At 42.3% G+C, this 71318-nt stretch overlaps 3 protein-coding genes and 1 long non-coding RNA gene across 12 annotated transcripts; 3 read left to right on the top strand and 1 right to left on the bottom strand.

Annotated features, from left to right (window-relative positions):
• The first annotated feature begins 38594 nt into the window (after nt 1–38594).
• Nucleotides 38595–43054, top strand: LOC127332589 (uncharacterized). Of its 6 annotated transcripts, none has more exons than XR_007870542.1 (3): nt 38595–42337; nt 42422–42587; nt 42771–43054. It is a non-coding gene; the product is annotated as an uncharacterized lncRNA (long non-coding RNA). The 6 variants fall into 6 exon arrangements; XR_007870543.1 differs by lacking the exon at nt 42771–43054 and having other exon boundaries at nt 38595–39064; nt 39265–42337; nt 42422–42681; XR_007870545.1 differs by lacking the exon at nt 42771–43054 and having other exon boundaries at nt 38595–39455; nt 39550–42337; nt 42422–42681.
• A 5287-nt stretch (nt 43055–48341) lies between these two features.
• LOC127332588 (copper-transporting ATPase PAA1, chloroplastic) lies at nt 48342–50700 on the top strand. Of its 2 annotated transcripts, XM_051358903.2 has the most exons (5): nt 48342–48693; nt 48822–48875; nt 49761–49914; nt 50156–50229; nt 50336–50700. In XM_051358903.2, the coding sequence occupies exons 1-4, from the start codon at nt 48454–48456 to the stop codon at nt 50185–50187; spliced, it is 480 nt and encodes a 159-aa protein (XP_051214863.1). In that variant the 5' UTR covers nt 48342–48453; the 3' UTR covers nt 50188–50229; nt 50336–50700. The 2 variants fall into 2 exon arrangements, with proteins under 2 accessions (XP_051214863.1, XP_051214864.1); XM_051358904.2 differs by lacking the exon at nt 50156–50229 and having other exon boundaries at nt 48349–48693.
• A 1824-nt stretch (nt 50701–52524) lies between these two features.
• On the top strand, nt 52525–55825 carry LOC127332586 (serine/arginine-rich splicing factor SC35). Of its 3 annotated transcripts, XR_007870539.2 has the most exons (10): nt 52526–52744; nt 52857–52935; nt 53106–53185; nt 53286–53352; nt 54068–54139; nt 54769–54930; nt 55015–55080; nt 55158–55299; nt 55389–55562; nt 55668–55825. XR_007870539.2 is itself a non-coding variant. In XM_051358901.2 (9 exons), the coding sequence occupies exons 1-8, from the start codon at nt 52669–52671 to the stop codon at nt 55276–55278; spliced, it is 723 nt and encodes a 240-aa protein (XP_051214861.1). In that variant the 5' UTR covers nt 52525–52668; the 3' UTR covers nt 55279–55285; nt 55389–55825. The 3 variants fall into 3 exon arrangements, 2 of the variants coding, with proteins under 2 accessions (XP_051214861.1, XP_051214859.1); XM_051358901.2 differs by having other exon boundaries at nt 52525–52744; nt 55158–55285; nt 55389–55825; XM_051358899.2 differs by having other exon boundaries at nt 55389–55825.
• A 1440-nt stretch (nt 55826–57265) lies between these two features.
• LOC127332587 (transcription elongation factor SPT4 homolog 1) lies at nt 57266–60057 on the bottom strand. Its single transcript, XM_051358902.2, has 5 exons — nt 59819–60057; nt 59339–59430; nt 58835–58890; nt 57611–57672; nt 57266–57526 (listed from the first exon to the last, which is right to left on the bottom strand). The coding sequence occupies exons 1-5, from the start codon at nt 59957–59959 to the stop codon at nt 57476–57478; spliced, it is 402 nt and encodes a 133-aa protein (XP_051214862.1). The 5' UTR covers nt 59960–60057; the 3' UTR covers nt 57266–57475.
• Nucleotides 60058–71318: the final 11261 nt, after the last annotated feature.

The following is a 71318-nucleotide window of genomic DNA, read 5'->3' as shown; positions in this document are numbered from 1 at the left end:
AGGATGTTTGGCGTTGATTTCGTCCAATTCCGAGAATATTGCCCGAACAGCCTTTCTGGAACCAAAAACAGCAGAAAACAGAACTGCACCGTGGCATCTTGTTAATAGGTTAGTTCCGGAAAACGCATAAAAACATCATAAAGTGCAAGCAAAACATGTAAGTATTGTCATAAAACAAGCATGGAACATCAGAAATTATGGATACGTTGGAGACGTATCAGCATCCCCAAGCTTAGTTCCTGCTCGTCCCGAGCAGGTAAACGATAAAAAGAATAATTTCTGTAGTGACATGCTACTTACATAACCTTGATCATACTATTACAAAGCATACGAAATGAATGAAGTGACTCAAGGCAATAATCTATAGTTGCTAACAAATAGATAACATATAGCAAAACTTTTCATGAAGAGTACTTTCAAGACAAGCATCAAAAGTCTTGCACAAGAGTTAACTCATAAAGCAATAAATTCAAAGTAAAGCCATCGAAGCAACACAAAGGAAGATTTAAGTTTCAGCGGTTGCTTTCAACTTTCAACATGCATACCTCATGGATAATCGTCAACATAAAGTAATATGATGAATGCAAATATGCAAGTATGTAAGAATCAATGCACAGTTCACACAAGTGTTTGCTTCTAAGATGGAAGGAAGTAGGTAAACTGACTCAACATAAAGGTAGAAGAAAGGCCCTTCGCAGAGGGAAGCATCGATTGCTATATTTGTGCTAGAGCTTTGGTTTTGAAAACATAAAGAGAGCATAAAAGTAAAGTTTTGAGAGGTGTTTGTTGTTGTCAACGAATGGTAGTGGGCACTCTAACCCCCTTGCCAGACAAACCTTCAAAGAGCGGCTCCCATTTTATTTTATTTTTGGGTGGCACTCCTTCCAACCTTTCTTTCACAAACCATGGCTAACCGAATCCTTCGGGTGCCTGCCAACAATCTCATACCATGAAGGAGTGCCTTTTTATTTTAGTTTTATTATGATGACACTCCTCCCCACCTTTGCTTTCTCAAGCCATGGCTAACCGAATCCTTCGGGTGCCGTCCAACAATCACATACCATGGAGGAGTGTCTATTTTGGTTAATTAATTTGGGACTGGGAATCCCATTGCCAGCTCTTTTTGCAAAATTATTGGATAAGCGGATGAAGCCACTAGTCCATTGGTGAAAGTTGCCCAACAAGATTGAAAGATAAACACCACATACTTCCTCATGAGCTATAAAACATTGACACAAATCAGAGGTAATAAATTTTGAATTGTTTAAAGGTAGCACTCAAGAAATTTACTTTGGAATGGCGGAGAAATACCACGTAGTAGGTAGGTATGGTGGACACAAATGGCATAGTGGTTGGCTCAAGGATTTTGGATGCATGAGAAGTATCCCCTCTCGATACAAGGCTTAGGCTAGCAAGGTTGTTTGAAGCAAACACAAGTATGAACCGGTACAGCAAAACTTACATAAGAACATATTACAAGCATTATAATACTCTACACTGTCTTCCTTGTTGCTCAAACACTTTTACCAGAAAATATCTAGACCTTAAGAGAGACCAATCATGCAAACCAATTTTAACAAGCTCTACAGTAGTTCTCCACTAATAGGTTTAAACTACATGAAAAAAAACTTAAGCATGATCTACTTGAGAGCTCAAAACAATTGCCAAGTGTCAAATTATCCAAGACATTATGAGGCATTTTCTGTTTCCAACCAAATAACCATAAGTGCTGTCGCTTCCAACTTTTATCATTGAATATTAAAAGTAAAACGAAGAACAAGTGTTCATATGAAAAAGCGGAGCGTGTCTCTCTCCCAAACAAGGATTGCTAGGATCCGAATTTATCCAAACACAAACAAAATGAAAATAAATACACAGACGCTCCAAGTAAAGCACATAAGATGTGACTGAATAAAAATATAGTTTCAATAGAAGAAACCTGATAAGTTGATGAAGAAGGGGATGCCTTGGGCATCCCCAAGCTTAGACGCTTGAGTCTTCTTGAAATATGCAGGGATGAACCACGGGGGCATCCCCAAGCTTAGACTTTTCACTCTTCTTGATCATATATCATCCTCCTCTCTTGACCCTTGAAAACTTCCTTCACACCAAACTTCTCATAAACTTCATTAGAGGGGTTAGTACTCAAAAAATTTGAATCCACCTTGGTCCTGTAGTGACACATTGCAAGAACTCAATAAAACATTAGCTACAGCTCTCCACATGTAGAAAGCCTTGCTTAAAGTCCGCAAGAGACAATGCAAAAAACAGAGACAGAATCTGCCAAAACAGAACAGCCAGTAAAGATGAATTTTTAATAAATACTTCCGTTGCTCAAATCAGAAAACTCAAAACTAATGAAAGTTGCGTACATATCTGAGGAACACGCACGTAAATTGGCATATTTTTCTGAGTTACCTACAGAGAAAACAGCCCAGATTCGTGACAGATAGAAATCTGTTTCTGCGCAGAAATCCAAATCTAGTATCAACCTTCGATTAGAGGCTTCACTTGGCACAACAAAACACAAAACTAAGATAAGGAGAGGTTGCTACAGTAGTAAACAACTTCCAAGACACAAATATAAAACAAAGTACTGTATCAAAATAACACATGGGTTATCTCCCAAGAAGTTCTTTCTTTACAGCCATTAAGATGGGCTCAGCAGTTTTAATGATGCACTCGCAAGAAATAGTATTTGAAACAAAAGAGAGCATCAAGAGGCAAATCCATAACACATTTAAGTCTAACCCACTTCCTATGCATAGGAATCTTGTACACAAATAAATCCATGAAGAACGAAGTAGCAAGCATAAGAAGATAAAACAAGAGTAACTTCAAATTTTTAAGCATATAGAGAGGTGTTTTAGTACCATGCAAATTTCTACAACCATATTTTCCTCTCTCATAATAATTTTCAGTAGCTTCATGAATAAACTCAACAATATAACTATCACATGCAGCATACTTTTCATGATTTCCAAACACATAATTTTTATCAGGTTCAAGAATAGTGGGATCAAACCCACTTTTATCAATAATATAACAAGATGGTTGATCAATCTCAAGAGATATGGGAATCATGCATGAAGTAAAGAACTCTCCAATCCCATTTTCATTAGTAGTACAATTAATATTATCAAGTAACATAGGACCATCATCTAAAGCTTTATCATAAACATTTGCCAAGCAAAATTCTTTAGTACCATACATTTCGACATCAGGCACAAACAAAGCATTATCATAAGATTTATCAAAGTAGCATGGATTATCATAAATAACAGTAGCATAATCATTCTCACAAGTTTTACTCATAGGTTGTATTTCAAGAGAATCCACAGGAACATAACATTCAACCCCTTTCGGTAAGCATGGAGGACAATCAAATAATGTAAGAGATAAAGAGTTACTCTCATTAGAAGGTTGGCATGGGTAGCTAATCCATTCTTCCTCCTTTTGTTCATCGCTCTCCTCTTCTTTTTTATCCAATGAGCTTTCAGGTTCATCAATTTCCTCCTCTTTTCATCCAATGAGCTTTCAGGTTCATCAATTTCTTCTTCCACCGGTTCCTGCAAATTGTGAGTGCATTCTTGTGCATTAATGAGTCTCTCTTTATAATCAATGATATAAGGATTACCACTGTAGCATTCTATGCAAGAATTAAGGATACAAGAGACATAATCTTTAAGGTCCTTACAAGCAACACAAGTTTCATAATTCTTAACCATGAAGGATTCTATCTCGGAGGCTCCCATAAATAAGACAAATTGTTCTACCTCTTCGAACCCATAATGAATATAGCAATTCTGATTATAGTTCTTAATTAAAAATTCCTCACTAAAGCCACATTGAAATTTAAGATGTTTAGTATCCTGTTGAGAGCAACAGTTTATATCATGGCGTTTAAGCAAGATTTTAGCCATTGTATTCAATTTTTCTATCATAGCACTCATTATTTTACCAGTTCTTGATTTTCTATAATTATTGTAACATTCTATGAGCTCCAAATAAGTTGTAGGTTCTCCCATAACAACAGTTTTTAATTTTTAGGTTTTTCAAATTTTTATGGATTTTTGGGTATATGAGAAAAATAAAACAAGACAAAAAGAAACTAGACAAAAGTAAACTAAGCAAAATAATACTAGACAGAAATAAACTAAGCACAAATAAACTAGGAAAAAGTAAACTAAGCAAAACAAAATAAAATAAAACAGAGAGAGAGGTAGAGTGTACTCCCCAGGTGAACTTATGAGTAGAGCTATGCCTCCCCGGCAACGGCGCCAGAAAACAGTCTTGATGACCCACAAGTATAGGGGATCGCAGCAGTCTTCGAGGGAAGTAAAACCCAAATTTATTGATTCGACACAAGGGGAGGTAAAGAATACTTATAAGCCTTAACAACTGAGTTGTCAATTCAGCTGCACCTGGAAAAGCACTAGTAACAGGGGTGATGTGAAAGCAGCAGTAATATGAGAGCAATAGTAACAGTAACACAGCAGTAGTAACAGTAACACAGAGGCAATGGCACCAGAAAATAGTTGATACTACTTCCAATGACATATAGAACGAGTATATAATGATGAGAGATGGACCGGGGTTCCCAGCGATCTACACTAGTGGTAACTCTCCAATAAGCGACAAGTGTTGGGTGAACAAATTACAGTTGGGCAATTGACAGGATTGATAAAGCATTAAGATAGAACATCAATTCATTAATCATGTAGGCATGTTTTCCATATATAGTCATACGTGCTCGCAATGAGAAACTTGTACAACATCTTTTGTCCTACCAGCCGGTGGTAGCCGGGCCTCAAGGGAATCTACTGGATATTAAGGTACTCCTTTTAATAGAGTACCGGAGCAAAGCATTAACACTCCGTGAAAACATGTGTCCCTCACATCACCGCCATCCCCTCCGGTTGTCCTGATTCTTGTCACTTCGGGGCCTTTGGTTCCGGACAGTGACATGTGCATACAACTTGTAGATATAATCTAAGCAATAAGTATAGAGCTCAAATCTAAGATCATGCCACTCGGGCCCTAGTGACAAGCATTAAGCATAACAAGATTGCAGCAACAATAACTTCACAAACTTTATAGATAGACTAATCATAATGTATCATCCATCGAATCCCAACAAACACAACACCGATTACATCAGATGAATCTCAATCATGTAAGGTGATACGTCCAATTTGCATCACTATTTTGTATCATAATTTGCTGTTATTCATTGATATATTTCATGTTTGGACACAATACTTATGTTATTTCATCTATTTTGCATGTTTCATCATCATTGGAGGATCGAGCACCGGAGCCGTGGATTCTCCGGAAAAAGCACCAACGTAACGCAATATTTCGGAAGATCAACCGTGGAAGGAAATTATACCAAAAATCCTATTTTCCCGGATGACGAAGGAAGCCGGAAGGGGAGCCAGCTGGACCCAAGGTGGGCCCAGACCATAGGGCGGCGCGGCCCATGGCCTGGCCGCGCCACCTGGTGGTGAGGGGGCCCCACAGCCCCTTTCGCCTCCTTTTCTTCGCGAAATCCTTCGTCCCGAAGACCTAAGCCACAGAGGGTACCTCACGAAGAGTTACAGCCGCCTCTGCGGGGGCGGAGAACACCAGAGAGAAAAGAGCTCTCCGGCGGGCTGAGATCCGCCGGGGAAATTCCCTCCGGGAGGGGGAAATCGACGCCATCGTCACCGTCATCGAGCTGGATGATACGTCCAAAACGTATCTACTTTCCCGAACACTTTTGCTATTGTTTTGCCTCTAATTTGTGTATTTTGGATACAACTAACACGGACTAACGCTGTTTTCAGCAGAATCGTTTCCAGTGTCTCGTTTTGTGCAGAAATCCAACTTTCGGGAAAATCCTCGGAATTTATGCAGAAGGCCCTATTTTCCCAGAATAATGACGGAGCCAGAAGGTCAAGTAAGGTGGAGGCCCGAGGGCCCCACACCATAAGGCGGCGCGGCCTAGGGGGGGCCCGCGCGGCCCTATGGTGTGGCCCCCTCGGCCGGCCTCCGATGCCCTCCTTCGGACTACTTATCGGCCTCGACCTAAAAACGCACAGAGAGAAGTCGAAGTCGCCAGAAACCCTCCAGAACGCCGCCACATCGCGAAACTCCGTCTCGGGAGCCAGAAGTCTCCGTTCTGGCACTCCGCCGGGACGGGGAATTGGAGGAGATCATCGCCATCATCACCGCCAACGCCTCTACATCAACCAGCCATGCTTTCCCCATCCATGTGTGAGTAATTCCCCCGCTGTAGGCCGAAGGGGATGGTAGGGATTGGATGAGATTGGTCATGTAATAGCATAAGATTGTTAGGGCATAGTGCCTAGTGTCCGTAATTGGTACTTTGATGATATTGTTGCAACTTGCTATGCTTAATGCTTGTCACTAGGGCCCGAGTGCCATGATCTCAGATCTGAACATGTTATTGTTTCATCATGATATTCATTGTTTTATGATCTTACCTGCAAGTTGTATACACATGTCGCTGTCTGGAACCAATGGCCCCGAAGTGACAAGAATCGGGACAACCGGAGGGGATGGTAGTGATGTGAGGATCACATGTGTTCACGGAGTGTTAATGCTTTGCTCCGGTACTCTATTAAAAGGAGTACCTTAATATCCAGTAGTTTCCCTTGAGGCCCGGCTGCCACCGGCTGGTAGGACAAAAGATGTTGTGCAAGTTTCTCATTGCGAGCACGTACGACTATAATTGGAACACATGCCTATTGATTGCTTTGTACTTGGACACCGTATTATTATTATCTGCAAATGCCCTGCTACGATTATTACATGAGTTTCTCTCATCCATGCAACGCCCGTTATCCGTCCCCGTGCCTACAGTATTTTAATCCTGCTGTTTACTATAATCACTACTGCTGTCTTTGTTACTCTGCTGCTGTTATTTCACTATCACTCTTTGCTATAAAACTGTTACTACTGATAAACTCTTGTGAGCAAGTCTGTTTCCAGGTGCAGCTGAATTGACAACTCCGCTGTTAAGGCTTCCAAGTGTTCTTTGTCTCCCCTTGTGTCGAATCAATAAATTGGGTTATACTACCCGCGAAGACTGCTGCGATCCCCTATACTTGTGGGTCATCAAGACTGTTTTCTGGTGCCGTTGCCGGGGAGCATAGCTTTATTTGGAAGTTCACTTGGATTGATATTGTTCGCTGCAAATTCTCCATCATGGGTAAACCTCGCGATACTAAGGTCGCCATATTACCATCCACTACAAGAAAAGGTACAACTCTGAGTACCTCTGCTGCTCTTGATTCACCATCTGTGATTGATAAACTTGTTTCACCGCCACATGCTTCACATGCGGGTACTTCTGCTGAATCTGAAAATTCTTATAATATTGATGATGCTTCTGCTGTGCTTGATGATAGTGGTTCATTGGGATCCTTTCTAGATGCTACAATTGCTAGGTCTAGACAAATTGAAAATACTGAAACTCCTAATGCTACTACACCTGTTAATTCACCTGAACTTGATTATTCTAGTGATGATCCTGATGAAGATTATGTGGAGCTTAATGATGATTTTATTGAAAAATGCAATGCTACTACTGATGCAAGAAAAATTAAAAAGTTGCTTGCAGAACATGCTGTTAGATATAAACTGTCTCCTGATCCTAAATTTGCCACATCTCCTATAAACATTAAGGATAAAGATTATGATTTTTCTCTTGATCTATCTCATATAGCTATTGTTGAGAAAACACCCTTTTGTGGTACTGAAAAAGAAAGTGCTGTTGAACACATGATTGAGTTATCTACTCTAAGTAGTTTGTTTTCTGATGATGTTAAGAAGCGTACTTACTTTGTTGCTAAAATCTTTCCATTTTCATTAAAGGATGACGCTAAAACTTGGTATAATAGTTTGCCACCTGATTCTATTAAAAGTCCAAAAGAATTGCTTGATGTTTTCTTCCGTAAATACTTTCCTGCTAGTGCTCAACATATTGCTTTGCAGAGAATCTATAATTTTGACCAGGAAGATGGAGAGAAATTGCCTGAGGCTTGGGCGAGATTTTGCTCTCTTATTAGAGCTCGGCCTGACCATGATTTGGAAAAGCATGATTTACTTGATATATTTTATAGTGGACTAACCATTGAGTCTAGGGCATACCTGGATAGTTGTGCTGGTTGTGTTTTCAGGAAAAGAACTCCAGACGACGCTGAAGAATTATTGGCTAAAATAGGCCGGAATCATGATGATTGGACTACGCCTGAACCAACTCCAACGCCAATATTAAAGAAGAGGGGTTTAATTAAATTGAATGATGAGGATATGAGGGAAGCCAAGAAGTCTCTCAAGGAGAAAGGTATTAAATCTGAAGATGTGAAGAATCTTCCTCCCATAGAAGATATATGTGAGATAATTCCCCCTTCATCCATGATTGAGGTAAACTCCCTTCAACGCTTTACTAGGGAAGATATTCCGTATTCGAAACCTCCTGCACAATGCTTAGATGAGTTTGATAATTATATTGTTAAGCAAGAAAATTTTAATAAGAGAGTAGAGAATCATTTAATGGAAAATTCTCGAGCTATTAGTGAATTGCATGATATTGTAGAGAGAACCTCCAATGATGTTAAGATGCTTATTAAACATTTTCATATGGTTCAAACTCAAATTGATCAACTCACTAAAGTGCAAAATGACTTATTGGGAAATAATTCTAAAGAGAAACATGCTTATGAAGTAACAACTAGAGGTGGTATCTCTACCCAGGATCCTCTATATCCTGAAGGGCATCCCAAAAGAATTGAACAAGATTCTCAACGCATTGAACCTAGTGCTCCTTCTAAGAAGAAAAAGAAGAAGAAACATAAGAATGTTGTAGAATCCTCTGAACCTGTTAATGATCCTAATAGCATTTCTATTTCTGATGCTGAAACTGAAAGTGGTAATGAACATGATAAAGATAATGATAAGAATGATGCTTCTGATAAAGAAGATGTTGAAGAAGAACCTGAAAAGCATGCTAAAAATAAAAAGTACACTAAAGAAGATTTTATTGCTGAGAAACATGGTAATGAAAGAGAACCTTGGGTTCAAAAGCAAATGCCTTTTCCTGCTAAGAAACTAAAATCAAAGGAAGAAGAACACTATAATAAATTTTGTGATTGGATGAAACCTTTATTCTTGCAAATCCCTTTGACTGATGCTATTAAATTGCCTCCTTATTCAAAGTATATGAAAGATATTGTTACTAACAAAAGGAAAATCCCCAATGAGGAAATTTCCACTATGCTTGCTAATTACTCTTTCAATGGCAAAGTTCCAAAGAAGTTGGGCGATCCAGATATACCTACTATTCCTTGTTCTATTAAGAATAATTATGTTAAAACTGCTCTATGTGACTTGGGAGCCGGTGTTAGTGTTATGCCTTTTTCTCTTTATAAGAGACTTTACTTAGATAAGTTGATACCTACTGATATATCTTTGCAAATGGCTGATAAATCTACTGCTATTCCTGTTGGTATATGTGAGGATGTTCCTGTTCAAGTTACTAATAAGTGCTTGATATTAACTGATTTTGTTGTGTTGGAAATGCCTGAAGATGATAATATGTCTATTATTCTTGGGAGACCTTTTCTTAACACCGCAGGGGCTGTTATTGATTGCAATAAAGGAAAGGTTACTTTCAATGTTGATGATAGGGAGCATACCGTTTATTTTCCCAAGAGGATTGAGAAAGCGTGTGGAGTTAATACTATTTCTAATGTGAGAACTATCAAAGTGGGAACTATTGATTGTCCTATATATGAGCCTAAAGAAGAATATCAAACTCTCGTGATTGGATCCATATCAATACAATTCAAGGTAACATGATTGATTTGAGGTTTATTTCTTCTTATGCTATGTAAAATTTATTTGGTGGCAAGACTTGATCAACCTTGTTAACAAATACTTTTTATATGCATAGAGGAGGTAAACAACATCTCTTTCTTTCTCCACTTGCTCTAGTTGCTGTAGCACTTTTAATTTGCAAAGTTCCTTACTTAATTGGAGATTTCAAAAATTTTCCTGGCCAGTAATAATAAACTTAATACCCAGAAATGTGCATTTTTCAAAGTTTTCAAAAATTCACAAAAATTATACCGTTGGTCCTATTTTTCGACGAGGCACCTGGGAGCACCAGAGGATGACCTGTGGGGCACCACAGGGTGCCACACCACAGGCCGGCGCGGCCAAGGAGGGGGGCGCGCCACCCTGTGGTGTGGGCCCCTCCTTGCCCCACTACTTCATCTCTTTCTCCCAGCATCTTCTCTCTCCCGAAAAAACTCGAACCAGCTTCCTCTCACTCGCGTTTTTGCTCAAAAACTTCAGATTTCTCGATCTCTTTGCTCAGCCCAGATTTCTGTCTGAGATTTGGCACATTTGCTCTTCGGTTTGTGACTCCTCCACCTATCCAAGTAGAATTTTGTTTGGTTGAGTATATCTTGAATATTTTGCTGCTGTAGGTGATACGTCCAATTTGCATCACTATTTTATATCATAATTTGCTGTTATTCATTGATATATTTCATATTGGGACACAATACTTATGTTATTTCATCTATTTTGCATGTTTCATCATTATTGGAGGATCAAGCACCGGAGCCAGGATTCTGCTGGAAAAAGCACCGTCAGAACACAATATTTCAGAAGATCAACTGTGGAAGGAAATTATACCAAAAATCCTATTTTTCAAGATGACGAAGGAAGCCAGAAGGAGGAGCCAGGAGGACCCAGGGTGGGCCCACACCCTAGGGCGGCGTGGCCCATGCCCTGGCCGCGCCGCCATGTGGTGTGGGGGGCCCACGGCCCCTTTCGCCTCCTTTTCTTCGCGAAATCCTTCGTCCCGAAAACCTAAGCCACAGAGGGTACCTCGCGAAGAGTTACAGCCGCCTCTGCGGGGCGGAGAACACCAGAGAGAAAAGAGCTCTCCGGCGGGCAGGAATCCGCCGGGGAAATTCCCTCCGGGAGGGGGAAATCGACGCCATCGTCACCGTCATCGAGCTGGACATCATCTCCATCACCATCATCATCATCTACACCATCATCACCGCCGTCTCCACCGCTGGACACCGTCACCGCCGTAGCAATTTGGGTTTGATCTTGATTGTTTGATAGGGGAAACTCTCCCGGTATCGATCTCTACTTGTTGTTGATGCTATTGAGTGAAACCATTGAACCAAGTTTATGTTTAGATTGTTATTCATTATCATATCACCTCTGATCATGTTCCATATGATGTCTCGTGAGTAGTTCGTTTAGTTCTTGAGGACATGGGTGAAGTCTAAATGTTAGTAGTGAACTATGGTTGAGTAATATTCAATGGTATGATATTTAAGTTGTGGTGTTATTCTTCTAGTGGTGTCATGTGAACGTCGACTACATGACACTTCACCATTTATGGGCCTAGGGGAATGCATCTTGTATTCGTTTGCTAATTGCGGGGTTGCGGAGTGACAAACCTAAACCCCGTTGGTATATCGATGCAGGAGGGATCGCAGGATCTCAGAGTTTAAGGCTGTGGTTAGATTTATTCTTAATTACTTTCTTGTAGTTGCGGATGCTTGCAAGGGGTATAATCACAAGTATGTATTAGTCCTAGGAAGGGCGGTGCATTAGCATAGGTTCACCCACACAACACTTATCATAACAATGAAGATTATTTAGCCGTATGTAGCGAAAGCACTAGACTAAAATCCCGTGTGTCCTCGAGAACGTTTGGTCATTATAAGTAAACAAACCGGCTTGTCCTTTGTGCTAAAAAGGATTGGGCCACTCGCTGCAATTATTACTCTCGCACTTTACTTACTCGTACTTTATTCAACTGTTACATCAAAACCCCCTGAATACTTGTCTGTGAGCATTTACAGTGAATCCTTCATCGAAACTGCTTGTCAACACCTTCTGCTCCTCGTTGGGATCGACATTCTTACTTATCGAAAATACTACAATACACCCCCTATACTTGTGGGTCATCAAGACTATTTTCTGGCGCCGTTGCCGGGGAGTGAAGCGCTATTGGTAAGTGGAATTGGTAAGGAAAACCTTTACTGTTGTGCTGATTTTATTTCTGCCTGCTGCTATAAGTCATTATGGAGAGATCTTCTCTTCAATTTTTATTTGGGAAATCTACTACTACTGCAATGGTAGTGGATGAGGCGCCAGGTGAGGAAGTAATACCATATAAAATACCTATGAAAATTATTGAACGTGTTATGGATAACGCTATGAAGGGGATGGAACTGTCCATCCCGGTGATCATTCTTGTTTTGGCATGAATTATGCGGTTTATTCAAATGTGCAGGTATTGCTATGGATGAAGTGAGGAAGAAACTATTCTCTTTATCGCTGTCTGGTAAAGCGGCGCATTGGTATAAATTACTGGATAATGGGGATTCTCTTGAATGGAATGATATTGTGCCCCGGTTTTATTCTAAGTTCTATCCTCCAAGTGAAATTCACAAGGATCGGAATCGCATATATAATTTTTGGCCTCATGATGGAGAGAGTATTGCCCAAGCTTGGGCGAGATTGAAGTCTTTAATGCTCAAATGCCCCATTCATGAGCTTCCTGGTAATGTTATTATTGATAATTTCTATGCAAGACTTTCTTTTCAAGACAAGACCTTGCTGGATACTTCTTGTTCTGGATCATTTACACGCAACAAAGAAGAGTTTAAAAGGGACCTTCTTGATCGGATCCAAAAAAATACCGAAGGTTGGGAGAACGACAAGGATAGAGAATCGGGTATAATTTATGATTATAAATGCATTGAAGCTTTTATGGATACTTGATAAATTTCGTAATATGAGTGCTACATATGGTCTTGATTCTCAAGTTGCTGTAAATCTTTATAAAGCTTTTGCCTCTCATTATGAATTGCCAAAGAAGAATTTTGATAAGTATCATGAACCGTATAAAGATAAAATTGATTCATCTATTAATAAATGCGTTGTAGTTGAAACTGCTGATCATGTTATTCCTGAAGCTTATATTGAAAAAACTCCTTTCCCTGCTAAAATGAAGGAGTACTCTGTTATAAATAGTGCGGTTCATAAAAGTGAAAAGAAACCTGTAGAACCTGAAGAACAAATAAAAGTTGAACCTGCTGTTGCAATAGTTAAAGATCTTGTGACTGAAAATGTGGAGGATGGTCATATTATTTTCTGTGAAGATGCTTCTAATATTGTTTCACATCCTAATAAACCCAAACAAGCTAGTGTTCCTATGCTATCTGTTAGAATTGGTGATCATTGCTATTATGGATTATGTGATATTGGTGCAAGTGTTAGTGCTATTCCTTATGAGCTTTACACGGAGATTATGCATGAAATTGATTCTTGTGAACTTGAAGAAATTGATGTGGTTATTCAGCTGGCTAATAGAGAAACTATTTCTCCAATCGGTATTGTTCGAGATGTGGAAGTATTATGCGGTAAGATTAAATATCCTGCTGACTTTTTGGTACTTGGTTCTGCTGCTAGTGATTATTGTCCTATTATTTTTGGTAGACCTTTTCTAAATACTTGTGGAGCTATTATAGATTGCAAGAAAGAGAAAATTTTGACTAAATTTGCTGGTGAATCTTATGAGTTTAACTTCTCTAAATTTACCAAAACTCCTTATAAAGTTGATTTGCCTAGTGATGATTTTAAAATGGAGCAATGTGCATCTATTGTTCTTGTTCCTAACAATCCTTTGCAGCAACATTTGGAGGATAGCGAGAGTGAAGTTTTTAGGAAAGAAAGAGATGAGCTTGAGGAAATTTTTCTTCGCCAACCCATTCTCAAGCATGATTTACCGGTGGAAGATTTGGGTACAACACCTCCACCAAAGGAAGATCCTGTTTTTGATTTAAAGCCTTTGCCTGATAATCTTAAATATGCTCATATTGATGATAAGAAAATATATCCTGTTATTATTAGTTCTAAGCTTTCAGAGATTGAGGAAGAAAGGTTATTGGAAATATTGAAGAAGCACCGAGGAGCTATTGGCTACTCTCTTGATGATTTGAAAGGGATTTCTCCTTCTATTTGCCAACAAGCTATTAATATGGAAGATGATGCAAAGCCTGTTGTTGAACATCAGCGTCGTCTAATTCTGAAGATGAAGGAAGTGGTAAGGAATGAGGTATTAAGACTTCTTGAAGCAGGTATTATATATCCTATTGCTGATAGTAGATGGGTTAGTCCTGTGCATTGCGTTCCCAAGAAAGGAGGAATGACTGTTGTGCCTAATGATAATGATGAGCTCATTCCTCAAAGAGTAGTTGTAGGGTATAGAATGTGCATTGATTTTCTAAAAGTTAATAAAGTTACTAAGAAAGATCATTACCCTTTACCATTTATTGATCAAATGCTAGAAAGATTGTCTAAAAATACTCATTTTTTGCTTTCTTGATGGTTATTCTGGGTTTTCACAAATTGCTGTTAAAGCTAAAGATCAAGAGAAAACCACTTTTACTTGTCCCTATGGAACTTATGCTTATAGACGCATGCCTTTTGGTTTATGTAATGCTCCTGCTACTTTTCAAAGATGCATGTCTGCTATTTTTCATGGTTTTTGTGAAAGTATTGTAGAGGTATTCATGGATGATTTTTCCGTCTATGGGAATTCTTTTGATAGTTGCTTGCGAAACCTTGATAAAGTTTTGCAGAGATGTGAAGAAACTAACCTTGTTCTTAATTGGGAAAAATGCCACTTTATGGTTAATGAAGGAATTGTATTGGGACATAAAATTTCTGAGAGAGGTATTGAAGTTGATAGAGCTAAAGTTGAAGCAATTGAGAAGATGCCCTATCCGAGGGATGTTAAAGGTATTCGTAGTGTTCTTGGTCATGCTGGGTTTTATAGGAGATTTATTAAAGATTTCTCCAAGATTTCAAAGCCTCTTACTAATCTTCTTCAAAAAGATGTACCATTTGTTTTTGATGATGATTGTAAGGAAGCTTTTGAAACTCTTAAGAAAGCCTTAACAACTGCTCCTATAGTTGAACCTCCTGATTGGAACTTACCCTTTGAGATTATGTGTGATGCTAGTGATTTTCTTGTAGGCGCTGTTCTTGGACAATGAGTAGATAAAAAACTGAATGTTATTCATTATGCTAGTAAAACTCTTGATGCTGCTCAAAGAAATTATGCTACAACTGAAAAAGAATTATTAGTCGTAGTCTTTGCTTGCGATAAATTTAGATCTTATATTGTTGATTCAAAAGTTACTATTCATACCGATCATGTTGGCAATTAGATACCTTATGACAAAGAAAGATGCTAAGCCAGAGCTTATTAGATGGGTACTTCTTTTGCAATAATTTGATTTACATATTGTAGATAGGAAAGGTGCTGATAATCCTGTTGCTGATAACTTGTCTAGATTGGAAAATATTGCTTATGATCCTGTTCCTGTTAATGATAGTTTTCCAAATGAACAATTGGCTGTAATAAAGGTGAGCTCGCGAGATAGTCCTTGGTATGCTGATTATGCTAACTTTATTGTTTCCAAGTACTTGCCTCCAACCTTTTCAGCTCAGCAAAGGAGGAAATTCTTTTATGACTTGAGGCATTATTTCTGGGATGACCCACACTTATATAAAGAAGGAGTGGATGGTATTATGCGAAGATGTGTTCCCGAATATGAACAACAAGAGATATTGAGTAAATGTCATGGTAGTGCTTATGGAGGACATCACGCCGGAGAAAGAACCGCGCAAAAGGTTCTACAATCAGGTTTTTATTGGCCAACTGTCTTCAAAGATGCGAGAAAGTTTATTTTATCTTGTGATGAATGCCAAAGGGTTGGTAATATCTCCAGACGTAATGAAATGCCTATGAATTATACTCTTGTTATTGAACCGTTTGATTGCTGGGGATTTGATTTCATGGGACCTTTTCCGTCTTCAGAAGGTAACACTCACATACTTGTTGCTGTTGATTATGTTACTAAATGGGTGGAAGCTATACCTACAAAATGTGCTGATGGTGAAACCTCTTTAAGAATGCTTTTAGATATTATTTTTCCTAGATTTGGAGTGCCTAGATATATTATGACTGATGGAGGTTCTCATTTTATTCATGGAGGTTTTAGAAAAACTCTTGCTAAGTATGGTATTAATCATAGAATTGCTTCCGCTTATCATCCTCAAACTAGTGGTCAAGTAGAATTATCAAATAGAGAGATTAAATCTATTTTGGGAAAGACCGTTAATAAAACTAGAAAAAATTGGGCTAGTAAATTGAAGGATGCACTTTGGGCTTATAGAACTGCTTATAAAAATCCCATGGGAATGTCACCTTATAAAATGGTTTATGGGAAAGCTTGTCATTTACCTTTAGAACTAGAGCACAAAGCTTATTGGGCTGTTAGAGAATTAAATAAAGATCCTAAACTTGCCGGTGATAAGAGGTTGTTACAATTAAGTTCTCTAGATGAATGGAGAAGTGAAGCTTATGAAAATGCTAAACTCTTTAAAGAGAAAGTTAAAAAATGGCATGATAGAAGGATTATCAAAAGAGAATTTAATATTGGGGATAAAGTCCTATTGTATCGGTCTCGTCTCAGATTCTTTGCAGGGAAATTACTCTCGAAATGGGAAGGACCATATGTTGTCGAGGAGGTGTATCGTTCAGGAGCAATCAAAATTAGCTCTCTCCAAGGCAATGCTACGCAAGTGGTGAATGGACAAAGACTCAAGCATTGTATCTCAGGTGATTCCTATAATGTTGATGTTGATATTATTCAAGTGGAAACACCGGAGGCTTTCATAAAAGGGCAAATTGACAGTCCGCCAGAACTCGACTTTGAATAGGTAACGATCGGTAATGAAAAGTACGCAATTTACTTTCCGAACAATATTTTCACTGTTTTTGGAAAATATAAAAAATTACGAGTTCGAAACGGAGTGGAAAGGACGCACGAGGGGGCGCCACCATAGGCCGGCGCGGCCAAGCCTGGGCCCGCGCCGACCTATGGTCTGGCCGCCCCGTCGCCCCTTTCCGACTCTGGTTCGATCTGGTACTTTCCGTTTGTTGTGAAAATTTTTGCTATATAATCCCCCGGACCCCTGGAGGTCCGTATATCGTGTTCTCGACGTGTTTTGTTTCGAGCTGTTTCTGCCAGGATCTGTTTTCGGTTTAGAAGCACCATGGCCTCCAACGACAAGGGCAAGGGGCTTTCGGAGGAAGAAGTGAAGGAGGTGCCATCAGGACAAGAGCAGCAAGCCGGAAGGAGCAAGCAAATCTTAGTGGGATCTGTTGACACTCGACGTTCTTTTTCTCATAACCTGCAGGGACCTTTACCACCCGCTCTTAGCCTCGACTCCTTCCCCATGTTGGAAGAAGTTCTACGGACTACTGATGAGTTTTGTGATCAATATCGGGCTCTAAGAAGAGAAGTGGAGATACTCCAAGAGGAGAATTGCCGTCTCCGAAGAATGCTGGAATACCACTCGATTCGCATCACAAGGTCGTCATCGCCAACTTCAGATAACAATGAATCTCTTCGAATCTTAGTGCAGAATTGTCAAGCTGAGAAACTGAAGTTGAAGGAGTTTATTAAGAAGCGCGGGAGGAGTTCATCACCACCATCGCCAAAGGAGTAATTCATCATCGGTATTGGCATCCCCTTGGTTTGTTCCAAGCTTGGGGGAGTGCCGCGGTATCACATTATCACTACCTTTTACTTTTATTGTCAAGTAGTGTCATATCATGAGTAGGGAAGTTATCATATAAGATGGGTTGCAGTTGGAAGTATCTCTCCTTTAGTTGGTTATCTATGTATCCCTTGGTGTGAGTTATCGTTATGGAATATTAATGAGAAGTCTTATCATTTACATATTGCACATCTTATTCTAGTTTGCAATCTCTATTATATGATTTACTTTGTTGTTAGTATTGGTATCACTTTGGGAGCATTGAATAAATCTATTTGGTTTTGGCAAACTTAGCATTGGTCAATAGCAACAACACTTTGAGGTTTAAATAGAAAAGAGAAATACATGTAGATGTTTCATTGTCTTTCTTTCTTGTTAGCTCATAGCTTATTATTCTGAAGATTAAAATTGTTTGCGCTTACAAGAAAGATGCATGATTGTTTCTATCACATGTATATTTGTTTGTTTCCCTCGACTCTTATGCTTGCTAATTAACCTTGCTAGCCAAAGACCTGTACTGAGAGGGAATACTTCTCGTGCATCCAAACCTTAACCCAAACCCATGTCATTTGTGTCCACCATACCTACCTACTACATGGTATTTTCTGCCATTCCAAGTAAATACTTTATGTGCTACCTTTAAACAATTCAAAACTTAGTATCTCTTATTTGTGTCAATGTTTCATAGCTCATGAGGAAGTATGTGGTGTTTTATCTTTCAATCTTGTTGGGCAATTTCCACCAATGGACTAGTGGCTTCATCCGCTTATCCAGTAATTTTGCAAAAAGAGCTGGCAATGGGATTCCCAGTCCCAAATTAATTAAACTAAATAGACACTCCTCCATGGTATGTGATTGATGGATGGCACCCGAGGATTCGGTTAGCCATGGCTTGTGTAAGCAAAGGTTGGGGGGAGTGTCATCATCATAATAAAGCTAAAATAAAAAGGCACTCCTTCATGGTATGAGATTGTTGGCAGGCACCCGAGGATTCGGTTAGCCATGGTTTGTGAAAGAAAAGGTTGGAAGGAGTGCCACACAAAATGAAAATAATATGGGAGCCGCTCTTTGGAGGTTGTTTGGCAAGGGGTTAGAGTACCGCTACCAGTCGTTGACAACAACAAACACCTCTCAAAATGTTACTTTTATTCTCTTTATATGATTGCAAAACTGAAAAAGCTCTAGCACATGATTTAATCCCTGCTTCCCTCTGCGAAGGGCCTGTCTTTTACTTTATGTTGAGTCAGTAAACCTATTTCCCTCCATCTCAAGCAAGCATTTGAGTAGTTGTGATCAAACCATTATATTGTGATTTGCTTCATCATGTCTTTTATTCTTCCTTGTTTAGTACAAGTTTTATCTGAATGAATATAGCTTTGCAAGTTATCAATGATTATAAAAAGACCATTATGATTGAGTATGCAAGTTGTGCCTTATAAACTTTAACATGAGAGCGCTGCTCAATGAGATAAATATAATCTGTTAATTGTTCTCTGACCAAGAACGAAGTTTGCCATCACCAATTATGATTTCTTATGCACCTTTACTTGTGATTACCTTATACTTGTTTCAAGTTGAGTTATAAGAGGTTGTTTACTATAATGTCTTCTGTGAATGAATATGATGCTTCTTGTCCGTATTTTATTTATCGACTCTTCACTCCATAAACATGTGGTCCTGTCTATCGAGCTCAGTTTCGCTTGGGGACAAGCGAAGTCTAAGCTTGGGGGGAGTTGATACGTCCAATTTGCATCACTATTTTATATCATAATTTGCTGTTATTCATTGATATATTTCATATTGGGACACAATACTTATGTTATTTCATCTATTTTGCATGTTTCATCATTATTGGAGGATCAAGCACCGGAGCCAGGATTCTGCTGGAAAAAGCACCGTCAGAACGCAATATTTCGGAAGATCAACTGTGGAAGGAAATTATACCAAAAATCCTATTTTTCAAGATGACGAAGGAAGCCAGAAGGAGGAGCCAGGAGGACCCAGGGTGGGCCCACACCCTAGGGCGGCGCGGCCCATGCCCTGGCCGCGCCGCCATGTGGTGTGGGGGGCCCACGGCCCCTTTCGCCTCCTTTTCTTCGCGAAATCCTTCGTCCCGAAAACCTAAGCCACAGAGGGTACCTCGCGAAGAGTTACAGCCGCCTCTGCGGGGCGGAGAACACTAGAGAGAAAAGAGCTCTCCGGCGGGCAGGAATCCGCCGGGGAAATTCCCTCCGGGAGGGGGAAATCGACGCCATCGTCACCGTCATCGAGCTGGACATCATCTCCATCACCATCATCATCATCTACACCATCATCACCGCCGTCTCCACCGCTGGACACCGTCACCGCCGTAGCAATTTGGGTTTGATCTTGATTGTTTGATAGGGGAAACTCTCCCGGTATCGATCTCTACTTGTTGTTGATGCTATTGAGTGAAACCATTGAAACAAGTTTATGTTCAGATTGTTATTCATTATCATATCACCTCTGATCATGTTCCATATGATGTCTCGTGAGTAGTTCGTTTAGTTCTTGAGGACATGGGTGAAGTCTAAATGTTAGTAGTGAACTATGGTTGAGTAATATTCAATGGTATGATATTTAAGTTGTGGTGTTATTCTTCTAGTGGTGTCATGTGAACGTCGACTACATGACACTTCACCATTTATGGGCCTAGGGGAATGCATCTTGTATTCGTTTGCTAATTGCGGGGTTGCCGGAGTGACAGAAACCTAAACCCCCGTTGGTATATCGATGCAGGAGGGATCGCAGGATCTCAGAGTTTAAGGCTGTGGTTAGATTTATTCTTAATTACTTTCTTGTAGTTGCGGATGCTTGCAAGGGGTATAATCACAAGTATGTATTAGTCCTAGGAAGGGCGGTGCATTAGCATAGGTTCACCCACACAACACTTATCATAACAATGAAGATTATTTAGCCGTATGTAGCGAAAGCACTAGACTAAAATCCCGTGTGTCCTCGAGAACGTTTGGTCATTATAAGTAAACAAACCGGCTTGTCCTTTGTGCTAAAAAGGATTGGGCCACTCGCTGCAATTATTACTCTCGCACTTTACTTACTCGTACTTTATTCAACTGTTACATCAAAACCCCCTGAATACTTGTCTGTGAGCATTTACAGTGAATCCTTCATCGAAACTGCTTGTCAACACCTTCTGCTCCTCGTTGGGATCGACATTCTTACTTTTCGAAAATACTACGATACACCCCCTATACTTGTGGGTCATCAGTAGGTAACATGTTTAGTGAGCTTGCATGCTTGTTCTAAGTTGTATAAACTAGTTTTGATGCATGATTAGTACTCTAGCAAGTTCCTATAGTAGTTCCCCTTGATTATATGTCACCAAATCAAATTTTATATCACTTGTTGAAAATTTCAGAGAAGAGATGAAGAAGTTCAACTTTGGAGAGTTGTTCAAGAAAGGAACAACCAGCACCGGGAGGCCTTCTAGGGCCGCCACCCGGCTTAGGCGATCGTATAATGAAGATATCATCGCGCCTAGCTTCGCGCCCGAAGAGGACAACGGGGCTCCTAATGCTTCATCTTTTCCATGCTATGATTTTCTGAGAAATGCAGGGATATTGGATGATTTCTTCACCCTTGTCAATAGGGCGGGCTTAACCACCTACGTGGGAGACGAAAGGGAGCAATACTATATGCTCACCAAAATTTTCGTCGAGAGCTTCAGGTTCAACAACACGCAATACGAGCCGACAGTTGCATTCAAGATCTATGGTAATCCTGTTACTATGGAATTGGAAGATTTTTGTCGTGCATTGGATATTGCCCCTGTAGGTACAGCAAGGAGGATTGATGACAACCCCCAGGACTTGTTGGAGCTCTATCGAGGGATCACCGATGATGATTGTCGCACCATTCGGCGGGGCAAGATAAGGAACATTCAACTCCCCGCCATTAAGTATTTTGCATATTACATTGCTACTAGCATTCTTGGTAGGGAGAACACTAGCAATATTTCTAGTTACCATCTTGCTTTCTTGAATATTGCACTTACTGGTCGGACATCTTATCACCTTGGTTCTCTTATTGCTCGCCTTTGTCTAATAGGGGGCCTATTTTTGGAGGAACTATTGCATTGCGCGTTTTAACATATTTAAGACTTCCTCTTGATCCTAATGATGTGCCATTGACCCCTAGGAGACTCGATATTGCTGCTATGAAGAGTCATCATTTTGTTACCGCTGATTCTACTTTAGATAATATGGTCTATAGAATGTTGTTTGCTGACGGGGATGAGAAGGAAATCCCTCTTCCCCAACCAGGTTTGTTCAGTATTGACAGGCAATCATGGTCGTGCACTAAGGAGGAGGTGGATGAACATATGAAGATACAAGCTTCCACCAGCAGCATGACTCCGAGGACGCCGAGGCCTCCCACGACTACACCGTCACGTATCCGGGTGCTTCTTCTAGCACATGCCCGGAATATGATCCATCTTCGTCGTACTACGGAGATACTACCTCATGGTCTCGATGGGATTGAACTCCACTTAGGCCAAAAGCCTAAGCTTGGGGGGAGGTATACCGGCATCACTCATTCTTTGCATATTATGGTTGCTGGATACTTGCACATACTTGTTTAGTCTCTTTGAGTGGTTTTCTAATGAGAGGGAGATGATATTTGGGGAAGTGCTGCCTGAAAGCAGATTCTGGACTGTTACTAGAAAAATTCGTGCGCACAGCCAGAACATTATTTTGAGCTGCCAATTTTTGTGCAGGTTCCCCAGGTTGTTATCTAACTTTCATTAGTTGAACACTTTTCGATCTGAGCAACGTAAGATTTTTGTAAAAATCGATTTCTGTACTGCTGTCAGGTTTTGGCAGATTTCTGCCATCTCGCTTTTCTGTGTTTCTTCTAGTTTGCTATTTCTTGTTTTTGCTTTGTTTCCTTTCCAAAACACAAAAAGACCAAAAATATTTCTGTTGTTTCTCTTCACCATTTGTTTGCTTTGGTTTCTTGCATTTGTTTCGCTTTATTTGCTATTGCTAGTTTGCTACAAGAAAACCCAAAAAGATTTTGCTTCGTTTGCTTGTTTCCTTTTGTTCTTGTTTCTAATTCAAAAACACCAAAAATATTTGCTGTTCTTCTTTGGTTTGTAAAGTTCATCTTGAGTTCAATGGTCTTCGGTGGCTGGAGCGTGGTTTTCATTTCATATTATCCAAGGTACACAAGTGAAAAGCAATAATGACGATCTACGACAATTGGATTGTGGTGAGAGGCTGGTATGAACTCTATTTGTTTTCATTTTTGTACATATACTCATCCATGTGAGCATGCTTAGTTGGTTCATGTGAGGTATATGTTATTTTAGAAAGTCTAGTAGTTCATGATCTCTCATGTTTAACTCCAATTTATTAATATGAGTAGCATGTCATGGATGTTTGCTTGCATTGTTTTATTCATAAGTAGGTATGGCATTGTGGTATCCTCCTCTGAATAATTCATTTATATCGACTTGGCACATGCTCACGCATGCATATGACTGAACCAAAGTCAATTAAGCCTCGATGATTTATATTGCTTCAGAGTTCTTGTATCACTTTTATGCCTCCGTTAATTTATTTTGCCGCAAGCATGATTATGACGATTCTTTGCTCTCTTGATTTGTCGCTCCCTAGTCTTTTGCTAGCCTTCACTTGTACTGAGCGGGAACGGTGCTCGTGCTTCCAAACACATGAAAACCAAGTTATTCCAGAGTGTCCACCATAAATACCTATGCATGGCATTTCAAACCATTCCAAGTAAATTCTCATGCGCTACCTTTAAAACCTTCAAAATGCTTCTCAATTTGTGTTTATGTTTCATAGCTCATGAGGAAGTATGTGGTGTTTAGCTTTCAACCTTGTCATTTACTTTTGACGGACTCTCATATGGACTAGTGGCACATCCGCTTATCCAATAATTTTGCAAAAAGAGCTGGCAATGGGATTCCCAGTCCCAAATTAATTAACTTAAATAGACACTCCTCCATGGTTTGTGATTGATGGACGGCACCCAAAGGATTCGGTTAGCCATGGCTTGTGTAAGCAAAGGTTGGGGGGAGTGTCATCATCATAATAAAACTAAAATAAAAAGGCACTCCTTCATGGTATGAGATTGTTGGCAGGCACCCGAGGATTCGGTTAGCCATGGTTTGTGTAAGAAAGGTTGGAAGGAGTGCCACATAAATATGCAAATAATTCATGGGAGCCGCTCTTGAAAGTCCGGTTGGCGAGGTAGTTGGTGTACCCATTACCATTCGTTGACAACAACAAACACCTCTCAAAATGATTTTACTCCTGATTTCAAAAATGAAAAGCTCTAGCGCATGTTAATCCCCGTTCCCTCTGCGAAGGGTCAATCTTTTACTTCTATGTTGTGTCTCCATTATTTCTTTGAGCACTATCTTGAGAGCACAACTGTCATTCTTAGTATAATATGCTTATCTCAAAATATGATTGATTGTGGTATAACTTTGATGCTTTTATCTTTGACAATCACTACTTCTAGTCTTTCTATGAACTCCAGAGGTGCCTGGGCATTTATGTTTTGCCGATCAAATACGGGCAAGCGAGATACCACTTTATCATACTCTCTTATGAACATTGCAATCCTGCTTACATACATGATTCATGATGCTTATTATTAATTGTTGGTACCTCTTCATGATTGACATAGCTGTTAGATGATCTTATTTGCATGTATCTCACTATGAACTACTTAAGTATTAGCCATAGCATGAGAATATATACATCATATGAGAAAATGTGTTCGTGAAAGTTCTTTTATCGCTCAGTTGTTAACTGAATTGCTTGAGGACAAGCAATAAGCTAAGCTTGGGGGGAGTTGATACGTCCAAAACGTATCTACTTTCCCGAACACTTTTGCTATTGTTTTGCCTCTAATTTGTGTATTTTGGATACAACTAACACGGACTAACGCTGTTTTCAGGAATCGTTCAGTGTCTCGTTTTTGTGCAGAAATCCAACTTTCGGGAAAATCCTCGGAATTTATGCAGAAGGCCCTATTTTCCCAGAATAATGACGGAGCCAGAAGGTCAAGTAAGGTGGAGGCCCGAGGGCCCCACACCATAAGGCGGCGCGGCCTAGGGGGGGCCCGCGCGGCCCTATGGTGTGGCCCCCTCGGCCGGCCTCCGATGCCCTCCTTCGGACTACTTATCGGTCTCGACCTAAAAACGCACAGAGAGAAGTCGAAGTCGCCAGAAACCCTCCAGAACGCCGCCACATCGCGAAACTCCGTCTCGGGAGCCAGAAGTCTCCGTTCTGGCACTCCGCCGGGACGGGGAATTGGAGGAGATCATCGCCATCATCACCGCCAACGCCTCTACATCAACCAGCCATGCTTTCCCCATCCATGTGTGAGTAATTCCCCCGCTGTAGGCCGAAGGGGATGGTAGGGATTGGATGAGATTGGTCATGTAATAGCATAAGATTGTTAGGGCATAGTGCCTAGTGTCCGTAATTGGTACTTTGATGATATTGTTGCAGCTTGCTATGCTTAATGCTTGTCACTAGGGCCCGAGTGCCATGATCTCAGATCTGAACATGTTATTGTTTCATCATGATATTCATTGTTTTATGATCTTACCTGCAAGTTGTATACACATGTCGCTGTCCGGAACCAATGGCCCCGAAGTGACAAGAATCGGGACAACCGGAGGGGATGGTAGTGATGTGAGGATCACATGTGTTCACGGAGTGTTAATGCTTTGCTCCGGTACTCTATTAAAAGGAGTACCTTAATATCCAGTAGTTTCCCTTGAGGCCCGGCTGCCACCGGCTGGTAGGACAAAAGATGTTGTGCAAGTTTCTCATTGCGAGCACGTACGACTATAATTGGAACACATGCCTATTGATTGCTTTGTACTTGGACACCGTATTATTATTATCTGCAAATGCCCTGCTACGATTGTTACATGAGTTTCTCTCATCCATGCAACGCCCGTTATCCGTCCCCGTGCCTACAGTATTTTAATCCTGCTGTTTACTATAATCACTACTGCTGTCTTTGTTACTCTGCTGCTGTTATTTCACTACTCTTTGCTATAAAAGCTGACCTCTTGATAAACTCTTGCGAGCAAGTCTGTTTCTAGGTGCAGCTGAATTGACAACTCCGCTGTTAAGGCTTCCAAGTGTTCTTTGTCTCCCCTTGTGTCGAATCAATAAATTGGGTTATACTACCCGCGAAGACTGCTGCGATCCCCTATACTTGTGGGTCATCACTGGACATCATCTCCATCACCATCATCATCATCTCCACCATCATCACCGCCGTCTCCACCGCTGGACATCGTCACCGCCGTAGCAATTTGGGTTTGATCTTGATTGTTTGATAGGGGAAACTCTCCCGGTATCGATTTCTACTTGTTGTTGATGCTATTGAGTGAAACCATTGGACCAAGGTTTATGTTTAGATTGTTATTCATCATCATATCACCTCTGATCATGTTCCATATGATGTCTCGTGAGTAGTTCGTTTAGTTCTTGAGGACATGGGTGAAGTCTAAATGTTAGTAGTGAACTATGGCTGAGTAATATTCAATGTTATGATATTTAAGTTGTGGTGTTATTCTTCTAGTGGTGTCATGTGAACGTCGACTACATGACACTTCACCTTTATGGGCCTAGGGGAATGCATCTTGTACTCGTTTGCCGATTCTTGGGGTTGCCGGAGTGTGAGAAACCTAAACCCCGTTGGTATATCGATGCGGGAGGGATAGCAGGTCTCGTAGTTTAAGGCTGTGGTTAGATTTATTCTTAATTACTTTCTTGTAGTTGCGGATGCTTGCAAGGGGTATAATCACAAGTATGTATTAGTCCTAGGAAGGGCGGTACATTAGCATAGGTTCACCCACACAACACTTATCAAAACAATGAAGATTATTTAGCCGTATGTAGCGAAAGCACTAGACTAAAATCCCGTGTGTCCTCGAGAACGTTTGGTCATTATAAGTAAACAACCCGGCTTGTCCTTTGTGCTAAAAAGGATTGGGCCACTCGCTGCAATTGTTACTCTCGCACTTTACTTACTCGTACTTTATTCACCTGTTACATCAAAAACCCCTGAATTCTTTTCTGTGAGCATTTACAGTGAATCCTTCATCGAAACTGCTTGTCAACACCTTCTGCTCCTCGTTGGGATCGACATTCTTACTTATCGAAGATACTACGATACACCCCCTATACTTGTGGGTCATCAAGACTATTTTCTGGCGCCGTTGCCGGGGAGTGAAGCGCTGTTGGTAAGTGGAATTGGTAAGGGAAATATCTACTGTTTGTGCTGATTTTATTTCTGCCTGCTGCCATAATTCATTATGGAGAGATCTTCTCTTGAGTTTTTATTTGGAAAATCCGCTACTACTGCAAAGGTAGTGGATGAGGCGCCAGGTAAAGAAGAGATACCATACAAAATACCTATGAAAATTATTGAACGCGTAGTGAATAACCGTTATACAGGGGATGGAACTGTCCACCCTGGAGATCATTTACTGTTCTTGCATTAATTATGCGGTTTATTCAAGTGTGCAGGTATTTCTATGGATGAAGTGAGGAAGAAACTATTCTCTATATCGCTGTCTGGTAAAGCGGCGCATTGGTATAAATTACTGGATAATGGGGATTCTCTTGAATGGAATGATATTGTGCCCCGGTTTTATTCTAAGTTCTATCCTCCAAGTGAAATTCACAAGGATCGGAATCGCATATATAATTTTTGGCCTCATGATGGAGAGAGTATTGCCCAAGCTTGGGGGAGATTGAAGTCTTTAATGCTCAAATGCCCCATTCATGAGCTTCCTGGTAATGTTATTATTGATAATTTCTATGCAAGACTTTCTTTTGAAGACAAGACCTTGATGGATACTTCTTGTTCTGGATCATTCACGTGAAATAAGGAAGAGTTTAAAAGGGACCTTCTTAATCGGATCCAGGAAAATACTGAAGGATGGGAAATCGACAAAGATAGAGAATCAGGTATAAATTATGATTATAAATGCATTGAAGCTTTTATGGATACTGATAAATTTCGTAATATGAGTGCTACTTATGGTCTTGATTCTCAAGTTGCTGCAAATCTTTATAAAGCTTTTGCCTCTCATTATGAATTGCCTAAGAAGAATTTTGATAAGTATCATGAACCGTATAAAGATAAAATTGATTCATCTATTAATAAATGCGTTGTAGTTGAAACTGTTGATCATGTTATTCCTGAAGCTTATATTGAAAAAACTCCTTTCCCTGCTAAAATGAAGGAGTACTCTGTTATAAATAGTGCGGTTCATAAAAGTGAAAAGAAACCTATAGAACACGAAGAACAAATAAAATTTGAACCTCTTTGTTGCAATAGTTAAAGATCTTGTGACTGAAAATTTGGAGGAAGGTCATATTATTTTCTGTGAAGATGCTTCTAATATTGTTTCACATCCTAATAAACCCAAGCAAGCTAGTGTTCATATGCTATCTGTTAGAATTGGTGATCATTGCTATTATGGTTTATGTGATATTGGTGCAAGTATTAGTGCTATTCCTTATGAGCTTTATACGGAGATTATGCACGAAATTGGTTCTTGTGAACTTGAAGATATTGATGTGGTTATTCAGCTGGCTAATAGAGAAACTATTTCTCCAATTGGTATTGTTCGAGATGTGGAAGTTCTATGTGGTAAGATTAAATATCCTGCTGACTTTTTGGTACTTGGTTCTGCTGCTAGTGATTATTGTCCTATTATTTTTGGTAGACCTTTTCTAAATACTTGTGGAGCTATTATAGATTGCAAGAAAGAGAAAATTTTGACTAAATTTGCCGGTGAATCTTATGAGTTTAACTTCTCTAAATTTACCAAAACTCCTTATAAAGCTGATTTGCCTAATAATGATTTTAAAATGGAACAGTGTGCATCTATTGTTCTTGTTCCTAATAATCCTTTGCAGCAACATTTGGAGAATAGCGAGAGTGATGTTTTCAGGAAAGAAAGAGATGAGCTTGAGGAAATCTTTCTTCGCCAACCTATTCTTAAGCATGATTTACCGGTGGAAGATCTGGGTACAACACCGCCACCAAAGGAAGATCCTGTCTTTGATTTAAAACCTTTGCCTGATAATCTTAAATATGCTCATATTGATGATAAGAAAATATATCCTGTTATTATTAGTTCTAAGCTTACAGAGTTTGAAGAAGAAAGATTATTGGAAATATTGAAGAAACACCGAGGTGCTATTGGCTACACTCTTGATGATTTGAAGGGGATTTCTCCCTCTATTTGCCAACACGCCATTAATATGGAAGATGATGCGAAGCCTGTTGTTGAACCTCGTCATTGCCTAATTCCTAAGATGAAGGATGTGGTAAGAAATGAGGTATTACGACTTCTTGAAGCTGGTATTATATATCCTATTGCTGATAGTAGATGGGTTAGTCCTGTGCATTGTGTTCCTAAGAAAGGAGGAATGACTGTTGTGCCTAATGATAATGATGAGCTCATACCTCAAAGAGTAGTTGTAGGGTATAGAATGTGCATTGATTATCGAAAAGTTAATAAAGTTACTAAAAAAGATCATTACCCTTTGCCTTTTATTGATCAAATGTTAGAAAGGTTATCTAAAAATACTCATTTTTGTTTTCTTGATGGTTATTCTGGGTTCTCACAAATTGCTGTTAAAACTAAGGATCAAGAGAAAACCACTTTCACTTGTCCCTATGGAACTTATGCTTATAGGCGTATGCCTTTTGGTTTATGTAATGCTCCTGCTACTTTTCAAAGATGCATGTCTGCTATTTTTCATGGTTTTTGCGAGAGTATTGTAGAGGTATTCATGGATGATTTTTCTGTCTATGGGAATTCTTTTGATAATTGCTTATGAACCTTGATAAAGTTTTGCAGAGATGTGAAGAAACTAACCTTGTTCTTAATTGGGAGAAATGCCATTTTATGGTTAATGAAGGAATTGTATTGGGACATAAAATTTCCGAGAGAGGTATTGAAGTTGATAGAGCTAAAGTTGAAGCAATTGAGAAGATGCCCTACCCTAGGGATGTTAAAGGTATTCGTAGTGTTCTTGGTCATGCTGGGTTTTATAGGAGGTTTATTAAAGATTTCTCCAAGATTTCAAAGCCTCTTACTAATCTTCTTCAAAAAGATGTACCTTTTGTTTTTGATGATGATTGTAAGGAAGCTTTTGAAACTCTAAAGAAAGCCTTAACAACTACTCCTATAGTTGAACCTCCTGATTGGAACTTACCATTTGAAATTATGTGTGATGCTAGTGATTTTGCTGTAGGCGCTGTTCTTGGACAGCGAGTAAATAAAAAATTGAATGTTATTCATTATGCTAGTAAAACTCTTGATGCTGCTCAAAGAAATTATGCTACTACTGAAAAGGAATTGTTAGCTGTAGTTTTTGCTTGTGATAAGTTTAGATCTTATATTGTTGATTCGAAAGTTACTATACATACTGATCGTGCTGCAATTAGATACCTTATGCAAAAGAAAGATGCTAAGCCGAGGCTTATTAGATGGGTACTTCTGTTGCAAGAATTTGATTTACATATTGTAGATAGGAAAGGTGCTGATAATCCTGTTGCTGATAATTTGTCTAGATTGGAAAATATTGCTTATGATCCTGTTCCTGTTAATGATAGTTTTCCAAATGAACAATTGGCTGCAATAAAGGTGAGTTCGCGAGACAGTCCTTGGTATGCTGATTATGCTAACTTTATTGTTTCCAAGTACTTGCCTCCAACCTTTTCAGCTCAGCAAAGGAGGAAATTCTTTTATGACTTGAGGCATTATTTCTGGGATGACCCACATTTATATAAAGAAGGAGTGGATGGTATTATGCGAAGATGTGTTCCCGAATATGAACAACAAGAGATATTGAGTAAATGTCATGGTAGTGCTTATGGAGGACATCACGCCGGAGAAAGAACCGCGCAAAAGGTTCTACAATCAGGTTTTTATTGGCCGACCCTCTTCAAAGATGCAAGGAAGTTTATATTATCTTGTGATGAATGCCAAAGGGTTGGTAATATCTCCAGACGCAATGAAATGCCTATGAATTATACTCTTGTTATTGAACCGTTTGATTGTTGGGGATTTGACTTCATGGGACCTTTTCCCTCTTCAGAAGGTAACACTCATATACTTGTTGCTGTTGATTATGTTACTAAATGGGTGGAAGCCATACCTACAAAAAGTGCTGATGGTGAGACCTCTTTAAGAATGCTCTTAGATATTACTTTTCCTAGATTTGGAGTTCCTAGATATATTATAACTGATGGAGGTTCTCATTTTATTCATGGTGGTTTTAGAAAAACTCTTGCTAGATATGGTATTAATCATAGAATTGCTTCCGCTTATCATCCTCAAACTAGTGGGCAAGTAGAATTATCAAATAGAGAGATTAAATCTATCTTGCAAAAGACTATTAATAAAACTAGAAAGAATTGGGCTAGTAAATTAAAGGATGCACTATGGGCTTATAGAACTGCTTATAAAAATCCCATGGGAATGTCACCTTATAAAATGGTTTATGGGAAAGCTTGTCATTTACCTTTAGAACTAGAGCACAAAGCTTATTGGGCTGTTAGAGAATTAAATAAAGATCCTAAACTTGTCGGTAATAAGAGGTTGTTGCAATTGAGTTCTTTAGATGAATGGAGAAGTGAAGCTTATGAAAATGCTAAACTCTTTAAAGAGAAAGTTAAAAAATGGCATGATAGAAGGATTATCAAAAGAGAATTTAATATTGGAGATAAAGTCCTATTGTATCGGTCTCGTCTCAGATTCTTTGCAGGGAAATTACTCTCGAAATGGGAAGGACCATATGTTGTCGAGGAGGTGTATCGTTCAGGAGCAATTAAAATTAGCTCTCTCCAAGGCAATGCTACGCAAGTGGTGAATGGACAAAGACTCAAGCATTATATCTCAGGTGATTCTTATAATGTTGATGTTGATATTATTCGAGTGGAAACACCGGAGGCTTTCATCAAAGGACAAATTGACGATCCGCGTAACTCGACTTTGAATAGGTAACAAGATCTTGGTAATGAAAAGTTCGCAATTTACTTTCCGAACAATATTTTTGCTGTTTTTGGAAAATATGAAAAATTACGAGATCGAAACGGAGTGGAAAAGACGCACGAGGGCGTGCCACCATAGGCCGACGCGGGCCCCAGCTAGGCCGCGCCGCCATGTGAGCTGGCCGCCTCGTCGCCCCTTTCCGACTCTGGTTCGACCTGGTACTTTCCTTTTGTCGAGAAATTTTTTGCTATATAATCCCCTGGACCCCTGGAGGTCCGTATATCGTTTTCTCGACGTGTTTTGTTTCGAGCTGTTTCTGCCAGGATTTGCTTCGGATTTAGGGCCATCATGTCTTCGTCGGGAACTCCGAAGGACAGCTCCCGCAAGGATGTTGGCAACTTGTACATGGAGGAGCTGAGGATGCACCCAAAGGAGTTGATGCTCGTCGAGGGAGAACTGCAGATCAAGGATGTTCCGGGTCCTAAAGGAGAAGGAAGCTTGGAAGACAGGATGGAGAAGCTAGAACAGGAGGTTTTCAAATACAAGAAGATGGCTGAGCGTGAGGTGGATATCTTCCACAAGATTGTGTCCGAACTCATCGCTGAACACGAGAAGGAAACCGCAAAGCTATGGGGCGACATCCTCTCACTTCACAACACCACCAACAAGCTCCAAGCACAACTCTATGACGTTCAGAATCAGAACTGTGAGTATGAAAACAGGTTTAAATACATAAGCCGTGCTGCTAGTTTCAGGATCCCCGAGACCAAGATGTCGTTTCTTGATGGAGAGCCTCTTCCTTGGAAGTTTGATGACGGGAGTTCATCACCACCATCGCCGCAGGAGTAATTCATCATCGGTATTGGCATCCCCTTGGTTTATTCCAAGCTTGGGGGAGTGCCGCGGTATCACATCATCACTACCTTTTTACTTTTTTGTCAAGTAGTGTCATATCATGAGTAGGGAAGTTATCATATAAGATGGGTTGCAGTTTGGAAGTATCTCTCCTTTAGTTAGTTGTCTATGTATCCCTTGGTGTGAGTTATCGTTATGGAATATTAATGAGAAGTCTTATCATCTACATATTGCACATCTTATTTTAGTTTGCAATCTCTATTATATGATTTACCTTGTTGTTAGTATTGGTATCACTTTGGGAGCATTGAATAAATCTATTTGGTTTTGGCAAACTTAGCATTGGTCAATAGCAACAACACTTTGAGGTTTAAGTAGAAAAGAGAAATACATGTAGATGTTTCATTGTCTTTCTTTCTTGTTAGCTCATAGCTTATTATTCCGAAGTTAAAATTGTTTGTGCTTACAAGGAAGATGCATGATTATTTCTATCACATGTATATTTGTTTGTTTCCTTCAACTCTTATGCTTGCTAATTAACCTTGCTAGCCAAAGACCTGTACTGAGAGGGAATACTTCTCGTGCATCCAAACCTTAACCCAAACCTATGCCATTTGTGTCCACCATACCTACCTACTACATGGTATTTCCTGCCATTCCAAGTAAATACTTCGTGTGCTACCTTTAAACAATTCATTCAAAATATACTATCTCTTATTTGTGTCAATGTTTTATAGCTCATGAGGAAGTATGTGGTGTTTTATCTTTCAATCTTGTTGGGCAACTTTCACCAATGGACTAGTGGCTTCATCCGCTTATCCAATAATTTTGCAAAAAGAGTTGGCAATGGGATTCCCAGTCCCAAATTAATTAAACTAAAAAGACACTCCTCCATGGTATGTGATTGATGGACGGCACCCGAAGGATTCGGTTAGCCATGGCTTGAGAAAGCAAAGGTGGGGAGGAGTGTCATCATAATAAAACTAAAATAAAAAGGCACTCCTTCATGGTATGAGATTGTTGGCAGGCACCCGAGGATTCGGTTAGCCATGGTTTGTGAAAGAAAGGTTGGAAGGAGTGCTACACAAAATAAAAATAAAATGGGAGCCGCTCTTTGAAGGTTTGTCTGGCAAGGGGGTTAGAGTACCCGCTACCAGTCGTTGACAACAACAAACACCTCTCAAAATGTTACTTTTATTATCTTTATATGATTTCAAAACTGAAAAAGCTCTAGCACATGATTTAATCACTGCTTCCCTCTGCGAAGGGTCTGTCTTTTACTTTATGTTGAGTCAGTAAACCTATTTCCCTCCATCTCAAGCAAGCATTTGAGTAGTTGTGATCAAACCATTATATTGTGATCTGCTTCATCATGTCTTTTATTCTTCCTTGTTTATTAAACAAGTTTTATCTGAATGAATATAGCTTTGCAAGTTATCAATGATCATGAGGAGACTATTATGATTGAGTATGCAAGTTGTGCCTTATAAACTTTAACATGAGAGCATTGCTCGATAGATAAGTATAACCTGTTAATTGTTCTCTGACCAAGAACGAAGTTTGCCATCACCAACTATGATTTCTTATGCACCTTTATTTGTGATTACCTTATACTTGTTTCAAGTTGAGTTATATGAGGAAGTTGTTTACTAGAATGTCTTGTGTGAATGAATATGATGCTTCTTGTCCGTATTTTATTTATCGACTCTTCACTCCATAAACATGTGGTCCTGTTCTTGAGTTCAGTTTCGCTTGGGGACAAGCGAAGTCTAAGCTTGGGGGGAGTTGATACGTCCAATTTGCATCACTATTTTGTATCATAATTTGCTGTTATTCATTGATATATTTCATGTTTGGACACAATACTTATGTTATTTCATCTATTTTGCATGTTTCATCATCATTGGAGGATCGAGCACCTGAGCGAGATTCTGCTTGGAAAAAGCACCGTCGAACGCAATATTTCGGAAGATCAACGGTGGAAGGAAATTATACCAAAAATCCTATTTTCCCGGATGACGAAGGAAGCGGAAGGGGAGCCACTGGACCCAAGGTGGGCCCAGACCATAGGGCGGCGCGGCCCATGGCTGGCCGCGCCACACAGTGGTGAGGGGCCCCCAGCCCCTTTCGCCTCCTTTTCTTCGCGAAATCCTTCGTCCCGAAGACCTAAGCCACGAGAGGGTACCTCACGAAGAGTTACTGACCGCCTCTGCGGGGCGAGAACACCAGAGAGAAAAGAGCTCTCCGGCGGGCCGAGATCCGCCGGGAAATTCCCTCCGGGAGGGGAAATCGACGCCATCGTCACCGTCATCGAGCTGGACATCATCTCCATCACCATCATCATCATCTCCACCATCATCACCGCCGTCTCCACCGCTGGACATCGTCACCGCCGTAGCAATTTGGGTTTGATCTTGATTGTTTGATACGGGAAACTCTCCCGGTATCGATTTCTACTTGTTGTTGATGCTATTGAGTGAAACCATTGGACCAAGGTTTATGTTTAGATTGTTATTCATCATCATATCACCTCTGATCATGTTCCATATGATGTCTCGTGAGTAGTTCGTTTAGTTCTTGAGGACATGGGTGAAGTCTAAATGTTAGTAGTGAACTATGGCTGAGTAATATTCAATGTTATGATATTTAAGTTGTGGTGTTATTCTTCTAGTGGTGTCATGTGAACGTCGACTACATGACACTTCACCTTTATGGGCCTAGGGGAATGCATCTTGTACTCGTTTGCCAGTTGCGGGGTTGCCGGAGTGACAGAAACCTAAACCCCCGTTGGTATATCGATGCAGGAGGGATAGCAGGGTCTCAGAGTTTAAGGCTGTGGTTAGATTTATTCTTAATTACTTTCTTGTAGTTGCGGATGCTTGCAAGGGGTATAATCACAAGTATGTATTAGTCCTAGGAAGGGCGGTACATTAGCATAGGTTCACCCACACAACACTTATCAAAACAATGAAGATTATTTAGCCGTATGTAGCGAAAACACTAGACTAAAATCCCGTGTGTCCTCGAGAACGTTTGGTCATTATAAGTAAACAACCCGGCTTGTCCTTTGTGCTAAAAAGGATTGGGCCACTCGCTGCAATTGTTACTCTCGCACTTTACTTACTCGTACTTTATTCACCTGTTACATCAAAACCCCCTGAATTCTTGTCTGTGAGCATTTACAGTGAATCCTTCATCGAAACTGCTTGTCAACACCTTCTGCTCGTCGTTGGGATCGACATTCTTACTTATCGAAGATACTACGATACACCCCCTATACTTGTGGGTCATCATAAGGCAGCTCATGAGATCATTGTATTGAAGTACATGGAGGAGAGTATACCAACTAGCTACTGCTAGAACCCGTAGTCCATGGGGGAACTACTCACGGAGCATGATGGAGGCGATGGCGTCGATGGAGATGGCTTCCGGGGGCACTTCCCCGTCCCGGCAGGGTGCCGGAACAGAGACTTCTGTCCCCCGAATTGGAGTTTCGCGATGGCGGCGGCGCCCCTGGAGTCTTTCTGGAGTTTCGTCAATTGGTACTGCGTTTTTAGGTCGAAAGGGGTTATATAGGCGAAGAGGTGGCGCAGGAGGGTCGATAGGGTGGCCTCCCCATAGGGGGGCGCGGCCAGGGTGTGGCCCGCGCGGCCCACCCTCCTGGTGGCCCCCTGGCTCTCCTCCGACTCTCCTTCGGTGTTCTGGATGCTTCCGGGAAAAATAGGATGTTTGGCGTTGATTTCGTCCAATTCCGAGAATATTGCCCGAACAGCCTTTCTGGAACCAAAAACAGCAGAAAACAGGAACTGGCACTGTGGCATCTTGTTAATAGGTTAGTTCCAAAAAACGCATAAAAACATCATAAAGTGCAAGCAAAACATGTAAGTATTGTCATAAAACAAGCATGTAACATCAGAAATTATGGATACGTTGGAGACGTATCAGAGGCGAGGGCGACGGCAGCTGTCGCGGCGCGCAACGAGTATGTGGAGGATGTGGCCGACGGAAGCCAAGCCGTCGAAGAAGAAGAAGAAGAGGAAGAACCAACCCAAGTCGAGGTCGCCGACGACAACCCGCCGAAGGGAAAGAAGAAGAGGAAGAAGGACGCGCCGCCGGCCGAACCGCACATCAAATGGACGCCGAGGGAAGAGGAGTGCCTCGCCGAAGCTTGGATGACCGTGTCCATGGACGGCATAACCGGGACGAATCAGTCCTCCGACACGTATTGGCTTCGAGTGAAGTCGGCGTTCGACGAGCGCAAGCTCGTCGATCCCTACTTCAACAAGACGATCATGAACCGGGGAGACAAGGCAATGACCACCCATTGGGGGATCATACAGACGGCGTGTAGCAAATGGCACGGCATACAGGAGGAGATCGACGAACGGCCGATGAGCGGCCACGACTTGGAGCAAAAGGTATGCTCCGTCGACCCTGCATCACCGAGGTTAGCTGTGCACGGTGTAGATCGTCCTCAGCTGACCCGTATCGCCGTACTCTTTTTCCCTAGCTGCGTCGTGCTTTGGACATGTACATGGATGACACCGGCATGCAGTTCAAGTTCCTGAACGTCTACGCCTGCATCGAGAAGTGCGAGAAGTGGGCGGAAACCCGCAAGACCCTCTCGAAGAGCAAGACCGAGCAGTACAACCCCGACGCTCCGGCGGCTGGCTCGGCGGATGGGCGCCCGGAACTCGGCCAGAAAAAGCTCAAAGAGCTAAAAAGACGGGCAATCCCGCCGACAGGATGCAGGCGTTGATCGACAAGTGCTGGGCCGACTTGAGGTCGCACGCCGACGGGAGGAACGACAAGTTCGACGGCAGGTGGCGGGAGATGCTCGCCAACCAAGGCGTCCGGATCGCCCTGCTGAAGACGACGGCGGCGGCGAAGAAGAGGAACACTGACTCTGATGGGCGGGAACACGGATCTGATGGACGAGGAGACGAGGATTTGGTACCAGGGCCACCGCAGCGACATCCTCCGACCCACTCCGGCCAGTTCTTCGTCGTCTCCGCCGGCTCCTACCTCGTCTTCGTCACCATCTACGCCGTCCACTGCCGCTGCTTCGTCATCGACTGCCGCTGCATCGTCGTCGACTGCCGCCGCTTCGACCACGGCGTGTGAGGAAACTGGTCCGTCGGACACCGCCGTGCCAACCGGGACTGCCGATGAGCCTGTTTCCGTGTAATTCCCCTCCTATCGCCGATCTGTGGCTGATCCTTTTGCTGGTCCTTTTGCCGATCAACTGGTCGTATTTGTAGCGCGGGACGACGGTTTGTTTGAATTTAAACTATGTCCGCTGAACTCCGGGTGGACGACTGGAAATACGGTACTCCCCACGACTTTATTTCGTCCAATCCGGCGGTTGTTTCGTCCGGATTTCGCAGGCCAAACGAGTGGAGATGCTCTAAGATTGAAGAACGTAGGATTATTTTTTTGAACCAATATGAAAAGAACAAATGCAGTTTAAATGCATGGATTAACATAAATTAACAGGTTGATGTTTATAATTTTAGAGCTTATCCAACAATTTTTTTTTCTTAGACTATGAACATAACAATCCACTTGTCATACATATGCTTCTCCATATTGATGGATCCAGTTCAGAGATTATGAAACAGTAAGAAGGTCATGGACACTAAGAATACTTTCATGTTAAGAATTTTTATATGTTTTCTTAGACCATATAAATAGAGCAATAAATTTTGCAGGCATGCACTAAACATCGACTAATAACCTTATCGAATTATAACCTATATAAAAGTTATACCATTTAGCGTTTCCTGGGTTGATCGGATACTGTAGATGTGCAATTTTCACACTGATTACGTTTGGCCATTGAGCGACACTTGCTCTTCAAATTTCCTTTACCTTGGGTAGTTATTTTCTTTCAGTTTTTTCAGAGGATTGGATGACCGGCAACCGGCTAAGGCACGTTTCTTTCCTTCGTATCCATACAGGATTTCTTGAGGTTGGTCAAAGCGGTGCGGCCCCACCATCGATCAATCTAGGAACTCCACGAACTGAGTACTTTATTCCTCCAATCTCTACGACCGATCTCGGCGGCCTCCTCACCCTCCTCGGCCGGCCAGGCGCGTGCAGAGGCAGCATCAGCCTGCCATTGATGGCTCCTCTTCTCTTCCCAAGCAGTGGAGCCATCAACCGCTGCGCCTTTCTCTCACTCCCGAGTCGGCAGCCGGCACAGAGGAGTTCAACCGCCCCCATCTCCTATCCAAGGCGGCTAATGGTGCGGAGGGCATCGGCGCCCTCCTCTCCCTCCAGAGGCAGCGCAACCATGGGAAGAGCTCCACGCCCCCTTCTCCTTCCTAGGTACCCAGTCCCTACTTCTTCCCAAGGCGACTAACGGCCTGGAGGAGGACATAGGCACCTCCTCTTCCTTCGGAGGCACCTTCGCTATCGGAGGATCAGACGCGGCTGATGCTCACTTCGAGATACATCTACGGCCAGGTGCACCACCTACCATGGCATGAGCCCTCTATTTTTCTCTACATAGTCTATGGCATTTTGAATCTGCACAAGATGGTATGAATACTCTTTGTTTCTTGCCAAAATATAAAGTATTCGTGCATTTTCTTCTTTGTTTGCATGAAGGAGCGATTATGACCGCTTAAAGTTCTTGCATTAATCTGACCAACCAATTGCTGCAGATACAATAAGGAATATCCTTGGCTGCTCCTTCTGTATTTCCAAAAGGATGGGCGTGCAAGCATGGTCGAAGGCTATAGTTTTTTCGATCAAATTATGTGTCACGCCTACGGAAGTCCTTGCTGATGGTTCCAGTAATGAATTTTTATTCTGTAGCAGTTATGCGTTCTTGCATACACTCCAAGAATCACATGTAATTTCCTTCAGATATTTTTATTATAGACATAGTACGATGAGTATTTTTTTTGTATAACCGCTGCGCCTTTCTCTCACTCCCGAGTCGGCAGCCGGCACAGAGGAGTTCAACCGCCCCCATCTCCTATCCAAGGCGGCTAATGGTGCGGAGGGCATCGGCGCCCTCCTCTCCCTCCAGAGGCAGCGCAGCCATGGGAAGAGCTCCACGCCCCCTTCTCCTTCCTAGGTACCCAGGCCCTACTTCTTCCCAAGGCGACTAACGGCCTGGAGGATGACATAGGCACCTCCTCTTCCTTCGGAGACACCTTCGCTATCGGAGGATCAGACGCGGCTGATGCTCACTTCGAGATACATCTACGGCCAGGTGCACCACCTACCATGGCATGAGCCCTCTATTTTTCTCTACATAGTCTATGGCATTTTGAATCTGCACAAGATGGTATGAATACTCTTTGTTTCTTGCCAAAATATAAAGTATCGTGCATTTTCTTCTTTGTTTGCATGAAGGAGCGATTATGACCGCTTAAAGTTCTTGCATTAATCTGACCAACCAATTGCTGCAGATACAATAAGGAATATCCTTGGCTGCTCCTTCTGTATTTCCAAAAGGATGGGCGTGCAAGCATGGTCGAAGGCTATAGTTTTTTCCGATCAAATTATGTGTCACGCCTACGGAAGTCCTTGCTGATGGTTCCAGTAATGAATTTTTATTCTGTAGCAGTTAGGCGTTCTTGCATACACTCCAAGAATCACATGTAATTTCCTTCAGATATAATTTTTTATAGACATAGTACTATGAGTATTATTTTTTTGTATCGAGGAGCTTCCCTGTGAAACCAAATCATCAATTTTTTGTTGAAGGCACATAGTTTCTGCTTTCTATTATTGATTATCCATGTATATTTTCTATTAAATATCGGTTGACTCGCATATAGATTCTACTTGCGCATGCTTCTGATCAAGTTCGTATATTTCTCTGCTTTTGCAGGCGTCTCTACAAATACGCAGAGGTCTAAGATGTACAGTGACCTTTCAATCTGCAATTTAATTTACTGGTTAGATGTTTTTTCAATTGACACTACACAGCTACGAGGTTTGCAGATGTATATATCCACTTGGCTTTACATATCAGATAGTGTTGGCGGTGAGAGAGATTGGCTTCATTTTTTGTTGTAATAATTGTCACATTTGGGAATTTTTATAGGTATTGCAAATTGTTCTACCGTGGCCCTCATTACCTATGTTTCTACCTTATTGGAATTCTGCATTTGCTTCATGTAGTTTGGCCGCTGGTGAAGATGTGCTTCACGAGTAGCCTACTTATTTTATCATTTATTTGAGCCTCAATTGTCCTCATGCATGGTTGTCATTCATAGTATAAATGCAAGTCTCCATGACAACACTTCAGTGTGAGAGTGGCAAATCTAGCAACTCCCTTAACTACATCGGTAAATACTTATCTTGGACTACATACATCCTTCCAATGTTGATAATGTTGTTCCTTCTTTTTATGCTGATATGGCGTGTCTTGACTCTTGACTCATGTACTCTTGATGTGGGCCTAGGCCAAATTCTCTTGCACAACCGAAAAAGTTTACATGGACAAATATGCTTCATTTGGAGTATATGTGTTTGGCTGAACTATGTAGAAGCCATGCTAATCTGCACTGGTACATACACGTTTCAAATAGCCATGCTAATCTGCACACATTTGAAATATGCCGATCAAGTCATAATTTAGGTTGATATGTTCTTATACTTTTCTTATCACTGTCAAATAACATATGTCATGTTTTCAACCTTTGAGTGATATTCTGTCAAATAACATATGTCATGCTTTCTACCTTTAAATGATATTCTGATATTAAAACATCGATTGGCCTCCAGTGAAGGTGGCAAACTATTGCATATTTAGCAACAGGTTTTCCAATACATTAGATGTGGAACAAAATATTAATACTTTCGCACTACAATATTTTAATGTATAACTGAGACACTTTCAGGTTACTATGCTTTAATAGAAGGAGGCTGTAATGTTTGGAGTTTAGATTATACTTTGTTTGTTTAACAAGTTTGTGGTAGTTGAACCGCTGCTATTTCTACAATTCAAAGGGTGTTTTATTTGCTATCTCCTCTCAAATTTATGTAATGTGTTTTGTCGGTTGCTTCATTTCATTCTTAACCAATTATGTGCTGTTTATAATTGTTATATTTAACTTTACTTCGCTGAAGAGCTGCCCTATGAACACAGCTTCTATTTCTCAGCCTTTAAGTCTATTATATACAGAGCCCCTTATTTTTCTCTCGAATGGCATTGACTACTTATTCTTTTTATTTTTATCGTACTATCATCACCATAAGAACTAGGTATGCAAAGTTATACCTCTATAATTACTTAGCTTTGCGGTTGCATATCAACTCAGCATCTTTGTTTGTTGAAATTCCCACTTGCAAAACTACAAGTGTTGTCACCACATAGCGCTATCCTTTCTACTACATCGGGTCTAGGAAATAAGCCTACCGCCTACCCAATTACATCAGGCATGTTGGATATATTAATATATTCCACCTTGAGCTATTTCAGTTTTGTGCATACATCAGACCAAGTGGCCTTTCACGTTGCGGCGTCGTCAGTATCCAGTTAGGATGTGCTATGCAATGACTATCAACAAAAGCCAAGGTCAGACACTTAAGCAGGTTGGGGTTTACTTGCCGAAACCGGTGGTTTTGCATGGGCAGTTTTATGTTACGATCTCAAGGGTAACATCAAGGGAAAGGCCAGGTGCTGACGCTTGACGAATCTGGCAAGGCGACTACCCAGACAAGAAACATAGTGTAGTGGGAGGTCCTTGGCCATCTATAAGTGTTCCTTCTTACATGGTATATAATTTGTTTCTATGTACTTAATTTGTTTTAGACGATTTTGCATGCTCGCTCTTCTTGCTGACTGTGTTGTTTTCCCAGGTATCATTTCTTAGCAGGATCACTAGATTTTCTCTTCCTTTAGGTCCTCTGCTATGTGGTGCGGATTTAGAAACAGACAGCCATCGATTTTGCTCCAGATGCCGCCGCTCTCCCATTGTTTTTTTTTGATGGTCCGCTCTCCCATTGTTGATAGAACATGTGTCAGGTTTTCTCTATTCTCTTCTATGTTGTTGTACTTCCTTTCGTCGTACTATAACTCATATGTCGATTTCTCAGTATGTATTGTATTGGTACTATAACTCATATGTCGATTTCTCAGTATGTATTGTATTGGTTACTTCTGCAACAATCCATGGGTTCAAAACTCACCGTATGCTACTAATTGCAGGTTTATCAGCGCGCATAACCATTTAGCGTAAATACACTAAAGCTAATGAAGGTGTTTTGTGAGTTTACATGTCGCGTACAACAGCCTGAAATCTCAAGCCATGTACACACTTCAGCGGCATGACAATGTCATCTGGCCAGAGCTCAGTTTTTCTTTATCAGTTTCAGTTGCCTTTACCCACTATGTACACTATACTAAATGTTTTACTGCGTGTCTGACATAAGGAGATGTATATGAATTTAGCTTTCGTGCTCCATGTTCTTATGCTGGCATCCTACTCTAAGGACCATATCTCTAATTCGATGTCTATTTTTTGTTGTTACTGTCTCTTTTTGACAAAACAATCATGCTTTTCAGGTGTCACAGTTCCTATTTTTGGTCATTTCACTTCAGTTTCTTCCGCATAGAAACTTCCGTTCAGGTGGACACAGTTGCTGTAACAAATAAAATTGCCCCTATTAAACCAGTATAGAGAGAGATGACATACCAACTGTTCATGCCTGAACCCATTGTTGCACAAGCTCATCGTCAGTTGTCTGCGTTCCCCCGTTCCTCCCTCCTCACTGAGCGCTTCCATTAGCAACACGGCCTGCTACGCGGGCAGGCTTCACCAACTCCCATCACACGGAGCTTCTTCCACGCCACGTTCGGCCCCAACCACACAAGCTGTCAATGCCCGCAGCAATTGACCTCCGCGCTTGCGAGCTCCATGGCAAGCCAGCTGCGGAAGCCATGGCTCAGGTCCCGTGCAGCGGCAGCCGAATCGTCCAATACTCCAGCAGCAAGCAACGAGAGAGCATGCTATCCGCTGCCGTCCCTATCGCCTCCACCCCCTCCTTCGGCTTCCACATGGAAAGCTCGCATCGCTCTTCTACTCAGTGTCCCTCGATCCCCAGCTCATCTTCTTTTTTTAGGATTAATCCCCAGCTCATCTTTTTTTAGTAGAAAATCCCCAGCTCATACTGCTGCCCGAATCGACTATCTCGATGTGGGCCGGACTTACTACTACCGCCCACTTGAAGAGCCTCATCGTAGCCTGCCAAACAAGCAGAAGCTGGGCCGGTCCGTGGACTGAGTTAGTAGATATTATCTTGGCAGATTCAGATGGGTAAAAAATACCTCTTTAGTTTTTGTTTTACTTTCGGTTCCCTCAGTTCATCCTTTTACTTAGGTTGGACCTACCTCCTTTTTTTTGGGAGATCATGCTGTGTGGTTTCGTTACTAGGCCAGGTATAAATGGCTTGCTCTTAACTCTAACTTAAGATTCACATACCACACACACGCTTTACCAAATTTCAGGTTTTTCTTCTCCCCATCAAATGACACTCACTCAGACTTAATAAGCTTTTCTATAAATATAATGGGCCACAGGCGCGGCGTTGCCGCCGCGCCAATGCCTGCTAGTAGTAATGAAAAGTAAGACAATTCTCTTGTGAAGAAAATAACATTATTTTTTCTTGGACCATGTGAACAGAACAGTACATTTTTCATGGATTAACATCAGTTAACAATTTGGTGGTTCAACAAATTGCTGCTTCTGATTTAGAGTGTATGGAATTCATGCACATTGGCAAAATCTCTGTCAAAACTTCTCCATAAGATGAATACGAAAAAAACACGCTTAGTTCACCAATTAATCGGTGAGATCTGGACAATTTCAAGAACACAATAAAAAAGCATATACATATGTTATGGCTGAACCATTTGGATTGGAAGAAAAGGTTACGCATCATTTGTACCGTATCTGAATAAGATGAAGGACAATGTGCACAAATCAACAGGTAATACAGAGAGATCAAAAAAAAAGTCCAATCAGGAGAAGTAGTTCAGATCAAACACACAAAAAATAGAGACCCAGATCCTACATAGAGGAAATTCAACACTTCATGCATCCACTTGACCTATGAGGCTATGACTCAGTGAACAAGATCCAACCTGTTCATGCGCACCTGGTTCATGAGCACTGCCTACTACTTGCTCGAGGAAATGCTCACAGGAGGCAGGCCAAACACTGTGGAGGTGCTGGTCTGCTCCGTATGATTCTCAGGATGGCAGCGATGTTGAGGGCCGCGCCACCAGCGAATCGGCTGTTGGAGCTCTTGGAGGCGCCTCGCCACAGTACGCGGCTGTGGCACCACTCCCCGGCGGGATCTTTATTGGGAAATCTTGGCTACCACTCTCCGATGAACCACAGGTACGCCGCCACCCTTGCCGCCGCGGTCCCCGCTGTCGTCGTCTTCGTGGACTGTCGCCTCGCCACGGAGCACCCCATCCCGGTGGCCTACGACAACGCCTTCGCAGCCCTCAAGGCGGCCGGCGGCGTCGTCGGCGACCTCGAGCACTGCCGGGTTGGCGCCCTTCCCCGGCCATTGGGCATCTGAAGGAGAACCCCACGCGCGGGGGAGGGGGATCTCGAGGGCGCCCGTGCCGGTGTGAAGGAATGTGAGGAGGAAGAGAGGATGCGGTGGTGGTGGAGGATGGCGAGGAAGAAACAGGAAAGGAGAGATGTGGGGATAGGGATTTAATGGCCATTAATGTGATGCCTAATCTCACATAGTATTGCAAATACAGACATATACGTGATATGAATACATACGCTGTCAGACACGCGTTGCTATCTAATTGGATTCGTTTTCATCCTGGCCCGTCCCCGGGTTCCGTTCGGCATTTTCGATAATATGTGGTGCTGCTGAATACATGCAAGTTAACCACAAAGACACTTCTGACGTACCAATAATTATCGATGATAACGATAATACTCTTGAATCGTCCACCTCGGTTCTACCTATTGATTTAACCTTTTCAGATTTAGATGTGATTAACTTTACTGCAGGAGACGGTGCACCATAAGAGTTTGAAAGCTTGAACACAACGTGTCGGAAAGCTAAGGAAAGTGGGAAAAAGGAGGGGGGAAAGGAAGTTGTACGTGGGAAGTCCAAATGCAACCCTCCTCTAAAATTACGTTTCCCTAATATTTCAGATGCCGAAATGTCCTACACGCACGATACGTCCTATCAGCTTGAACACAACGTGTCGGAAAGCTAAGGAAAGTGGGAAAAAGGAGGGGGGAAAGGAAGTTGTACGTGGGAAGTCCAAATGCAACCCTCCTCTAAAATTACGTTTCCCTAATATTTCAGATGCCGAAATGTCCTACACGCACGATACGTCCTATCAGCATTAGCCCCTACTCGCCCTGTCTCCGCCCCTGCGTGGAGCTACGGTGGGTGTCGCAGCGCTAGGGAGAAGATGAACGGGCGAGGGGGGCGAGCATGAGAGGAGTGCTAAGAGCATCTCTAGTGGCTCTTCTATATGATCCTCTAAATATGTATAGATGACCATGAGCTGAAAAAACGCTTCCAGTGGCTCATCTAAATGGCCATCTAAATATAGAGGACCATCCATTTCCTCTACTCATCCTCCAAATTTGAAGGACGGAGCGAGGACCATCCAAAGCAAAATCCTTCCCCGCGCACACGTCCCCACACACCTCTAAGATCAAGAGGTCCACTTGACAGTAACTATATCAAAAATATAGATGGTCTAGATATAGACATTTCACTGAAAAACTTACAACATCTAAAAGGGAATCTTTATAGATGGTCATCTATATTGAGATATAGAGGTCCTCATTTAGAGGAACCACTAGAGATGCTCTAAGAGCTACTCTAGCACATCCCCTAAAACGGGTAAAAACCGTACCTTTGCAGTTCTTTTACAGTTTTATAGTTCTATTTGATTTGCGTCCCATAACAGACCTAGTATTCGAGGTTCAGCCCGTACATATTTCATGGGTCCGGTGAAATCATCGGCGCGATCGGTATATATAGAGGCCGATGCGGCAGGTACGGGTTACAAACCCTAATTCCCATCCACCGCATCCGTCGCTCCGCCGTAGCCGCGCTCGCACTCCGGTGAGATATTCCGCCGCATCCATCGCACCACTGCACCCACCAGGCCTCTAGATGCCTTGCGACGGTAGTTTCAGCGGTGGGCGGCCGGATTGGGGGCGGAAGCGCGGCACTGCATCAGAGGAGACGATTTTTAGAGGCGCGGTGGAGCGCGCGAATGGGTCCGCTCCGTGGGCGCGCAGAAGCGCACCGCTGGACCAACCGGGGCCTCGTGCCGCCGGGGAAGCTCGCCCCATTTGCAATTCTAGCGAGATGTCGTCTTCCGGTTGTCGCACCACCGCTCTCCATTGCCATCCAACGACGAGGCGACATCGGACGAGGAGGAGGTGCTCGCGAAGCTGTTCGGACGATGGGGACTACGTCCACACCAACGAGCCAGGAGACGGCCGCGATCGAGGCGGCCCGCATCATCACCGAGGCGAAGGCGGCTGTGGCATGGAGGCGCGAGGAGGCCGACGTCGTCTGCCAAGTACCCCTTTGGAGGCCGCCCAGAAGGAGGCCGCCATCCGCCGCGTCAAGTGCGAGCTCCTCGTCCTCAACGACAAGTAGAGCTCGTCGTCCTCCGTCACTGTCGCGCATACAGGTCCGTTGAAGTATCCTCGGGCCGATTTTTGGTAAACCTAGGTTAACGACCGTGTAGATTTAGGTTTTATCGTGCTGCTTTTGTAAAATCTATGATTATATACTTGAATTGCACCGACAAACTCGATCTGGCGAATTGCATGGATAGATATTTTCTACTGGGCACGCCATCGATTCGTCGTGAACTAGCTAGCCTGGGAAGGGAACGCGTCGCTGCGTTTGGGAGGCTCGCGGTTCGTTTGTGGATTGGCGAAATAATTATCCTAGACAGGTGTCCAACCAAACATAACCGAAGAGTTACATGGGTACCAAGTTTTTAGCAGGCCAGCTTTGGCACGAACCAAAAAGAAAGAACATTTTTAAATTGTAACAAAACTCTACCTTAACGATTTGTTAGAAATGACCAAAAAGGCGAGAGTGATTTTTTAGTTTTTGGTGCATATTATGCATTTATTTTAAAATGCATCTTTAATAGATTTTGGACCATCAATAAATTCCAAACGAAAAATTCAAGTGTACATCTTCAGGTGCTAAATATGCATAAACTCTACTTTTCGTTTGGGCAGTGTAAAAAAGATAAAATTTTATGCTAAAAATAAAGGTTTTTCTGAGATATGTTTTGTTTTTACATCGATCATAAAAAAATATGATTTTTAACGAAACTATACCAACACACGAAGATTGTTAAGATGTACTTGGAATTTTTAACAATTAAAAACATGTTTTTATGCGGAGAGAGCATATACACACAGGAGCCGAATTGAATTTCTGCAAAAAAAGTAGTATGTTTAGATGGTTGTAAACTTTCTGGCATACAAATTTTAGACTCCACTGCCCTGGATGAGCCATGTCTTTCTTATGTGGTTCGCATGTGTATAGATGGTTAAGGAAAATTGTAGACTCCACTGCCCTCTGTTCTAAATTATATGTCGTAGATTTGTCTAGATATAGTGGATAAATGCATGTAAATGTAGAAAAATCTGTAATATCAAATTTTGAACAGAACGAATAGTTCAATTTTCAGTTGATTTTAGCCAATTTGTGGGCAACCAAAATAAATTTTCGAACCAAAGCTTTGGTAACGCAGACACATCTCGTCAATCTCTCTTCCTCCTATCTACCAAAGTCCCCGTCTCACAACCGCTAATCTCGGACGACGGAGGAGACACGGCACGAGAAATCAGAGCATCCCAATGGAGTCTACGCTAATCACGAGATTCTCTCCCCTCCTCCCCTCTCTCTCCAAGTCCAGCCCCCTCTCGTCTCCCCCCCTCGCCGGAGCTCGCCGCGTCGCATCCATTTCCTTCTCCTCCAGCAGCGTCTCTGGCGTCTTGCGTCCCCGCGGTGGCGTTACCTCGTCGGTCACCGCCGTCGCGGCGGCGCTCGGCGATGCGGCAGAGCCCGCATCCGACGCCATATTGCTCAGCGTCCAGGTACACTTCTCTCAACCGCTAGCTTGGATTCGGAGGTCTCCGATTCTCCATTTTTGTTCTTCTCTTCGAATTTCACGGGAGGGTTAGGGTCCAGACATGACCCGCTGCTGTCTGGGTCTTTCTTGCAGGGCATGATGTGCGACGGGTGCGCTTCCAGTGTGAAGAGGATTCTAGAGGGTCAGGTAATCGTCTCGTCTCTAGGCCTATTTACCATCGCAATTTTGCTCCATTTCTCTTGCAACTTTATCTTTGACCAAACCAATGAGGCAATGAGCAAGCAGTTCAGCACACTAGCAGAAGTACAATTGATCTTTTTTTATGTTTATTATCTCCATAATCGATACCTATCCGGCGCATATAGTAGCTTTTACTGAAGAAAAACGGGAATGAAATGAAGCTGAAACCAAAAAGTGTGCAGAACGGATCATTGTATTGGGTCTGCGTATAGAATGTGGAGAGCACAATTCATTGATGAAATCTAGGCAAGTAGCTAGAATGTGGAGACACAGGCTTCCTAAACGTTTTCGCCAGCCTTCCGTCCGAAGACGACTCTGAGACCACATGGGTCATAAATTTCCATTGTAAAACTATCTAGTTCCAATTCTTTGTATATTTGAAATTTGTGCCATGGGTTGAGGGCGCACCTCCACCACTGATTGGAAAGCAATGAATCAAGGGCAGGGTAAGTTATTCCTTGCTTTCACCTGATCAATTTCAATCATTGCAGCAATGAGTAAGAGAGGGACAGCTGCTCATATGCTGCAACTACGTTTCCTCTCGTCCAGAGAGATTGGGAAAAACATGCTCCTCCAGAGAGACTGGGAAAAACATGCTCCTCCAGAGAGACTGGGAAAAACATGCACAAGTCGCATTTCCGTTCCTATATGTTTAACGGGGCATTTCATTAAAACAATTATCTCTATACCGATGTCAACTATGTTGGTCTGTCTAGATTTTCTACTTTGTATCGTTCCAGATTCTCGAGAACGTCCCTTTTTGTTACTCCTTTATTTCTTTGTTGCTCTTTTCCTTCTGCTCACTTGGAGCATTCTCAATGCTTTTTTCAGCCTGAGGTAACTTCTGCTGCAGTTGATTATAAGGAAGCAAGGGCTGTTGTGTGGACAACTCCTGAGGTCAAGTTGACAGAAGATTGGCAAAAGCACTGGGGAGAGAAACTTGCAAGTCATCTTGGCACTTGTGGATTTGAGTCTAGCCCACAAGGTAAAAACATATTGACTTCTTGTGTGACCGACCCTAGAAAATGCAGAGTTCTGGAAGAAATAAAGATATACTCTGAATGATTGTCCAACTCTGAAGTATGTCAAAATGGTATCATCTGTACTTCATGTTAAAACTTGGTTGGTAATGTATCATACTGGTGCTGAAGTATCCTAAATCATATTAAGTATACTAACGCACATTTCACATCATCCTTACACGAATGAACTATCACTGAATATAGGTTGTATACACATCAGTACATCACTAGACTAACCTAGCTATGCGGGGGAAAAAAGAGCAAGCTCGCCATGCAAGGTCGTTGATGCATGTTTCTCCAGCATTCTGAATGGTGTTCATGCATCATTACTTCTCCAACATTTTGAAACCGGAACATCTAGCTAAAATTTAGTTTCTATCACAGGGCAAGGTGAAGCCTAATAAAGACGATTCCGAATCTCACTAGTGCTGCAGATGAGCTATGATGTTGACCAGGACAGGGCACCTGAATGCACCACAGATCAGATGTGTGAGGCTGTGAGCGTCTCCAGGAAAGTTGCTGGTGCTCTAGAGTTCTGCAGTTGTAGATTTATGTGCTGGGTGTTATAAGCAGTGTAGCTTCCCTTGCTCATAAACTTCTACTGGAAACATCCCAGCAAACTTAGTGCAAGTCACTACTATATGCCAGGGAGTTTCACCAAATGTCCAGTTATGGCCAACTGAACATAGAATGAACAATGAAGTGTGTGCCGTTATGAAAATGTTATAATTGAATTTCTTTCTTACTTAGCAGCTAGTGGCTTTTCCCTATAATGATATATTGCTATCACAATTACTCTTGCAAAATTTGGTACGGAGTACATAACCATCATCTAGTCTGGTGATAGAGTTGTGGCGCGTGTTTCACCCACTAAGGTTTCAGCTATAGAGTTGCCAACGCGGTCCCGCAAAAGGCCATGCTTGGTTCAAGCTGTGATACGGTCCCCAAATTCCAAATTGTGTTAGTCGGATGATGGATACGCCATATTTTCTCGCGTTAAAACCCTTAGTTAAGTCAAGAAATTGATTTTCTCGCGTTAAAACCCTTAGTTAAGTCAAGAAATTGACTAAGTTTACCTCTCAACTTGCCACTAATGCCTAATCAATGTAAACATACCCAATCTCTTTTATTTTTAGATGATGTGGAGGATATCATGTCATAATGGCAAATGGATATGCAATTACCGAAGAAAATCAGGTTTTGAGCATGACAAAGTTGACATACACTCGAAAAGGCGGTTCCAAGAGCTTTAATGGGCATTGGTACGAGCAAGCCCCGCTTGTACCACATGATGCTGCGTTCCCGAGGTTAAACACTATAAAAGTCGTGAATGGACCAACACTGAAAAGAGAGCCATTCGTCGTTAAAAAGAGCCACCATCCACCAGATTCATCTGCAACACACCGAAGAAGATCCATCACCATAGTTCATTCATTCCATCTCCCACCTCCTCCATAGTCATAGTCATCATCATTGTAATAGAGATCTCCTTGAGAATTGACGACCATTGTAAGAATATTGTGATTTCTATGTAAGTATTTTGCACAATGATTTCTATCTTTGTATTTGATCTTGATATTATGTGTGAGTAATCCTCACGGGCTACGGGTTGGGGTGAATCCTCGCAGCGTTTATGTGCATCTAATCTTAAGTTATGTGTAAAGATTGAATAAGAGTTTTACGATCATGTATCCTTTCATCTTTGCCTCGTCTTGATGATCTGCAGGTACCCAGATCATTCAATTAAGGAAAGGGGTGAGATCAGTATGAGCTTCATTTAGCAAGTCTTGTAGGCGTTTCCTTCACACCATTTAGCAGTGGTTCCCAAGTTCGATTAAATGTAGGTATTCTAGGAAAAAAGCTTATCATACTACAATCTATAATCTAGATCGAAGGTATCATCAGAATCGAATCCGCTCCGCTTTCCCCGCCGCTTGCATTGCAGCTCTAGTTTTAACCTTGCTGTTTACTCCCTGTACTTTAGAATATAGTGCGTATAAGATTTTTTTCAAAGTCAAGCCATGTGAACTTTAATCAAGTATGTACAGAAAATATTAGCATCTAGAATATTAAGCATTTGATTCATAATGAAGTATATTTTAATATACTGTAGTATACATTTAGTTTGTAGATATCGCTAATTTATCTCAATAAACTTGGCCAAGTTAGTTGAGTTTGAGTTTCGCGGAAACCAATGCGTGCTATATTATGGCAATGAGGAAGTCTACATGTCACAGCGTTATGTATACATTGATACTGTTTGAAGGGAAAGCGTACGTAACTCCATAAGCTGATTTTTAACTGCTAAAGTTTTTACAATTGCAGCTCTAAGTTTAGTTTTTTCACTTCATTTCAAGTGTAGTAAACCATCAGACGGAAACAAGAAATTACAAAGTTTTTTTTTTTTTTTTTTGAGAGAGAATGAAATTACAAAGCTTGGTCATGGAGTTGCACAAAGAAGGAAACAACAAGTTTTGGGAAAAAGTGTAGTAAGTGAAGTCGGCCCGGCCCGGCCCGGCCCGATGTGATATCGAGAAACGCCCACTAGAAACAGGCCGACGTGCTAGAAGGATCGGCAACTCGGCAAGTTTTGTGGCCACCCACCCAGCGTCGCCTCCTCCCCTAACATCTCTTTGCTCCTCGCCCCCGCCCGCCGTTCGCCACGTCGCAACCGCCGCTCCGGCCCGCGCGCCGCCTCCACCGCCGGCTCCGGCGAGATGTCGCGCTTCGGACGCTCCGGCCCGCCGCCGATCCGCGACACCTACTCCCTCCTCGTCCTCAACATCACCTTCCGTGAGTTCCCCCTTTCCGTATCCCCCGCCGCGCCCTTCCCTTCTCCCGCGCGCGGGCTAGCTCCCAATCGCCGGCGCGGGTCTCACCCTCCCCGTGCGTGTTTCCCTCGCAGGTACGACGGCTGACGACCTCTTCCCGCTCTTCGACAAGTACGGCGACGTAGTCGACATCTACATCCCCAGGGACCGCAGGTGCGCTTTGTTCGTTCGTTCGCTCGCTCGCCGGTTCGTTAGCTGATCTGTGCCTGGCGTGTGGGGGTTTGGCTGTATAGCACATAGGACTCCGATACCAGAGGCGGAAATTTTAGGGTTGTGCCCTGTGGAAGTTAATTTGCGTGTTTCTACATCTATCTATTCTGTAGGACTGGCGACTCGCGAGGGTTTGCCTTCGTGAGGTACAAGTACGAGGACGAGGCGCAGAAGGCAGTCGATCGACTGGACGGTTGGTGCCTCCCCAATCCCCATACGAATTTCGAAATTTCTATCATAGATGCTGTGTTAGGGCTGGGTTTCATGGTCTATTTTTCTTGGTTACTTTTCAGGGAGGTTGGTAGACGGGAGGGAGATGATGGTGCAGTTCGCCAAGTACGGCCCAAACGCTGAGCGGATGTAAGATGTGGTTTCTCTTCTTTACTGCTGGCTTGATTGTGGATGGATTCAGTCGCGATATTGACACTTCATTTCAGCAAATGTGATACTACATGGATCTGTCATTTGCTGAATGTATACTTCGTTGATTCCTGGTTGGATGTATATTAGGCACTGCATTAACGTTGGCCGTGCATCAGAATGATCAGTAGTAGATCAAAGCAATTGATGGTCTTGAAGGTTTTGATCTGTTTCGATGCCATGAATTGTCTTAGATTTTGACCATCATTGCGGAAGTATTAGGTTACATCTGTTCCTTGTGCAACATGGTGTTTGGGTATTGTCCTTATTTTAATTCTCTGTCCTCAACAGTTCAGTTCTTATTATGTTCTAGATTATAAGTGTGTGCAAATTAAACTCAGTCTGGGGATCATGAACCTGTGGTTTTATTGTAACTTGAACAGTGCCAATGTGCTGATTTGTTTTTTGGGAATTTTCTCTTTGCAATGGTAATAAGCAGGAAGTATAATACTCTCTGATGTGTTTGTACTACTTCTAAAGCCTTTTCTCGTTTATTATCTTCTATAGTGGTGACAGTAACTAAGCATATGTGTGTTGGCATGCAAACTATGTTGGCAGACTGGATTCTCTTTAAAAGTTCCTGGACACTGTCGTATGTAGAAGAATGAAGTAGAGCCACAACTGTACATAATATTATTTTGCCTGAACTTTGCAGTCAAAAAGGGAGAATCATGGAAACGCTCCCAAGGTCAAGGGGTCGTTCCAGAAGCCGCAGTCCAAGACGGGGGTAATACTTTTTTTCTAGATCTTTATACATTTACACATATATTTCTTGGAGTGGCACATGTTTTTGCTTTCCCTCTGTATTGTAAACTTGGTTAACCATAAACATATGTCGGCCTTGGATTTGTGCACAAGCGCCACAAGCCTGGTTTCCCCTAGGAGCTTCTCTCATATGGCTTGTGATTCTCTTCAATAAAATGGATTATAAAGACAGCAAAAATAGGGTTTTAGCTGTGTATAAGTAACAGAGTTATACTAGGTTTTGCCGCATCAAGTCAATGTACATGGCATGATTTTATACCCCTGTTGTGTACTTGTTGGCAGATATCATATTTCATTTTTGACATACAAACCAGAATTAGAGTAATATAATGCGGCGGCTGCCATGCCTTGCTTCAATTCATACATTGCATTTTGTCGAATTTGAATAATAGTGTAACCCTCCTTTTATTGGTTTCTAGTTTTGCTGGTGGGCACTGGGTACTAGTTGTACAGCTAAATTCCTAATGCTTTGTTGTTCAGGTAGCTATCAGATTGTGATATTGCGCTGTGCATTGACAAAACCTATTGGGATTTCCTTTGTTATATGCTCTTGTCACGATGTAAAAAAAAACATGTGTATCACATCTGCAGGTACCGGGATGATCATCGGGGAAGAGATTATTCTAGAAGGCGAAGTCGGAGTCCGAGTAGAGAGCGATATGGCCGTGACAGGCACACAGAGAGGGATTATCATCGTCGTAGCAGGAGTCGCAGCTACAGTCCTGATGATTACAGGAGGCGTGGCAGGGACAGGTACACACATTTAGATGATCACTGTGTTTTTTTGCTGTATTATGTTGTACGTTATTTTTAATAAACATTATTGGCTGCCTGTAGAAGCCCTAGTCGTAGCAGGAGTCGCAGCTACAGTCCTGAGGATGACAACAGGCGTGGCAGAGCCAGGTAGGCACATTTGGGAATCAACTTTGTTTATTTTATCTTGCTGAATTGGGCCAATGCCATTTAATGTTTGCTTGCAGTGTGTCGCCTGCGTGTAGAAGCCCTAGTCGTTCACCTCGCAGGACGCCATCTTCTCGTGAGGGATCTCCTGTTAAGCGCAATGAGGACCGATCTCCACGCTCTCGTAGCCCTTCAACATAAACTGAAGGTCAAACGTCCGAGGTCTCTTAAGTTTTTAAAATATTATTTATGTCATCACAGTTCATTATCTTACATGTGATAAACATAACTTGTGCTTCTTCTCTCTATAGGATGGACGGAACAGGGCTGCTCCTACCAGAGGCTGTTCAGTTGCTTGGTTGTGAACACTATAGTTACAAGCACTGTTTAGTTACCAAGTGAAATGCTGCGAGGCTTCATATCAGTGGCTGCTTCAAGCTGCAGATAATGCTTTGTGGACATCTGGATGCTTGTTTGAACTATATGTACTTCACTTTCTTCCCATTCAATCTTGTTTAATTAGCACTCAATATTACTTCTCCTTTTCAGTGTTGGGTACTTACTTTAAATGGTAATTTGCACCTTTCTAGTTACATGATGTGGTGAGAAGATGCTGGTTGATAAAGGACCAACACAAGTTAGTTGCTGTTGCGGTTGATATTGTTTGTGCTGTATCCCCTAATGATGATGATGCTGGTGATGGAGGGTGATGGTTAATGATGATACTGGGATTTGATGATGCTGATCATTTTGCTGCCTGCTTGCATCCTTTGCTGTCTGCACTTGTTATGCTGACAAGTAAGGTTCAATTGATTCAGCAGAGTTTCACTACTTCAGCAGTTCAACATAAAAGTACTTTTGTCCATGATTCTGCATGCTAGGATTTCAAAACTTAGATCTTGATATGATTTAGTTTTTCTCTCAGCGACGCTCTGTGTTCGCTATTTCTAGTGTTTCGTTTATGATGCACCATAGCTTCTGAATGATTAATCACACTTTAACTTAAGTTATAACTGAGAAGTGGAAGTTAGCGTCTAGAGGTTATAGAATCTTGTAGTTAAAGGTAAGAGGTTTTTAAGCCATTTTAGATAGATATTATTTAAAGACTACAGAGTATATATGCCAATGTGCTCATCAAGTCGATTTAGTTGATTATGATTTATTATGCTAAATAAGTAGCGCTTGTCCTTAAGTTCTTTTCACTGCATCCACTCCTGTAAGAATGGTTCTGGTAACATGTTGGTAACCAGTTGAAAGAAGTATGCATACCTCCCACAAGTACTTTTGTTCGGTTTTGCAAACATCAGGGGATTTATGTGAGCCAATTTCGACCTGAGGGGCATCGTCTCTGTTCGTTTTCCAAAACTTGCGGGCTTGGAGTACTTTATAAAAGTTAGGCTGTTGTAAAAAATATATTTTGTTTATTAGGATTTGCTATTTACAACTGACGCTCTTAAGAAATCGAAAGATGTGGTAGTTGTTTTCAGTTGCAGACTAAATTACATTCAGTTGATTGCCTGATGCCCTCTAGATGTGATCATGTGAATGCTGAGTTAAGGTCTGTGTGGATCTTGATGTGCTGATGGTGGCCGTCCAGAAAGAACTTTTATGATTCTTATAATGCTTTCAGAGATGTAATGTATATTGTCTTCTTACTGGAAATTTGAAAAATAAAAGTATTGGACCTTGTTCTCTGTATGCTGAAAAGAAATGCATTAGACCTTGTTCTGTGTATTCATCCGTGTGTATTGCTTGACATCGTGTTCTCGTCTGTGCTCTTGTTCGATCATAAATTTTCGTGGATTTCTTGCTTAATGATATTGTGAACCGTCAATTTCTTCCTCACTGTTACGTGGATATTTGATCTGTAACGGTGTGCCTGCCTGACTTATAATGACGTACTGTATTTGCCTATTCTCAGTGTGCATGTGTAGGCAACAGCAACATGCGCTCTTCACATGACAGTGACAAGATGGGCGCTAGTCACTGGCATCTCTGCATGCGCTGTAAATGTAATCTTGCTAGAAGTGCAAAGCTACTACCCCAACAATGACTCCTGGATTGAATTACGCCCAGTGCAGCCATTAGAAGCTAATATTATAGGAAGTAGTTCATGTTATGAACTTGTGTAAACTAAACTAGCTGTCATTCAGATTGTCCCACCAGCTGCACAGAGGTGCGCGATCAATTCACTAAGGACCCATCAATACTGGTAGTTTCCGACATTACAGTAGCAACTATATATAGTACTACTTCAGGATGAGGGAAACATGAACATGCGCGATCAATTCACTAAGGACCCATCAATTCTGGTAGTTTCTGACATTACATGACCAACTACATAGTACTGCTTCAGGATGAGGACAACGCGAACAACTTAGAGCCAATTTGAGCTTGTTCACGCACGCCTGGGAGGGTGATACTGCACATCATTGTCTTGGCACATCCCCTGGAAAGATCATGATTTTATTAGGTGATATATTGTACAAGCGTGTCACAGTTCTTGCTAAATGTGAGCATGCAAGTTTCTTACTTGATACTCCTCCGGAAGTTCCTCAGAAACAGCCAGAGTATAGCACCCGGGAATGAATCTCCCTGCAGACCAACAAAGCAACACTTCTTTATATCTTTTTAGGCCGTGTATGAGTTATGACATAGAAGATAAACACGGTCCTCCAGCAAGTCTGGGCCACCGGAGTAATGCATATCAACACTGTGAACTACTGGTAATAAACTGAGGTTTCACATGATTAAAAAGGACAATGATCCGGCAGCGCAGACCTCAAGTTAACTCAAAGATAATAACTGGTAGAACCTCCTAGTATGGGACTTCTTTTGACAATTATGGCACCTAGATTAATGGTGTGCCATGTAGATATAGCCAACAAATAACAATAATCAAATTGATGTTGTTTCGCGATGCAGAAATCAGGCCAACAAAATGTAAATCAAGGTAACTGAACAAGGATTGCATCACTGCAAAATGTGAATCAGATTATGGTCTTGAGTTTTGAGACGAAAATCAATTAAAATTTTAGTAGATCCATTCATACAATTGTGGAAGTATCGGATCCAGTATCAAGGCGTGATACATGAAAGTGTATAGAGGACTTCAGAAGGGAAACAAAGAAGGAAAAAAAGAGAGTGCACTTGGGTTAACAAGCATGCAATTGGGAGTTTAAACTAAAGATTCCAATGTGAAATCTTAGACATGGCCTAACATAAGGGCAGCAAGCAGACAATGTTACGAACAAAACAACCTATTTCCGTCAAAATGTTCTTATAGGGTATAGCCATTACTCATCCAGACACCCCACCTAGTGTTGATTATAAACCTTACTGATTACTAACTCCGTTCCAATGAATAAGTTGTATATTTAATTTTGAGAAGTCTAAACCATGTAAAGTTTGACCAAGTTTTTAGAATAAAACAGTAACATGTACAATACAGAATCAATATCATTAGATACATAATGAAATATATTTTCATATGGTATCCACAATTAGATAGTTCATTCTAAAAGTTTTGCCAAACTTTACATAGCTTGACTTTTAAAAAACGCCTTAATCATTGGAATGGAGGGAGTACATTGTAGCAAGGAGAGCTTTCTCTGTACATGGCCTAACATGTTTTCTTAGCAGTCTACAACAGTGCATATCATACTGGGCTAGGAATGCAATAGCATAAAGTAAACCAAACTGAAAAAGAGAAGATATAAGTACAGACCGTGTGATAGCTATTTAAATACAAACTCACCGATTCTCAACCAACGAGCAGCCCAGCTCCTATTGGGATCCATCAGCGATATTATTCTGCAAGCCATGACGCAATAAAATCAGTAAACGGGAAGCGCGAGACTACATAAACAATGTCTGGGGAAATAACATCTTTTAGCAGCAGCACATTCTTATAGGGGAGTATATGACTGTTTTAACTTTCTATATTCCACAAGTCACTCTACATGAACATATATGCTATGTGCTTTTGCATCAGCAAAATGTCTTTATAAACTATTCACCAAAATCAACCCAAAGAGTGGAAGACTGGAAGTTAGAGAAAAACCACAACTATTTCTTCCTCCTATATGTTTATAGGCCAGTTTGCGGCAGGTTAAAGCACAAGATACATCATGAATGCAGTGTAGAATGGAATTCCTCTTATCATAAAGTAATTTGAAAAACGTAACCAGAGAAATTTTAGAGAGCACCACTAGCCATTACAACTACTGAATTACATGAATGCAGTGTAGAATGGAATTACCCAGTGAAGTTGGCGGTGGTGCAGCCTACGACGTTGTCACGGTCCTTGTCCATGTCCAGGAAGGGGCAGTTCTCGCAGCCATTCTCCCTGAACTGCAGATCCCATACAGCAATCAGATATAGGAGATGCAAATATGAGCAACAGCAATAATACATCGCCATCGGTAGCCTCTCTTAGTTTTCGTGCCACAAAAATTACACAAATTTCACACCGCCTAATCTACACGAAACCCAAGTGGCCAAGTACGAGGTCGAAGTCGAGAACATTGCAGGCTAATAAACCCTAGTACAATCCAACGAAGATTCGCTCCGTTCCGAAATCAGGCAACCCTAATTCGACACCTAAATCTCCCCCCGGCCTACCCAGCGCGAAGACACGGATTCACCTAACCAACGGGGCGCGGCCCAAACCCTAGGTCTCCATGGACGGGTATCGAGAGGGGAACGCGGCGGCGGCGGCGGCGGCGGGGGGGGTGGGTACCTGGTCGTAGGTCTTGACGAGGCGGCAGCGGAGGCAGGCGCGGAGCTCGTGGCCGAAGCTGTTGGGGATCTGCGCGTGCTCGACCCGGCCTTCGTCGTCCATCATCCCGCCGCCGCCGCCGCCGCCACCGCCCCTCCTCATCCTCGCTTTCCCTCGCGTCTCCTCTCCGGCTCTCCTGGTTCTGGTGCTCGCTTCTCTGTTCTCTCTCTGCGTTTCCCCAGAATCCCGACTTGTGAACCCCAGAATCGATCAGCTTTGCGCCCTGTATCTGATGGTTGGGCCGCCGGGTAACTTGATGGTTGTTGGAATGGCCGAGGTTCAGAGGCCCACTGGACTAGGGTTGAGATTACAGCAAGAACTGAAGAAGTTGCCTTGTTGGCTCAAAAAGCAAAACAAAAAACTCAAAAAGTTAACTACCTGGTAAAACGCTTCTTCTGCACAAAGGTATAAAACCGGATGGAACTGAAGAAATTACATCACATCACAACTTCACAAAAGAAATTTTGGATTCTGTTTTTTATGACTTCAGATCACGAGTATCTAGCTAAAAATGGTAAGACGTTCGATTTTTATTTTTTGGGTTTGCTAAGGAATATCGTATCGTGTCCCTCGTGGCAAATGATTGGACTGATGAGCAGCCGAGGACAGTACACTGGAAAAAGAATTCCGAGCAGTACCACAAAGATGGGAAGCTTGAGTTTCCCCCTTATCCTCTCCCGTGCTACAGTCGTGAGAGGGTTTGAGGGTCGACCTCCGTTTCCCCCTGTTTCTCCGGCGCCGCCGGTGGTTCCCCTCCTCTTCTCCGTCCGATGCGGCGGCGGAAGATGGGGAGAACCCCGGATCTGGTGGCCGGCCTGTAAATAGGGTGTCGAGGTTGGTGGCTGGCGGCGGCGTTTGCATGGGGGCGGCGCCGGCGTGGTCAGCTTTTTGGTCTCCTCGGATCCAGCCCCTCCTCGCCGGTGTTTTCTGCAGCGGTGATGGATCCGTGGGAGTTCCCCCGCGAGGTTGGCGTTTCGGCTACGTCATCTTCGTCAAGTGGGGATTCCATCCTCGGGCTCTTTGTCGGCGCGCCGCCGCTCCCTCCATCGACGGCGTGGGGCTGCTGAGGTATGTGTGCTGGAGGTCTCTGCGAAGGGTGCTTGGGACAGTTTTGGAGGTGGCCAGATGGAGGTCTTGCCGGTGTTTCTTCCTCGACCTTGGGCGGGGAGATCCGGTGTGGTTCTCGCGAGGCATGGGGAGTCTTCTTCCCGGCCGCCGATGCGTGTTTCTTGGCTTCAACATCTCGCCTCCCGCGGCGAGCTACAACTGCGACGGCTCAAAAAGCTACAACGCGAGGTGCCTCTTTGGAACCATCGGGGTTTTCTGCAGGTCTTCTCCACCTCTGGCGGCGATTTCGTCGGTGGTCGTCGGTGAAGCTCTGCAGATCGGGAGTGGCCGGAGCTCCGGGAGGATTGGATTGCTTTTTTCCTTTTCTTTTAGGGGCTTTCGTGCAAAAGTTGATAGACAGCTGTCCTCCTGTATCCTTCTTTCTTTGTGCTTGTATTTGTACTCGAATCTCCCTGTAATTTTCCTTACTACGGTATGAATACAAGTTCGTATGCCTTCGGGCGTACGGTTTCAAAAAAAAAAAAACAAAGATGGGAAGCTTGAGTCCGACAGAATTGCTAACTCTTGGCATAGCCTGCGTGCAAATCAAAAGAAAACAATGAAGTGGCGAGCACACTATGCGCAAACTGAGCGTGGAGGATACCATATCAGGACATGTAAGGTCACTGTCCATTTGATAAAATATAAAATTTTGTTGTCATGTGTATGGGTACGATTACGAACACTTGACCTTTGTTGTAGCTTGGAGTTGGAGAAGCACAAGCATCGTACACGGACAAAGATCCAAAGAACAAGCATTCCTCCGTCAGTTTTGGCTTAAGTTGAGAAACATTCAGAAGCTGCAAGCACTAGACCTTCTTGGAAATGGAATCTTCAGTTCTAAATTTTGTCTCTTAGGTTGTGATTGTAGGTGCTGGTTATTGCTGCTCACTCCTTCAATTTCTTAGAGCATCTCCACCGGCGGCCCTGATAGCGGCCCGATAGCGTTTTAGGGGCCGGGAGTAAAAATAGGCTCACAACGGTGCGTCCCAAACGACGTTGGTGGTTTTTCGAGCCCAATAGAAGCACCAGCAACCCCATGCCGGCCCCTTCGCCAAGGGCGCGAATCGGGCGCGCCGGAACGACGGTTTTCGTGGGTAGGGCGCCTTGTCAGCGAGAGGACATGGCGGTTCACATCGGAAACGACGCAGGGAGGTTGGTCATCGGCGTTAATGGCCTCCCGCGCGGAAACCCAAACGGCGAGGGCGGCGACTGGTCACGCGGCACCTACCTTACCCAAACGCCTTCAATGCGTGTCCGCCGCCTCCCTTAAAACCCCACCGGCGCGCACTTCTCGCTTTTCCCGGCCGTCCAACCCTAGCCGCCGCCGTCCAGCCTCCCACGCACCCAACCGACGATGGTGCACAACGACCAGGCCAGCGGCAGCGACGGTGGCGTGCTCCGCTCGCTGCAGCTTAGCCTCGACGAGGCTGATATACTGTACTGGCACCGCATCCCCGTGCCACTACAGTACAAGTTGTCGCACGGCTGGCAAGTCTCCAACGGCGGCTTCCCCGTGCCGCCGCCATCGCTAGGAGCACAGACGCAGGCCCTCGCCAGGGAAGGGCGGAGCCAGATGACGCCGGAGGAGAGGAGCCTGCCGGACAACGCTATCGACAGCCCAACCTGGGCACTGTGTTTCGAAGACGAGTGCGCCGTCGAGCTCGCGTGGACGGCCAACCGCTTGGGCGGCCGCTTCAACACCGTCGCCCGCCGTGCCTGGTGGTACGGCCGCGACGTCGACGACACACTCCGCCAGTACGGCTTTGTCCGCGCGTCCGTGCCGACAGGCAACGAGAGCCGGTGTACTTCCCGCAGGCGGTGGCCATGGCGCCGACGCCGACCCGGGCGTCGGAAAGGACCGCGGCGTCCGGAAGCTCGCCCACCGGATCGTCGTCTACCGTCGCGCGAACGCGCTCGGCCGCGCCCGCGCCTCCTTTCGGAGGCGTCGTCATCCACGACGAGGCGAGGCGCGCGTCCTCTGCTCCGGCTCGTCGGACGATGGGGTCGGACCGATGGTCCCGCGTCAAGGAGGAGGAGGAAGCCGCGGCCTCGTCACCACTTCCACCGGCGAAGAAGCAATGGTGGGAGAAGGAGGCTGAGGCGCAGGCGGCCCTTCGTGGCAACATCGACGACGAGGAATTCCCCGCCCTACAGTTCATGGTCAGCCGCTCCGTCGATGAAGACTACCGGCATATTTCGCTAGACCCGCGGCAGGCGGCGGTGTGGTCCGCTAGGGACCATGGCGCCAACTACGTCGATGATACGTCTCAAACGTATCCATAATTTCTTATGTTCCATGCTAGTTTTATGACAATACTCACATGTTTTATACACACTTTACATCATTTATATGCATTTTCCGGCACTAACCTATTAACGAGATGCCGAAGTGCCAGTTCCTGTTTTGTGCTGTTTTTGGTTTCAGAAATCCTACACAGGAAATATTCTCGGAATTGGATGAAATTAACGCCCAGGGTCTTATTTTTCCACGGAGCCTCCAGAAGACCGAAGGGGATACGAAGTGGGGCCACGAGGTGGCGACACCACAAGGCGGCGCGGCCAAGGAGGGCCCCGCGCCGCCCTATGGTGTGGGCCCCTCGAGCGCCCCCCGACTCTGCCCTTCCGCCTACTTAAACTCTCCGTCGCGAAAACCCTATTACCGAGAGCCACGATACGGAAAAAGTTCCAGAGACGCCGTCGCCGCCAATCCCATCTCGGGGGATTCAGGAGATCGCCTCCGGCACCCTGCCGGAGAGGGGAATCATCACCGGACGGATCTACATCACCATGCCCGCCTCCGGATTGATGCGTGAGTAGTTCATCCTTGGACTATGGGTCCATAGCAGTAGCTAGATGGTTGTCTTCTCCTCATTGTGCTATCATGTTAGATCTTGTGAGCTGCTTATCATGATCAAGATCATCTATTTGTAATGCTACATGTTGTGTTTGTTGGGATCCGATGAATATTGAATACTATGTCAAGTTGATTATCAATCTATCATATATATGTTGTTTATGTTCTTGCATGCTCTCCGTTGCTAGTAGAGGCTCTGGCCAAGTTGATACTTGTGACTCCAAGAGGGAGTATTTATGCTCGATAGTGGGTTCATGCCTCCATTGAATGCAGGACGTGTGAGAAAGTTCTAATGTTGTGGATGTGCTATTGCCACTAGGGATAACACATCAATGCTTTGTCTAAGGATATTTGTGTTGATTACATTACGCACCATACTTAATGCAATTGTCTGTTGTTTGCAACTTAATACTGGAAGGGGTGCGGATGCTAACCCGAAGGTGGACTTTTTAGGCATAGATGCATGTTGGATAGCGGTCTATGTACTTTGTCGTAATGCCCTGATTAAATCTCATAGTGATCATCATGATATGTATGCATCTTTATTTGTTAATTGCCCAACTGTAATTTGTTCACCTAACATGCTATTTATCTTATGGGAGAGACACCACTAGTGAACTGTGGACCCCGGTCCATTCTTTTACATCTGAATACAATCTACTGCAATCTCTGTTCTTTACTGTTCTTTGCAAGCAAACATAATTCTCCACACCATACGTTTAATCCTTTGTTTACAGCAAGCCGGTGAGATTGACAACCTCACTATTAAGTTGGGGCAAAGTATTTTGATTCTGTTGTGCAGGTTCCACGTTGGCGCCGGAATCCCTGGTGTTGCGCCGCGCTACACTCATCCGCCAACAACCTTCACGTGGCCTTCATCTCCTACTGGTTCGATAACCTTGGTTTCTTACTGAGGGAAAACTTGATGTTGTACGCATCACACCCTCCTCTTGGGGTTCCCAACAGACGTGTGCTTCACGCGTTATCAAGCTCTTTTTCTGGCGCCGTTGCCGGGGAGATCAAGACACACTGCAAGGGGAGTCTCTCACTTCCAATCTCTTTACTTTGTTATTGTCTTGCTTTACTTTATTTTATTTTCTATTTTGTTTGCTTCTTTATATCAAAAACACAAAAAAAAATAGTTACTAGTTTTACTTTACTTAATTTAGTTTGCCTTACTTGTTTTTATTACTGCTAAAATGGGTACTCCTGAGAATACTAAGTTGTGTGACTTCACTAGCACCAATAATAATGATTTCCTATGCACACCTATTGCTCCACCTGCTACTACAGCAGAATTCTATGAAATTAAACCTGCTTTACTAAATCTTCTTATGAGAGAGCAATTTTCTGGTGTTAGTTCTGATGATGCTGTTGTCCATCTTAATAATTTTGTTGAACTTTGTGAAATGCAAAAGTATAAGGATATAGATGGTGACATTATAAAACTGAAATTGTTTCCTTTCTCCTTAAGAGGAAGAGCTAAAGATTGGTTGCTATCTTTGCCTAAGAATAGTATTGATTCATGGACTAAATGTAAATATGCTTTCATTGGTAGATATTATCCTCCTGCTAAAATTATATCTTTGAGAAGTAGCATTATGAATTTTAAGCAATTGGATAATGAACATGTTGCCCAAGCATGGGAAAGAATGAAATCTTTGGTAAAGAATTGCCCAACCCATGGACTAACTATTTGGATGATCATCCAAATCTTTTATGCAGGACTGAATTTTTCTTCGCGGAACCTATTGGATTCAGCTGCTGGAGGTACTTTTATGTCCATTACTTTGGGGGCGGCAACAAAGCTTCTTGATAATATGATGATTAATTACTCTGAATGGCACACGGAAAGGACTCCACAAGGTAAGAAGGTAAATTCTGTTGAAGAAACCTCCTCCTTGAGTGATAAGATTGATGCTATTATGTCTATGCTTGTGAATGGTAGATCTAATGTTGATCCAAATAATGTTCATTTAGCTTCATTGGTTGCCCAAGAAAAACTTATTGATGTGAACTTCATTAAAAATAATAATTTCAACAACAATGCTTATAGGAATAATTCTGGTAACAACTATAGGCCATATTCTTCTAATAATAGTAATGGTTATGGTAATTCTTATGGTAATTCTTACAACAATAGTAGAAGTGTACCCTCTGGTCTTGAGGTCATGCTTAAAGAATTTATTAGTACACAAACTGCTTTTAACAAATCTGTTGAGGAAAAGCTTGGTAAAATTGATATTCTTGCTTCTAAAGTTGATAGTCTTGCTGCTGATGTTGATCTTTTAAAATTGAAAGCTATGCCTAATGAAGATAAAGATATTAAGTCATTTGCTACAGCAAACGCAATCCAAGTTCGAATTAATGAAAATATTAGATTGATGGCTGAATTGCATGCTAGGTAGGAAAGAGAAGAAAAACTAGCTAAAGAGAATAATGTAGCTAAAGTTTGGACTATTACCACTACTAGTAATGTTGATACTTCACATGTTGCTAAACCTCCTACTATCAATGGTAAAATAATTGGTGTTGGCAATGTTTCTACTCCTAGTGCAAAGCGTGCAAAACTGCCTGAAACTGCTGAAACTATTTGTGATAAAACTGCTGAAATTTTTCAAAATATTGGGGACAATGATCCCATTGCTGTAGATCATAATGGTTTAGATTTTGATGATTGTCATATCTCTGAAGTTATAAAGTTCTTACAAAAACTTGCTAGAAGTCCTAATGCTAGTGCTATAAATTTGGCCTTTACAAAACATATTACAAATGCTCTCATAAAATCTAGAGAAGAGAAATTAAAACTTGAAACTTCTATTCCTAGGAAGTTGGAAGATAGTTGGGAGCCCATCATTAAGATGAAGGTCAATGATTTTGATTGTAATGCTTTATGTGATCTTGGTGCAAGTATTTCTGTTATGCCTAAGAAAATCTATAATATGCTTGACTTGCCACCATTGAAAAATTGTTATTTGGATGTTAATCTCGCTGATAATTCTACAAAGAAACCTTTGGGGAGGATTGATAATGTTCACATTACGGTTAACAATAACCTTGTCCCCGTTGATTTTGTTGTCTTGGATATTGAATGCAATGCATCTTGTCCCATTATTTTGGGAATACCTTTTCTTCGAACTGTTGGTGCTATTATTGATATGAAGGAAGGGAATATTAAGTATCAATTTCCTCTCAAGAAAGGTATGGAACACTTCCCTAAAAAGAGAATGAAGTTACCTTTTGATTCTATTATTAGAACAAATTATGATGTTGATGCTTCATCTCTTGATAATACTTGATTCACACTTTCTGCGCCTAGCTGAAAGGCGTTAAAGAAAAGCGCTTATGGGAGACAACCCATTATTTTACTTCTGCACTTTTGTTTTATATTTGAGTCTTGGAAGTTGTTACTACTGTAGCAACCTCTCCTTATCTTTACTTTATTGCATTGTTGTGCCAAGTAAAGTCTTTGATAGTAAGGTTGATACTAGATTTGGATTGCTGCGCAGAAACAGATTTCTGGCTGTCACGAATTTGAGTAGAACTCTCTGTAGATAACTCAGAAAAATCTGCCAATTTACGTGCGTGATCCTCAGATATGTACGCAACTTTCATTCAATTTGATCTTTTTCATCTGAGCCTGTTAAGTGCCACAAAAAAATTCGTCTTTACAGACTGTTCTGTTTTGACAGATTCTGCCTTTTATTTCATATTGCCTCTTTTGCTATGTTGAATGGATTTCTTTGTTCCATTAACTTTCAGTAGCTTTAGGCAATTTCCAGAAGTGTTAAGAATGATTATGTCACCTCTGAATATGTGAATTTTTGATTATGCACTAACCCTCTAATGAGTTTGTTTCGAGTTTGGTGTGGAGGAAGTTTTCAAGGATCAAGAGAGGAGGATGATACAATATGATCAAGAAGAGTGAAAAGTCTAAGCTTGGGGATGCCCCCGTGGTTCATCCCAGCATATTTCAAGAAGACTCAAGCATCTAAGCTTGGGGATGCCCAAGGCATTGATGACCCACAAGTATAGGGGGTGTATCGTAGTACTTTCGATAAATAAGAGTGTCGAACCCAACGAGGAGCAGAAGGTGTTGACAAGCAATTTCGATGAAGGATTCACTGTAAATGCTCACAGACAAGTATTCAGGGGGTTTTGATATAGCAGATAAATAAAGTACGAGTAAGTAAAATGCGAGAGAAATAATTGCAGCGAGTGGCCCAATCCTTTTTAGCACAAAGGACAAGCCGATTTGTTTACTTATAATGACCAAACGTTCTTGAGGACACACGGGAATTTAGTCTAGTGCTTTCGCTTCATATAGCTGATTAATCTTCATTGTTTTGATAAGTGTTGTGTGGGTGAACCTATGCTAATGCACCGCCCTTCCTAGGACTAATACATACTTGTGATTATACCCCTTGCAAGCATCCGCAAATACAAGAAAGTAATTAAGATAAATCTAACCACAGCCTTAAACTCTGAGATCCTGCTATCCCTCCTGCATCGATATACCAACGGGGGTTCAGGTTGCTGTCACTCCGGCAACCCCGCAATTAGCAAACGAATACAAGATGTATTCCCCTAGGCCCATAAAGGTGAAGTATCATGTAGTCGACGTTCACATGACACCACTAGAAGAATAACACCACAACTTAAATATCATAACATTGAATATTACCCAACATAATTCACTACTAACATTTAGACTTCACCCATGTCCTCAAGAACTAAACGAACTACTCACGAGACATCATATGGAACATGATCAGAGGTGATATGATGATGAATAACAATCTGAACATAAACCTTGGTTCAATGGTTTCACTCAATAGCATCAATAACAAGTAGAAATCAATACCGGGAAAGTTTCCCCTATCAAACAATCAAGATCCAACCCTAATTGTTACAGCGGTGACGAGGTGCAGCGGTGGAGATGGCGGTGGTGATGATGAAGATGATGGTGATGATGATGGAGATGATGTCCAGCTCGATGACGGTGGCGATGGCGTCGATTTCCCCCTCCGGGAGGGAATTTCCCCGGCGGATTCCTGCCCGCCGGAGAGCTCTTTTCTCTCTGGTGTTTTCCGCCCCGCAGAGGTGGCTGTGACTCTTCGCGACTATCCTCTGGAGCTTAGGTTTTCGGGACGAAGAAGTACGCGAAGGAGAGGAGGCCAGAGGGGGCTGTGGGCCCCCTCCTCACAAGGCGGCGCGGCCAGGCCTTGGCCCGCGCCGGCCTATGAGGTGGGCCCATGGCGGCCCTCCTCGGCTCCCCCTTCTGGCTCCCTTCGCATTCTGGAAAAATAGGATTTTTCATATAATTTCCGTCAATTGTTGATCTTCCAAAATATTGCATTCTGACGGCGCTTTTTCCAGCAGAATCCTGACTCCGGTGCGCGATCCTCCAATAATCATGAAACATGCAAAATAGATGAAATAACATAAGTATCATCTCCAAATATGAAATATATCAATGAATAACAACAAATTATGCTATAAAATAGTGATGCAAAATGGACGTATCAACTCCCCCCAAGCTTAGACTTCGCTTGTCCCCAAGCAAAACTGAACTCGGTAAACAGGACCACATGTTTATGGAGTGAAGAGTCGATAAATAAAATACGGACAAGAAGCATCACATTCATTCACACAAGACATTCTAGTGAACAACTTTCTCATATAATCCAACTTGAAACAAGTAGAAGGTAATCACAAATAAAGGTGCATAGGAAATCATAATTGGTGATGGCAAACTTTGTTCTTGGTCAGAGAACAATTAACAAATTATACTTATCTATTGAGCAGCGCTCTCATATTAAAGCTTATAATAAACTTGCATACTCAATCATAGTAATCTCCTCATAATCATTGATAACTTTCAAAGCTATGTTCATTCAGATAAAACTTGTACTTAAACAAGGAAGAATAAAAGGCATGATTAAGTAGATCACAATATAGATGGTTTTATCACAACAACTCAATTGCTTGCTTAAGATGGAGGGAAATAGGTTTACTGACTCAACATAAAGTAAAAGATAGGCCCTTCGCAGAGGGAAGCAGGGATTAAATCATGTGCTAGAGCTTTTAAGTTTTGAAATCATATAGAGAGCATAAAAGTAAAGTTTTGAGAGGTGTTTGTTGTTGTCAATGAATGGCAGCGGGTACTCTAACCCCCTTGCCAAACAGACTTCCAAAGAGCGGCTCCCATGAAGGACGTTATCTCTACCAGCAAGGTAGATTATCCCCCTTCTCTTTTGTTTACACATGTACTTTAGTTTATTTAAGGATGACACTCCTCCCAACCTTTGCTTTCTCAAGCCATGGCTAACCGAATCCTCGGGTGCCTTCCAACATTTCACATACCATGGAGGAGTGTCTATTGCAAAATTAAGTTGCTTACTGATGAATCAGAGCAAAACATGTGAAGAGGATTATTAATGAAAGTTGATTAATTGGGGCTGGGAACCCCGTTGCCAGCTCTTTTTGCAAAATTATAGGATAAGTGGATGAAGCCACTAGTCCATTAGTGAAAGCTGCCTAACAAGACTGAAAGATAAAACACCACATACTTCCTCATGAGCTATAAAACATTGACACAAATAAGAGGTAATAATTTTTGAATAGTTTAAAGGTAGCACATGAAGTATTTACTTGGAATGGCAGGGAAATACCACATAATAGGTAGTTATGGTGGACACTGATGGCATAGGTTTGGTTTAAGGGTTTGGATGTGTGAGAAGTATTCCCTCTCGGTACAGGTCTTTGGCTAGCAAGGTTAATTAGCAAGCATAAGAGTTGAGAGAAACAAACAAATATACATGTGATAGAAACAATCATGCATCTTCCTTGTAAGCACAAACAAATTTAACTTCAGAATACTAAGCTAGGACTTAACAAGAAAGATAATAGCATATCTACATGTATTTCCTCTTTTCTACTCAAATTCAAGGTGTTGTTGCTATTGACCCAAGCTAAGTTTGCCAAAACCAAATAGGTTTACTCAATGCTCCCAAAGTGATACCAATACTAACAACAAGATTAATCATATAATAGAGATTGCAAACTAAAATAAGATGTGCAATATGTAAATGATAGGACTTCTCATTAATATTCCATAACGATAACTCACACCAAGGGATACATAGATAACCACTAAAAGAGAGATACTTCCATACCGCAACACATCTTATATGATAACTTCCCTACTCATGATATGATACTACTTGATAATAAAAAGGTAAAAGGTAGTGATGATGTGATACCGCGGCACTCCCCCAAGCTTGGAACAAACCAAGGGGACGCCAATACCGATGATGAATTACTCCTTCGGTGATGATGGTGGATCCTTGATAAGCTTCTCAACAAGCTCCTTTAGCTCATCAATCTTGTACATGAGGTTGCGGATCATCTCCGAATTGTGCTCGATGCGGTTAAAAAGTATATCCGACGGCGAGTCCCAACTCTTGGAGTTGTTTCCCCAATCTTCAGCTTCAG

The sequence above is a fragment of the Lolium perenne genome, chromosome 2, assembly GCF_019359855.2.
Source record: "Lolium perenne isolate Kyuss_39 chromosome 2, Kyuss_2.0, whole genome shotgun sequence".
Taxonomy (NCBI): Eukaryota; Viridiplantae; Streptophyta; class Magnoliopsida; order Poales; family Poaceae; genus Lolium; species Lolium perenne.
This window is presented reverse-complemented; position numbering and strand designations above follow the sequence as displayed.

What these genes read in the sequence shown, in the direction of transcription:
- LOC127332586 (XM_051358901.2), top strand. Translation starts at nt 52,669, where the DNA reads ATGTCGCGCTTCGGACGCTCCGGCCCGCCGCCGATCCGCGACACCTAC. An exon ending in GGCCCAAACGCTGAGCGGAT is followed by an intron (nt 53,353 to 54,067) that starts GTAAGATGTGGT and finishes TGAACTTTGCAG; the next exon opens with TCAAAAAGGGAGAATCATGG. An exon ending in AGCCGCAGTCCAAGACGGGG is followed by an intron (nt 54,140 to 54,768) that starts GTAATACTTTTT and finishes TCACATCTGCAG; the next exon opens with GTACCGGGATGATCATCGGG.
- LOC127332587 (XM_051358902.2), bottom strand. Translation starts at nt 59,959, where the DNA reads ATGAGGAGGGGCGGTGGCGGCGGCGGCGGCGGCGGGATGATGGACGAC. An exon ending in TCGTCAAGACCTACGACCAG is followed by an intron (nt 59,431 to 59,818) that starts GTACCCACCCCC and finishes TGGGATCTGCAG; the next exon opens with TTCAGGGAGAATGGCTGCGA. An exon ending in ACCACCGCCAACTTCACTGG is followed by an intron (nt 58,891 to 59,338) that starts GTAATTCCATTC and finishes CATGGCTTGCAG; the next exon opens with AATAATATCGCTGATGGATC.
- LOC127332588 (XM_051358903.2), top strand. Translation starts at nt 48,454, where the DNA reads ATGGAGTCTACGCTAATCACGAGATTCTCTCCCCTCCTCCCCTCTCTC. An exon ending in AGAGGATTCTAGAGGGTCAG is followed by an intron (nt 48,876 to 49,760) that starts GTAATCGTCTCG and finishes TGCTTTTTTCAG; the next exon opens with CCTGAGGTAACTTCTGCTGC. An exon ending in ATTTGAGTCTAGCCCACAAG is followed by an intron (nt 49,915 to 50,155) that starts GTAAAAACATAT and finishes CACTGAATATAG; the next exon opens with GTTGTATACACATCAGTACA.